Source organism: Dama dama, chromosome 29 (genome assembly GCF_033118175.1).
Source record: "Dama dama isolate Ldn47 chromosome 29, ASM3311817v1, whole genome shotgun sequence".
NCBI classification, from domain to species: domain Eukaryota; kingdom Metazoa; phylum Chordata; class Mammalia; order Artiodactyla; family Cervidae; genus Dama; species Dama dama.
The window spans coordinates 28,545,415-28,617,503 of NC_083709.1; positions in this window are offsets into that span (position 1 = coordinate 28,545,415).

A 72,089-nucleotide genomic window follows, 5' to 3' on the forward strand; every position below is an offset into this window, starting at 1 on the left:
TCAGTTCTTCCAATGAATATTCAGGACTGATTTCCTTTAGGATGGACTGGTTGGATCTTCTTGAAGTCCAAGGGACTCTCAAGAGTCTTCTCCAGCACCACAGTTCAAAAGCATCAATTCTTCAGCACTCAGCTTTCTTTATAATCCAACTCTCACATCCATACATGACTACTGGAAAAGCCATAGCTTTGACTAGATGTACCTTTGTTGGCAAAGTAATATCTCTGCTTTTTGATATGCTGTCTAGGTTAGTCATAACTTTTCTTCCAAGGAACAAACATCTTTTAAGTTACAAACTGCCCCCTAAATTATGAAACAGAAATGCTGGCTCAGCTAAAATACAAATAAAATAGTATTTTTTTAATGAATTTATTAAATTTCGTTTATACTAGCATGGAGATACAATTAATAGATAAAAGAAATAACAGACAATGACCAAATTCCTGGTGGTGGAACCAGAGTAGCATTCAATTTTAACCACGCAAAAGGAACTTATTTTAGCATCGTTCTCCCATATGTTATCATGATGTCATTCCTAACCATTTCAGCATAGCATTTGATACCATTTTGTATCTATGGACTTGAGTTCCAGTTTTTCCCTTCTGAGCATTTTAACCTCATTTTTCTTCTCTATAAATTTTATGTATAGGGTGAATTAACTGAGTATGTGTGCAAAATACTTAGAAGAGTACTAATACCAGGTAAAAGGAGAAAATGAAACCAACCTATCGAGTCCCTTTTATAAAAGAGAAAGCAACAGATACGAATGTAAAGGAAAAGGGATTTCCTTAAATCGAACTCTTAAAGAGAAAAATTATCTTTAAAGTTAGAAAAAAATTATTGGACTGGGTGATGAAGATATAGCATTGTCTCAATAAGAAATAAATCAGTGTTAAGGATCAGTGAGTATTAATATCATTTCTGAAATCCCACCAGGAGTAGATCAATATTTTTTAATGTATCAGTTTATTAAAATAACCTGAACTACCACATTCCCATGATACCTCACTACTCACTTTATACCTGCAGCTATTAAATCAAGCTTCATTCATTCAATGATTTTTTTTTTTTCTGAATACCTATAATTCCCTGCTGTTATCTGGGGAATACAATGAAGATACACATCTCTGCCTTCATGAGAGACTAATTCTAGCAAGCGATTAAATGAATAATGATCAAAATGTCATAAATTATGACAAGTAGAAACATAAATACTTAAGATGGCAAGAGAGAGGAGAGAGACAAGACTATACAGTTCGATCAAAGACATTCTCCCCAAGAAAAAAATTTTGAGCTGAGAACTCAATAAGGAGAACCTATTAGATACATGTCTTCCCTGATAGCTCAGTTGGTAAAGAATTCGCCTGTAATGCATGAGACTCCGATTTGATTCCTGGGTTGGTAAGATCCATTGGAGAAGGGATAGGCCACCACTCCAGTATTATTGGGCTTCCTGTGTGGCTCGGCTGGTAAAGAATCTGATACTTTAGATCTTTATTCTCAATATCTTATTCTCAAGAATAAGAAGAATAGAGCATTCCAGGCCCAGGCAAGAAAGAGTAAGGACAAAAAGAAAGCCATAAAGATTGGCACACAATAAAGGAGAATTAAAGTGGTCATGACCGGTTGTAGAGGTAAACTGGAAGCAGAGTAGATGGGGGTATACAGGTCATATGAAACAATATGGATTTTATTCTAAAAGTATAGGTAGTAAATGCTTTTGAAACTGAATGCAGAGCTCCAAAATAGCAGGGAAAGATAAGAAAGATTTCCTAAGTGATCAATGCAAAGAAATAGAGGAAAACAATAGAATGGGAAACACTAGAGATCTCTTCAAGAAAATTAGAGATACTAAAGGAACATTTCATGCAAAGATGGGCACAACTAATGACAGAAATGGTACGGACATAACAGAAGCAGAAGATATTAAGAAGAGGTGGCAAGAATACACAGAAGAATACACAAAAAAGATCTTCATAACCCAGATAATCACAATGGTGTGATCACTCACCTAGAGCCAGACATCCTGGAATGAGAAGTCAAGTGGGCCTTAGGAAGAATCACTATGAACAAAGCTAGTGGAGCTGATGGAATTCCAGCTGAGCTACTTCAAATCCTAAAAGATGATGCTGTGAAAGTGCTACACTCACAAAATGCCAGCAAATTTGGAAAACATAGCAGTGGCCACAAGACTGGAAAAGGTCAGTTTTCATTCCAATTCCAAAGAAAGGCAATGCAAAAAATGTTCAAACTACCTCACAATTGCACTCATTTCACATGCTACCAAATTAATGCTCAAAATTCTCCAAGGTAGGCTTTAACAGTACATGAACCTAGAACTTCCAGATATTCAAGCTGGATTTAGAAAAGGCAGAAGAACTGGAGATCAAATTGAAAAAATCCATTGGATCGTAGAAAAAAACAGAGTTCCAGAAGAATATCTGCTTCTGCTTCATGGACTATGCTAAAGCCTTTGACTGTGTGGATCACAACAAACTGTGGAAAATTCTTAAAGAGATGGGAATACCAGACTACCTTACCTGTCCTCCTAAGAAACCTGTAAGCAAGTTAAGAAGCAACAATTAGAACCTAACATTGAACAATGAATTGGTCCCAAATTGGGAAAAGACTATGTCAAGGCTGTATATTTTAACCCTGTTTATTTAACTTATATGCAGAATACATCATGCAAAATGCTGGGCTGGGTGAATAATAAGCCAGAATCAAGATTACCAGGAGAAATATCAATAACCTCAGATATGCAGATGATATGACACTATGACAGAAAGCAAAGAAGAACTAAAGAGCTGCTTGCTGAAGGTGAAAGAAGAGTGAAAAAGATGGCTTAAAACTCAACATTCAAAACACAAAGATCATGGCATCTGGTCCCAATGGCATGGCAACTTCAATGGCAAATGGATGGGGAAACAATGGGAACAGAGACAGGCTTTATTTTCTTGGGCTCCAAAATCACTTCAGATAGTGACTGCAGCCATGATCCTTGGAAGAAAGGATCCTTGGAAGAAAAGCTATGACAAACCTAGATAGCATATTAAAACTCAGAGACATCACTTTGCCAACAAAGGTCCATATGGTCAAAGCTATGGTTTTTCTAGTAGTCAGGTAAGGATGTAAGACTTGAACTGTAAAGAAAGCTGAGTTCCGAAGAATTGATGCTTTTGAGCTGTGATGTTGGAGAAGACTCAAGTGTCCTCTTGAGTGTCCCTTGGACAGCAAAGAGATCAAACCTGTCCATCCTAAAGGAAATCAATCCTGAATATTCATTGGAAGGACTGATGAAGCTGAAACTTCAATACTTTGGCCACCTGATGTGAACAGCCGACTAATTAGGAAAGACCCTGATGCTGGGAAAGACTGAAGGCAGGAGGAGAAGGGGATGAAAGAGGATAAGACGGTTAGATGGCATCACTAACTCAGTAGAGATGAGTTTGAGCAAGCTGCAGGAGATGGTGAAGAGAGGGAAGCCTGGTGTACTGCAGTCCCTGCAGTCGCAAAGAGTCAGACACGACTGAGTGACTGAATAACATCAATAGGTAGTGTTGACATGCATGTGTGTTGTGTGGTAGTGGAGATTATGATCTCACTAACTTTATGGAATAAAATTACTCTAACTGCTATATGGTAACAAACTGGAGCAGCATACTAGAAGAATGACTACCACTAGATAAAAGCCACTTGAATTAGCTCAGATATGAGATAGTTGTTTAAACCAAAGTTGAAGAGTAGATATCAATATAGTAGACAGATTCAAGTTATATACCAGATATAGAGCCAATAAATTCTGTCAAATTGTATTAAGGGGGTTTAGGAAAATGTAATAGTCAAGCATGGGTTTCCTAGATTGCACAGTGGTGAAGAATCTGCCAACCAATGCAGGAGATGCAAGAGACACAGATTCAGTCCCTGTCTGGGTCAAGAAGATCCCCTGGAGGAGGAAATGGCAGCCCACTCCAGTATTCATACCTAGATAATTCCATAGAAAAAAGACGCCTGGCAGGCTACAGTCCATGAGCTCACAGAGTCCAACATGACAGTGACTGAACATGCATACACAATAATCAAGGACACTTGTTACAATTCTGGCTTGATTAACTGAGTAAATAGTGGTGACAGTTACTGACATGGAAAAGACTGGAAGGAATAATTTTGGGGGAAAGTATCAAATGTTCTATTTTTAATCCACAAAATTTTAAGTACTTATTGAGATACCAAATTAGAAGTTAGATATATTAATATCAGTTTGAATTGAGGAGAAAGTTCTTGGCCACAGGTATACAATTGAGGGTCATCATTTTATAAGTAGTATTTAAAACCATGTGGATGGATGAAATCTAGTGAACAAGAGTAGAGAGGAAAGAAGAACCATGACTAAGGCCTAGGACAAGTCAATCTTTACAGAATGTGCAGAGGAGGAGCGAACATCAGAGGAGCAGGGAAGGAGTAGTCAGTTCAGGGGGGAAAAAAAAAAAAAAAAAAACAGAAGAAAGTGACATTTAGTTTGTGACAAAGAAACTTCCTTGAGACTTTCAATGGCTTTTTTCTATGACTTAGACTTTCATTTCACTGTTCCTGTTCCTCACAATCCCAAATAGAGAGTCTGGACTGATAGAAAAGCATGAATTTTAGTTTAGACTACATTAGAAAAAGGCATTTAAGTACTCTTTATCACTGTAGCTGAATTTTGGCAGTCTACTTAAATTCTCTGAAGTCACACTCTTCATCTACAAGATAGAGGGGGGGAAAGCAGATGATTGAGAGGATTAAAACAGGTAATATATGACAAGCTCTTAAAACAGTGCTTGGAATAGGAAAAGCACTATTTATCATTGAGTAAAGATGATGTTACCTGAATTTGTATTATTTCTCAAAACCTCTCTCCCCCACTACTGACCATAACTGTTTGAACTTGATCACTGTCACAGGGAAAAATACTAATATGACAACAAAATAAAATAATTTATTGAAATAAAGGACTGAGATATACAAATGAGAGAAGCATACACGAAGTCTACATAAAAGAATATGAAGGGGCATTTACTCATGGATCATGCATAAACCTATTAAAATGTTTCCAAAACAAAATAAAGAAGCATAAAAGGAGGAGGAAGAAGACAAGAAAAAAATTATATTGATTTTTCTGGGAACTGCATCTCAAAATATTTGTAAATAAAAACTTTTCTCTTATTTGTTCCATGAAAAAGAAAACAAAGATAAGTAAGAAATTTAAAGAATACATAAAAGGCTACCTTTGTAACTTTAGATAAAACACATTTTGAAAGGTTGTGGTATAAGTCGCAATGTAAGTATAGAGCGACTCAAGAAAGATGGCACTCAAGAAATGTCTCTATTATTGGCACAAACAGATTTATCACAAAATTTAGGTCTTAAAGGAAGACTTTGGCAGTAGTCATCAACATAGTTCTATAAGTGAAGAGAAAAGATTGACTCAATGACAAAAGGTCTATTGATTATTGTGTTTAAGAAAGAGCAGGGCAGGACTCCAGAAATTGAAAGCTGTTAACACTGTTGAATTGAGACCATAAAATATTTGTGGGGATTCTACTGCAAAGACAAATGGTTACATCCACCACAATGATATGTGAGATCCAAATCTGTGCAATAAAAGGAAAATGGCTGAGTGCCTAGTCTCTTCCATAGAGTTAGTAGAACACATTGCAAGGGTAAGCTGGTTTAGTTACCAAGTAATCCTACATTAGGTAATTGCTTTTTACTAAAGACAACGGCCTATATATTAAGTGATAATATACATATAAGGGAAGCCATCTAAATGTAGGAGATATATGAGAATAGTATTTATAATGTGATTGGTAATCCAATGAAAAATGGGTGGAACTGACAGGATGTAAATATGAGCATGTCCGTGACAGATACAGATGCACGGTTATAGGCTTCTACTGTACAATGTCAATAGGTAGAGATACATATCTTTTTCCATTGCATCATTCTTAAATGATTATGGGATGCCATTCGTAAAGACATCATAATACTGAAGTCCACTACAGACATTTGGTTGCCACTATTCTCTTTGAATTATAGCTACTCTCTATGACCTCAATTGCTTATCCACAGGTGGGTTCATAATCACTACTTGCAATTTTTTAATGCCCAGATGAATACTAGTCTAGAACACAAGGGCCATTACTAGCCTACAGTGTAATTCCAATGTTCTCCTATAGTCAGAATGACTATGGTTCTCTTGATTCTAGTGAGAGGCCCTGAGAGACACACCTCAGAGTTCTAACTCGGAACTTTACAAGTTAAATTAAGGAACTGCAAATCTAGATTCTAGCACAGGACATGGGAAAATACTAGCAGGCTTCAGGTTTCTACACCATACCTGACTCCAGAGAAGAAAACCTTGGCAAGAATAAAGCCTCCCAGCCCAACTCACTTTAAATGCAAACAATCAGAATCCATTTAACAAATGCTTGTTGAACATGTGTTTTGCTTAAAATACAATGGTGAACAAGATAACATTGTCTATGGCTTAGGTCTAGTCTTGTGAAGGAAATGGAGACACAATGAAGAATCCTCAATACAATGTAAAAGGACCTATGACATAGGTGATCATAAACTGTTTGAGATGCACAGAGGAAGTGTTCTAAAGCCAGAGTTGAAGAAAAGGCTTTTCTTGTGCAAAAGTACTGAGACTGGAAACAAAAGATTGAAGAGGAAGGCAGACAGGACAACTGAAGCAGTGAGAAGAGTATTTCAGGCAAAGAGAACAGCGTGTGCAAAGACCTGGGAGGAAGAAAAATCCAGGCATTTAAAGAGACCCGGAGTTAGTTCACGAGAGCTGGAGCACCGCCGCAGACAGTGGCTGGAGTAACGTGAGGACTGTGAGGAGCCATGGGAAACGTCTGAATTCAAGTGAGAAATACTGGTTTTAATTAATTAATTAATTAACAATAAAATATATATCCTACAAATAAAACACCCCTATTTCCAAATATCTCTCTCTTTACAATATTTTGAAGTTGTCATGTAAATTCAGAATACAGTGATGAAAAGTAGAGTATGATACCAGATAAACATCAGAACTGCACAGAAAATACTTAGAAGTTAAATTTATCAAGTCATGTCTAAGACTGTTCCCTCAGGTAAATTACTTTACAATGCTTTTAGGTACATATACCTTACTATCAACTATTAAGTATCATATCTGTTTTGAGCCTATTTTTACAGACTCAATTTAGTTCAATTTCATAAATTTATTAACCATTTACTATGGCCAGTTGTGATGGGAAATAGAAGGAATACCTTGAAATATGAGCCAGGTTGAACTGCTATTACCCTTGTTAAAGAGGGAACATTAGAAATGAAACAAAGGAAGGACAGATTTTGGCTGTTTTGAAATGGACAGAACTCATAAGATGACCAACTGTTCATGTTTTATGTTTCATTTTATTTGCTTTGTTTTCCTGTTTGTTTTTATGTCAGAGATTCTTAAAGTTGTCAGTATAATAATATGTACAAATACCCTGAAGCTCCCATGTGGGGTTACAGTCTGATTTGATCATGAAACCATAGATACTTTCTCTCTGTGAATATTTTATGAAGTAAATTTTCTCTAGAGCTTTGCTTCTCAAACTATGATCTGTAGTCCAAGAGCATTTGCATCATGGGAGCTTATCAGAAATTCATAATCATAGAGCTAACCTGAGACATACTCAATTATTAAACTTTCAAAAGCACTGGTCTAGAGAAGGAGTCGGCAAGCTTTAACTACAGAGGGCCAGAAAGTAAATATTTGCAGCTTCGTGGGACAGTCTCTGTCACAACTATTCAGCTCTGCTATTTTACCATGAAAGCAGCCAGAGACAACTGTAAAAGACTGGGACTGGCTCTGTTCCAATAAAACTTTTTTTAACAGAAACAGGTGGCAACACACATTTGATTCTAGGTAATTTGCCAAACTCTAGTTTAGAGCATACAGTATGTATAAATGAAGAAAGGGTTCAAAAATGAAAAAAAAATATATATATATATATAAATAATCCATTAACAAAGCCAGAGAAAGCAGCTTTTAAAGGAGTGTGGCCAATGTCTCAGTCTAATTTTGCAGCAGTTAAGATAGAAGTAGAAATGGGGTGCACTTGAAGGTCCTTAGAGCCACTTGGGCTATAAGCATCATGGGCTGAATTACAGTGATGGCAATGAAAACATAAAGGTGAGTGGAAAAAAAGGAGAAATCCCATAGGTCAAAGAATCTGATTAGATGTAAAGTCAAGTCAAAATCACTGGATATAAGGAGTCAACATTCTTTTTGAGCACCTGGGAGAACAGGAGTACCATTGTGAAGAACTGGACTACTCAAAGAAAATACTTGTATTGGATGAAAAAACTGATGTTTTATATGTTGAGTATAATTGGCTGATATTTTATCTAAAGAAAGATGCCTTGGAGGCAGTCTGTTGCTAGGTCAAGGGACATATGTCAAAGACAGCTGGAAATTATTCATGAAAAATAAAAGGAAGAAAATACCTACTGAGCCAGATCTACAAAAGAATTTGGGAGGAATAAGCAAAGGAAGCTTAAAGAGAGACACTTAAGCAAGGCCTTCATTTAGAAGGAGATGACTGAGAAAGCAAGCAAGTAGAAATAGTTCAGAAAAGCACAAACCAACAGAGTAACTACATTTGAGAACAAAGGAGAAAATAAACATAGCAAATAATTTGAGATCCTAAGGTTCTTATATACAACACAATAGGTTTTCCTATATATTGCCAAAGGAGTAAATATTCTAACACTATAGTGCCAAGGTTGACCAAGGCAGGAGCCAGAGAGCATGGCTCTACATTTCTGGAAAAATCAAATTTGCTTTTATTTGCTCAAAAAGCACTGCCTTTTTTTTTTTAACATACAATTTCCATTAACTATCCTACTGTTTTCCTTGAATCTTGTTAATACAATTCAGAATATTCAGAATAGGAAAGTTGAGCAAGGACTTGAAGTTGTATGACAGATAATGGCAAGAACAGAACATCTTAGATCAACTTAGGTATATGCTACAAACATTGCTGAATAAATTTCTATGAATTCATTCCAATCTCTAGACCCCAAGGTTTACAATATGTAACAGGTTCTGGGAATTAAAAAGAATTAGAATAAAGATGATCTTTGCTGTATTTTCTATTTTGAGTTTATATTGAAAATGACATAACCTTTTTTTCCACTAAATACTTTCTCTTTCTTAGCATCATAATGGATTGTACATATCAACAGGTAAGCTGTGACTAGTCAAAGCGTGGGCTTTCTGGCTTGAGATTTTCAACTGAATAACATGGATATCATAAATAGCTTCATTCACATTTCCTTTGCTTTCTGCATGCAGATATAATTTCACTCTCTGGTTGACAACTGGATCCTAGGTTTACTGTAAAAACTGTAGAGAGAGTAATAATAATAGTTAACATTAATTAAGAGCTTATTATGTGGCAGGAGCTCTTGGACAAGATCTAGATGTATCAACTCACTTAGACCTTACCAGTTTTGCAGATAGCAATTATTACCTGGAAAGTGTCTTAAAGATCAAGACCCCAGCTGCCTCAATTTTTTTTTCCCATACTGTATTTGCGCATTGCCACTGGTCAGTAGATTCAGCCCAAGCAATTTGACATCAGAGGCATGGCTTTTGCTCAATGGGTTCTGGCCAGCAACACAAATGTTGTGCTGCATGTATGTTGATCACCTCAAGCCCATGGAGCACATATGTAATTGGCCAGATGAGTTTAAGGAGTGATCAGTTCATTTTCCCAGTCTGACATGACTCAGGGGCAACAGCTATACCATTAAGGGGTATGGAAAGATGCCCAGAAGCAACCAATTGAATGGTAGCAAATACATTATTGTTGTTGTTTAGTCACTAAGGCATGTTCAACTCTTTGCAACCTCATGGACTGTAGCCCGCCAGGCTACTCTGTTCACGGGACTGCATAAAATTTAGTTTTACCTGTGCTTAACCTAACTGTTTTACTGAGTACTGACTGCTTCAGAAATCAGCACAGCTGTAAAATAATTCTGACAGGTAGAGATTAACAAACATGCATGCTAATGCTGCTTGTGGCTGGAATTTTAGAGTTACTAAGCTCCCTCACTACTTTAAAATTGTTTAAAAGATTTATTCTGTTTGCATTCTGTGTTTGTAACTAGTCCTTACCCCAACCCTTTGTGTTCTTTTTTTTTTCCTTGTTAAGATCAGAGCGCAAGCTTATAGCCCCTGTTCCTCAATCAGATAGTGCCTACATCAACTGACACGTGTTTCCTTTGCTTCTTTATGCACATACATCAAAACCTGTAGTTGACAGGATCAGACTTTTGAAAAAAATCACTGATCCCAAAATAAAACGCAAGTGATTTCTGCCCCTATATGACCCCTTACATCTGTGATCTATCATTTCCCAGGTGTCAGTAAGTGACTGAAGAAATAAAAATAACATTTAAATGATGGCTTTCAGACTTAATTAATTCATAGTGGCAAATAAAAAATATATGGTTAAAAGATAAGTTTCAATTTATATAGAACTTCACTTTTCAACCATATTAAAGATACAAAAACAAAAACAAATGATCTATGCATAATAAATGCAGTTTTTATCCTTCCAGATACAAAACTGTCAAGCAAATGCAATTTGCTCCATAAATCATGACACAGTATGTAATGCCTATAATTTCTGATTTTCTTTAAAGATTAAAAGAAGAGAAACCAACCTTAAAATGCTGGGTACCACACTAGGGGTATCTGCATATATTAGTTCACTTAATGCTCACATAAACCTTGGAAGACTGACATTATAATCCTCAATTTACAAATGGAGAGAGTGAGTTTCAAAGAAGCAAAATAACTTGCTCAAAACCATAAAGTCAGGAAATGGCATGGACAGAATTTGAACATAAATCTTCTGGCTTCATTTTTCCCCTTTGCCATTCTTCCTGAAAGAAATAACTCTCTATGAGTTGTACTTGAGTATGTAAAGAAAAGATGGAAGAGGGAAGAGTGACAGAGAGTTAGAAATGGAAAAAAGATAGAGACATAAAACTGGGAACTGGGTCCTTGAACAAACAATATATTCATTTTCCATTTTCTGCACTATTTAAATACAAACTAATCTCACTGGTTTCATGGGCAAAATTTAGTTTGGATGATTACAAAAATGTTTCTGTGGGGACTGAGTAAGACAGCTGCTGTAATTCTAAACTGCTTTCTACTATTTCTACTTTGTAGCAGATATTAGAGAAAAGTTAAGTATACAGCAGTCACTGACTTCAAATTAAGTGGTAATGAATGCAGATTTCCATGAAGATTCCACGAGTTAGTAATTACAGTTTTATTGCAATTTGAAATGGTGAAATAAACTCAGTCTCCACTGTCCCATACATGTAATTGATGAGTTAATTTGTCTTCAGCACTCTCGCTGTTCTAATATTTCTCCATTGATGCCATGAAAATTAATAGGATGCAAAATGTATAAAGCTACACCCACTAAAAAAAAAAAAAACAAAACACCGTACAGTCCCAGGGAGGCATATTTATTTCATCTGTGGATGGTACAGGGTCACCATCTTTTTTACCCCTTTCCCAGTGACATTTTCAGATTTGACATTCTGTGACATTTTCAGTTTAATATTGCTAATACCCTGGCTGCAGAATTAAAAGTACACCCCGAGGAAGGGTTGAATGCAGACACATCAGAAAAAGTATAACTACTTTTTCCCCTCTAAGAAATGTTTACTTGTAAACAATATACTATACAGATTAAGAAGCACAGAACAACTATATTTATCCTCATTTCTTTTTGAAGGGGGTGGGGGCATGCATGGTCAGTTCCAGGTTCCCAAGGGTTGACTCTTTGCTGGTATAGTGATGCGTAATAACACAATGTGAAACACTGTGCTTGGTCGCTCAGTTGTGCCTGACTCTTTCTGACTGTGTGGACTGTAGTCCACCAGGCTCCTCTGTCCATGGGGATTCTCCAGGCAAGAATACTAGAGTGGGCTGCCATGCCCTCCTCCAGGGGATCTTCCCAACCCAGGGATCGAACCCAGGTCTCCCACATTGCAGGCAGGTTCTTGACCAGCAGAGCCATCAGGGAAGCCCTACCAGCATGTTACCCAGAGACTATGCAACAAATGTCTAAAATAAAGATTGTACGAAAGGCACTCGACATACAGTAGGTGAGGCATCCTCATCTAAAGACGGCTCAAGAAAGGTATTTACAATTAGGATTCAGGAGCCCTTACACTATGTGTACCTAACTGATGAAAATCCACAATGTTAATTCAATGTTATCAACATTGAATAACATTTATACAGGGCTCTGTTTGATGAATGAAAGGTACAACTCATTTTTTTAAGTGTAGTTGATAAGTTGTCTGATTGTCCCTTGACAATACCTATTATGGACTCCTACTGCATTCCAAGGATTCCACTCATCTCCCTAGCCCAGGTACTGCTTACTCCCTTTCATCCAACCAGTACAATTTTTGTGGGGAAGGAGAGTGTCCTTATAAAATTCAACCATGGCAACTGAGTAAAACAAAATCAGAGGTGATCTGAGCTATCAGTTCTGTTCAGTTCAGTTCAGTCACTCAGTCGTGTCCAACTCTTTGTGACCCCATGAATCTCAGCATGCCAGGTCTCCCTGTCCATCACCAACTACCAGAGTTTACTCAAATTCATGCCCATCGAGTCGGTGATGCCATCCAGCCATCTCATCCTCTGTCGGCCCCTTCTCCTCCTGCCCCCAATCCCTTCCAGCATCAGGGTCTTCTCCAATGAGTCAACTCTTCTCATGAGGTGGCCAGAGTATTGGAGTTTGAGCTTCAACATCAGTCCTTCCAATGAACACCCAGGACTGATCTCCTTTAGGATGGACTGGTTGAATCTCCCTGCAGTCCAAGGGACTCTCAAGAGTCTTCTCCAACACCACAGTTCAAAAGCATCAATTTTTCGGCACTCAGCTTTCTTCACAGTCCAGCTCTCACATCCATACATGACCACTGGAAAAACCATAGCCTATATGTAGCTCTAATTATCATTTTCTAATGCCAACTAAGATCCAATTGATAAGATTCAATGCCAACTGATCCAATTTTCCTTTTCTCCACCACCACTAGCACACAATCTGTCTGAAGAACTGAACCTTTCCCCACCCTCCAAATATGGATACATTTTAAGTGGTATTTGATATGATATTTGAACATGAGATGAAGACAAAGGACCTGGAGTGAACCCAGAGGACAACTGGATCTACCAGGTCAAGTGAAAAAACAAAACAGCTTCTAGGCTTTGTTTTTTTTTTTTTCAGATTTATTGAGATATAATTGACAAACAAAATTATATATATTTATGGTATACAATGTGATGATTTAATATAAGTATATGTGAAATGATAACCAAAATCAAGCTAATTAATACACCCATTCCCTCACATGGTTACCTTTTTGTGTGTATGGTTAGAACACTTAAGATCTACTCTACTAGTAAATTTCAAGTATATTATACACAGTATTACTAACTAGAGTCAGCATGCTGTTCATTAGATACTTAGAACTACTAATCTTATAGCTGAAAGTTTATACCCTTTGACCAACCTTGGAAATAAAAACTTGTACCTAAATCCACTTTGTTGCTAGTTCTAAGTGTCTCTGGCTGGTGGAAGCTCTCTGCTATGGGTCCTCAAATTACACTATGGAGCAGACACAAGTTCCTCCCAACAGCCCCACTTATATAAACATACACAAAACAACTTAAAGCAGGAACAATACATTTGTACATCCATGTTCACAGAAGCATTATTCCAATGGCCAAAAACTGGAAGCGACTCAAGTGCCCACTGATGAATGGATAAACAAAACGTGGTATACACCTACACTGGAATATTATTCAACCTTAAAAAGGAAGGAAATTCTGACTCATGCTACAACATGGATGAATTTTGAGGATTATATATACTAAGTGAGATGAACCAGACATAAAATGACAAATTCTCTGTCATTCCACTTCTATGAAGAGTCTAAAGTAGTCAAATTAAGAGAGATAGAAAGTAGAAAAATGGCTGCAACAGATTCAGGAGAATGAGGGTATGGAGATTCACTGTTTAATTGGCACAGAGTTTTACTTTTAAAGGATGAAAAGAGTTCTGGAGACCGACAGTGGTGATGATTCTATTAATATAATAATGTGAATGTACTTATGAGCATAGTTAAAATAGTAAATTGTATGTTGCATTTCACAAGTTTTTTTTTTTTAATTTAATAGTTGAAAAAAATGCTTAGCAAACTGATAATGGAAAGAATTCACCTTACTGATAAAACATATACAAAAACACCTACAAAAACATTTTATTCAATAGTGAAATTTTAAAGATTCACAAAAAATTGAACCTATTGTTTGAATTGAAATGGGAGAATAAAACATTGTTCATATGACTTAACTGTGTTTAAAGAAAAACATGCAGATTTTAGAACTAAATTATTAGCATAAATTAGCTTACAAAAGTTGTATAACAATGCCAACATACAAAAATTAATTAATTTTTATATATCAACTATTAAGACATAAAAAGATGTCATTTATAACATCATAAAAATTCAAATAACTAGAATTCATCCACCAAAAGATTTATGATACATCTATATAGAGAATTATGAAACACTATTGAGAAATAAGACCAAATAAATAGAATGATGAACTGTCTATTGACAGAAAATTCAAACTGTAACTAGATAAATTCTAGTGCTAATATATGGATTCTATCTCAGTCAAAATCTCAACAGATTGTGTGTATTTATACATTGGTATGCAGATTCTAAAATTATTTGGGAATAACAATGATCAGAATAACCAACATAAACTTAAGAAACCTGATGGGCTCATTGCACTAGACGTTGCAACTTATTTTAAAGCTACCATAATTGGCGGATTCAAGTCAATTTCTGGCAAAACCAATACAATGTTGTAAAGTAAAATTAATTAATTAGTTAATTAAAAAAATAAAAATAAAAGTAAAAACATATTTTAAAAAACCTACCTTAATTTAAAAGTTATGGTGTTTGGGAAGAGATATAATTATAGAAAAACAGAGTAGACAGCCCAGAAACAAACCCATGAAAATATTGTTGTCCACTGCTGATGAGAGTGAAAACTGGTATAACCCCTTTGGAAAATGGTTTGGTCTCACCTAATAAAGTTTAAGATGTGGAGACTCTGTTATCTGGTGATTACACACCTGGTTACACGCCCAACAGGTATCTACTCAGTGGTGCACCACAGGACACTAACAAGAACGTTCAGAGCTGCTCTGTTTATAAGAGTCCAAACCCAGAAGCACGTCAGATGCTAATGAACAGTATAAATGGGTTTTTAAAATGTGTATAAAGGAATATTATACATATAAAGGAATACTATACATCAATGAAAATAAACAGTCGTATGTGACATCTTGGACAATCTCACAAAAGTAACATAAGGAAAATTAACCCAGACATAAATGAATGTATGCTGTATAATTTCATTTAAATTAAGTTCAGAAAATTGGTAAAACTAAACTAGTGTTTAGCAATGCATGTCTAGATGACGAAATCATAAACAGAATTAAGGAAATGATGAATATTAGGAGGAGACATGAGTTAATGACTGGAAAGAGCTGTGAGGGGGTCTTCGGCCACCTTGGCAGTGCTCTATTACTTAATGGTGTTGTGGAAAGGGAGACAGCTCTGTGAAAAACAAGAAGCTATACATTTAATTTTGCTATTGTTAACAATAAAATGGCTAAAAATTAATTGTAGAAAAATATGTGTTATTCAAGTCAAAGGAATGTCAAAAGAACGCCTAAATAGTGTCTAAATAATACAGGGAAGTATCAGATTCTTCTACTAAAACCCTTTGTTATGTTTTATTACTGATCCTCCTGGCTATTAGAGAACCTGAAAGACACTGGTAGAAATTTATTGATACCTGAAAAACACTAAAGTCCTAAAATGCCATCAATTTTGCTCCAGGAATGCAGTTAGATTTCACAGCAAATGACTAGAAATGAAGATTTAAATATCTTCTGCTGCTTCTTCCTTTCAGCTTCTTAATTGTGAACAAACATTTCTGTTTCAAGGTACAAAAAGATGATTTTGAAAGCCCCTTATTCGTTTCGTGTAGGATTTAGCTTTCATACCCTGAGCCACTTGAAGTGGGAGACCCCTGTTCTTGGCTTACAGAGGAGTTTACAGCACTCAGTGGTAGTCAGTGAGGGAACTTAGCTCACACATAAGCATGCAAGTCTTCAAGTTAGACACAGCTGACAGAAATGGGACAAGCCATGAACAGCAGGAAAGTTGTCAGAAACACAGAGTGTTATGCTTCCACTCAACATATCCACTTTATCACAACCTCCCCGTCAATGTGAAAAGAACATGGACTGCAAAGCAGACATTCTTCTGCCCCACTGTCTCTCCTCAGGCCCTATCCCTTCTGATATTATTTATATGAGTCATACTCTGTTCAGTACAAGTCCAAGATTTGGTGCTACTCATACTTCACGGTACAAGTCTGCTCAAAGAGATGCTCAGATATGCTGCTCCCCAAAGGAAGACAGGGCAAAGACTTTATGCCCCCGCCAACTGGCTGCCTCCAACATAGAAAGATTCACTGATGCCGTCCTAAGCTGTGAAGATAAGTGGGAATGGAAAACTCAGCTTTCAGTCAGTTAGAATAAATTTATAAAAACAAAAGGAATGTGTGTGTGTAGATGCTATGTGAGATGATGTGTGGTATGGTGAGGGAGGAAGCACAAAAACAGAATTGATCACAGACAACCAACCATATGGAAGTCAGTGGGTTATAATAATAGAAATCATTTTCTACAAGGTAGAGTGATGTGTGACTCAATTTTACAAACCCCCTGGTCTACAATGTATTCTGAAACAATAAGAGGGGTAAAGTCAAGTTAAGAATGCCTTCATCTGTTCATGTCCCCTTCTTGGGGGCCACCCTATGGAGGGTTAAGCTGAGCAAGCAGAGGCCTGCTCCCCAACAGCATCTGCCGGGGACTTGAGAAAGCGTCTCTCTTAATACCGTTTTCCATTTTTATTTCTTCTGGTGTGTAAACTCTTAAAGAAATGATGCATTGCATGGAAATTCATCCACAGCTGAGAGTGCAAATAAGGGAAGAAAAACAAATTATAAAAGACATTAAAAGGTACATTTCAGAAAGCAAGTTTACTCAGTTTCTTAGGCAATGAAGCATTCATGTTTTCAATTTTAACAGAAAGGCAGAAAATATAAAAACAAAGTGATTCCCAGGGAAAAGATACGCTTAACACGGTTGAGAAAAGTTGGTTATTTTTAAACTTTTCCCCTTAAGAAAAAGGGAAATTGTGTAGCTGTGGATTTCAGTTGTCTCCTAAGAGAGCTGGCATTCTTACATTTGTGTGTGGGAGGCAAATATTTGCTAAACTATTTGGGGAAGAAAGTGCACATAAGGTAAGGTGGCAGGAAGCATGTATTGTTACTGTGTTGCATTTACCAATCTTATAACCAAGAGCACCTTGTTACACTGTAGCACCTCCTCTGTCATGCACTGGCTGATGATAGTGAAATATATTTTGAGAAATCAGCAGCCACAGTTCAAACTAATTCTCTGAAATCCAGACTATGTTGCTGAAAATGCACACCTTTTTGTGTTTACGTATATTTAGATGTTTGATGTGTAATTAGAGCATGTTGGTCTTGAGAACACTCATCTAAGCGATTCCTTTTTTGTCAGGGGAATGAGGTTCATGAAATTTCCAGACATTAAAGCACTTTCTCTGCACCTACTAACTGATGCGTACTGATTGAGAATTCATTGATCTCTGCAAAGCTTAAACATAAAATGAAGAATGATAAAACATCTTCAAGCTTTGGTTTCAATCTTTTAAGTACATAGGTGACCTTGTTTTTTTCCAACTAAAAGTATTTTAAACACTCATTTATGGCACAAAAAACTAACTGGAAGTCATCAATTTTCAAATTGGTTTTACTTGCATTAGATCTGAGAATGTAGAAGTATATGCTGAGGCAAATACTCCTTGCATGTAACCTTTATAAAAATTATATTTTCTAGTGAATAAAGTTTCCTATTACACAAAAGTGTATTGGATTTATTTACATGAATAATTAATGATATAACTTAGAGTACTTTGTTGGGTCTGTTTTATTTCCTTTAATTTGTGTGCCTGGGTCAGTTGAGTTAATGTGGTACTTTGTTGCATGTGAAAGTATCATGTATTCAAGTAATAATAATAGCTATTAACACATGACAGCTAATGTTCATTGAAAGCTTATTTTGGGGAAGATATTGTGCTAGAAGTTTATATGCATTGCCTCAAAAATCTGTATATCAATAGAATATTATTACTCTACTTAGAAAGTTTAATTTTCTAAGGTCAGCATATAAACAGAGGTAAAGATAGAACTTGAACCTAGATTTGTTTGAGTCTAGAGCCTATGCTCTTTAATTATATAATATTATCTATGCTTTTATCAGGAAAAAAACCTCATGCTTATCATGAGAAGAGACTGAACCTTGAGTTGGTGCCCAAGCACCAGCGAGACGACAGCCAGCTTCATGTCAATCAGGGAGCCGGAATCCAGCGAGGGCACCCTCTGCGCCAAAGGAGACCAAGGGCATTCCCAGTGACCAGCTGTCTACTTCCAAAAGTTAGAATGCTTATTGTTCCAGCAACTAAAGCAAGTGTCAAAGATGAGAGACTGTATTCAGGGACTTGGTGAGCGGTCCCCAAAATGTCTGATCTTGGCACAAATTATGAAACAATTGGAACTTCAACAATATTCTACTTAATTACTTGACGTGAAAAATCTCCAAAAAATCAAACTCAAATTGCCAGAGTGATTTGATAATCTTTCCTACTCTAAAAGAAAATGGTGGTAAGGAATCCAATGAATATTAGAGATACATATTTGGCTGAACGCTCCATACCTTCTCTATCTTCTACTTTTGTAATCTTTATCAAACAAAAAATTCAAATATTCAAAGGAAGCTATATTATCTGTGCATTTTGTAGTTAAAGGCAAGTAAAATAACTTGTCTTGAAAAAGATTATCAAGCCAGTTACAAGAGCTATACAGAATTTTTTTCTTGTGGCCATTATTGTTACTAACTTAATCTTTACAAAGAATATTTAGTGAACCAGAATATCTCCCTTCTCACAAATGATGGCTATTAGGTTTAACTTTTTAGTGAGGTCAAAATATGCCTAGAAAGTATACAATTCATAGGTCACAGTTGAATGAATAATCATAAAAGGAACATATCCATTTAACTACCGGATAAATCAAGAAATAGTACACCAATGATCCAGAGCCACATCCAAAGCTACTAAACCATGTATTATTAATATTTTGCTTATTTAAAAATTTTTCTATAAATGGAATCATATAATATATTTATTTGCTATGTCCGTCTCTTTTGGTTTAATATGGTAGGATAACAACATGGCACTGCATGTTGTTCACACATTTTCATTGCCATATCTTATTTCACTTCCATGATTATACTGAAATCTCCTTACCCGTTCTACTGCTGATTGAAAATTTGAGTGGTTTCCGGTTTGGGGATATCATGAGCAATGCTGATATAGCTGTTATTGTGCATGTCCTTGGTATACAAAAACACTCACTTAAAATGGATACACAAGAAAGCAAAACTGTTAGGCAATGGAATAATTGTTTTACCAATTTTGGAAGATAATGCCAAGTCTTCTAAAACTTGTATACCAGTTTACACTCCCACAAAAGTCCATGAAAGTTCCAGTTGTTTTATATTCTTACTTCAGGTTGTTAGTCTTTTTAAAGCAGTTTAAATTGCATGCTGTTTTTAATGAGTATGAATAAAAAGGTAAATTTAGGATTAGCATTTTAGTGTATTAATTTATACTGGCAATCACTATGATAAAGAAATAAATCCTAATGCTTAGAGGTACATATTTGACAGTCTAATGCTGTTTGACCCTTCCCTGCTGCTTCTTATCTTTGTGATGGTAAACATACTTCTTTGCCTTGCTAAACAGTTTTCTCATCTGAATAATATATAACATAAAAGGGTTATTATTAATTAAAACAGTTGAGATTGGTATAGTACCAGGAACACAGAAGCCATCCTAAAGGCATCTGATATTGCTCCCTAAAAACATGATGTCACCGACTGAAACCAACAAACTACTTCATAATGTTGTCTTTTGCCACCCTATGCTGATTTTTTCAAAAAATTGGAATTCAAAGTCCTTTTGTCTTCCTCTACTCATGATTCATAAAATCAGATCTATATGTAATCTAAACAGTCCTCAAGTTCCTGGACCCATTTCCTTAAGTTTGAGTAGATAAATACTTACATCGCTTAAGAAAAGCAGTTTTTTCTTTCTCTCATCACTTTATCTATAAATATACCCTCTTTCTCTGCTAGATTTTAACTCTTTCTTTTCTCTTCCCTACCTAACATAGAGACTTCAAATAATCTTTCATATAAGACATTATCAACAATTGTTAATCAAATTGCCCTCATTTGTTCATATCAGAAAGCCCAAAGCCACAAAATACACCCAGGTACCACACATATTACTTTACTACATAAGATGAATATAAAATTCTCTAAAAATGCCAATGAGAAGTATGGTGATAACAAAACCAATCAAAGTTACAACGTAGACTGCTGAGTCTTTTACAAATCTCTCATAGTTTCCCAAATTTCCTTATTTTCCTAAAACTTGGAAATTGTGTTTTGCCTAAGATAAGCCAACATATTTGGGTCTGTTTCATAATTCTGTACACATGAATTACAAGCAACTCAAAACCGGCAGAACACATCCTTCTGTGTCTGATGCATCACTCCTGTTCTATGAATGAAGAAGAGTAAAAAAGTGAAGATCCAAATAACCAATGGAGATACTTGTGCTTTGCATAAAAGCGAAATGAGGAAGAAAGAAAGCAACATAAAGTTCCTTTTTCTTCAGTTTTATTCCTACCCATTTCTCTATAATAAATACTTTTATATAATTATTACATTATTCATGCTTTCAACAAGCATTTAGCAAAGAAGTATCTACTCTGTCCAAGATACTAAGCCAAGTAAGCACCATAAGGATGGATCAAAGAACTCCATGCAATAAAAAAAAACAAAACCCTGCATTTTAGTGGCTAGAAAAGGCATGTGTTTAAATCTAAGACAAGGAATACCATATACAGAAAAACCACAGTTAAGATGTTATGACAAATCAAAGAGATCATATTTCACCAAAGGGATGAAGAAAGATTGTTTGGAGCAGAAAACATTCAGCATGGGTCAAGAAATAGAGGGAAGGTTTTACATCCACACTACACTCTTTCCCTAACTATGTGGATGACTCTAAGCTTTCCTATTCAAGTAAGTTGGCATTTCATTTTGCAGCAATGATAATAGTGATGCAATGATCTGTGTGGGATTTTAATTTGACTCCGATGCCCACTATTCAAGGAAATGTGTATTTCACTTAATAACTAGGCTTGTGTTTGGTGACTCTGGTCACGCATAGTAAATGCACAAACGAGTATTTGGAACAAGACTATACTTGTGGAAAAATTACTTACTTAGCAATTAATGAGCCTATTTTCACTGATGCCTGAGGCACTTGGAAAAATGATGGAAATAAATTGAAGCAATTTATTTAGAAAATGCAAAATTGTACACATGGATAGTATTTGTTATCTACCACCATTCATAATGAGACTCTCAATATTCTTTAGAATATAGTGGAGGTGACTATTTATAGAATGAAAACATCATCAAAGATACTTAGAAGGAACTATTACCCCAAAAAAACCCCAAAACCTATTTGACCTAATACTTCAAACCCAGAAGCTGTGATGTGGTGTGTCTAAAAAAAAAAACAGTCCTGCATGTGATGATATAATGAAGAATGAACCGTGAAGAAATGGGAGAGCTTTTTCCTACAAAAATCAAAATGTGGAATGGTATACAATATAAAGAAGAAGAATAAATAACAACAATATTTTTTATTATATTTTAGAAATATCCACAGATATTAACAGGATAGATTAAAAATAAAAAGATTAAGATAATGGAACTAAGCCACTGATTTGTAAATTCCCTAATAACTCACATACATTTCAAATATAAAAATGGTTTTAAGAGAATCATTCCCATTATCTAATCTAAAATCTAATTTTTTTTTTCTTTTTAAGTATACAATATTCTTCCCAGAAGTGGTTATGAGATACTAAATTACACAATACAATTCCAGGCCACAGCAGCCAGGAGTAGATGTCGCTGAATGTATCTTAGGAGGGAATCATGGCTTTCCATGTTTATGTTTTTCTTTTGATACATTTGGTAATGGAAAATAATTTTCAACCCTCAAAGGTGAAGTCAGAAGTTGAGGTTGAAGTATCGTCACCAATCTCAAGGTGTTGACAAAACTTCACTGATCCCAGCAGCACAGGCAGAGAGTCCTTTCCTAAATATTAGCCAAAAATTCTACAGAACAATGTCAAAGAAGTATTCACCTCTGTAGAATCATCTATTTAACTTCTAGCACTGCCTGAATCTAGGCTCTAAGCAATCTAAAAAGAAATAACCAAAGCTCTTAAAACAGAGTAGACAAAATCTCTTAAATTTGAAATGCTACAAGGAAATTACTTGAACTTCTCCTGCCTCTGTTTCAAGAAACTGTTTCAACACAGATTAGCAAAAAACATGGAAAAGTTTGACACAAAACGGGATCAACAATCAAATTCCAAAACTAGACTGCTAAAAGCAGAGAATTAAGATACAAGTACTTAAAAAAAAAAAAAACAGAATAAAAAAAAACAAAAAATAAAAATAAGATAAAAGTACTTAACTAACTCTAGTCAGACACATATCTATTATTCTAGATTAAGAACTTTACAAATTCCTAGGACATACTGGTAAAATAACGTATCATACAATATATCTACAATGAATTTTAATCCATTGGGGATGTACATAGGCAAGTATAAAGATACATCCAAGAGACTAATTTAGAAAGGAAATATCTCAGTTCCAGCATCAAGATTCTCAAACACTAAGTCACTGCAAGTCTATTGGGGAGAACTGTGATTCACAGGTCTCTGATTCATTGGCAGGAAAATTACGAGGATGATAAAAGGGTTTTCCTCTTACATAGGCAAATATCTTTGCAAATTCTTAGTTTCATTTGGTTGAAGCTGAAATATTTAAACCTGTATTTTGAAGCTAAGTTACATACTGTTATTGAAGGTTCTAGATTCCTAGAAATTTGTCATTTCTTCCAGACACAATTATAAATTTAACATACCGCTATCATTTATGCAAGAGCCTTTAGTTATATTTTAGCTATATTTTGGTAATGTTATAGGAGTTATAGTCCACAGTGACATTTACAAATTTGTATATTTACAAATGTTTAAAGCACATACTGTTCAAAAACGTCAAAATGCCAAGAGTTGTACAAGAGGGCTTACAGGTTTTATAAAATGGAAAATTGCATTTGTAGTCAAGATTCTGGTTCCTAAACCTGGCTGACCAAGTTATCAAAAACCTTTAAGTAGCATGGCTAAACTAGGCTCATTTCCACAACATTGTTCCTTAAATCTTACTCAGATATAAAACAATCTGCAGTATCTTGAACCCAACCACTTTGCAGCCAAAGCAAGGAGTATATGTCAACTTCGCCCATACTATTCTTTGTGCCTTAAAGTCTGGCACAGATCATATATCTGTGCTGTGAACTTCAAACTCTGTAAGAATGACCGGCTTCTGGGAAATTATCAGATAATGCAGTGATATCACACCTTAATGCCTGCTTGTCCACTTAATATCATAGATTTGAATTTTTAGATCCAGAAACAAATGATATAATAGAGGCACTGGGCAAGAAATGTTGATTCTCCAACAGCTGCAGAATTTGATGGTCCATTTCAATTTTCCCCACAAGGTTTTCATCCCAGCTTTTCACCATGAGAAAGCTGAGCAAAAGGCACATCCAGTCTATGCCATAACTGTGCCAAAATTGCAAAATCATTTAGTTAGTTTCTATTCAATTTAGAATAATTAGTTTTAGAATATGGGAAATATTTATTGTGGGTGCTAGTTGGTACTCCTTGCCTTTTCTTCTATAATCTTTTCTTTTACCTTTTTGATCTGTTAGGAAGAAAAAAGAAAATACTCAAGGATACTCAGAGGTATATGTATATGTCCCCGCACGAAGGGTTGCTCATGTCTCAGCGTTGCCAACGGTCACAGAAGTGGGTCCTGGCAGGGTCACTCAAAGGCACAGTTCATTTGGACCAATTTCCCTCCACTATTGGTAATAGGAGCCATAGTTGGCAAACAGCAGGTTTCCATGCAACTTCCATGCAACTAGTTGGCAAACAGCAGGTTTCCATGCAACTTCCATATAACTAGTGTGGAAATTTTTCATAAGCAATCAGTGTGTTTCAATTTCATAATGTGCCTACTGAGGCTCTATGGCTACATTCTCTGTTAGGGAGTACCTAGTGTCATGCAACACAGGTCCCTGAAAAGTGAGAGATTCATTTCCAATTCTCAAGAAAACCTGCTTATTTACCTCTACTTACAAATGCAGGCACAGACATGCTCAAAGTATGTTTGCTTATTTTTCTTTCCTGATGTAGATAGAACATCTGTTTTCTAAAACATCATTTTCTTTTCAGTAACATTTGGTCCTGAAAGTATCAAGAAATTCCCTTCAAGCTTACATCCTAGCTGTCAACATCACCCAGAAGACTTGCCATCTAGGTGCATGTGAAAAGATGAAAAAGAAAGCATCTGGTTTATTGCTCAGATTCTTCCTTATAATACATAAACAAAACAGAACTCCAATAAATAGTTCAAATAAGTAACCATCACAAGACAAGAGTTTTAACTAATTTTAAAAGTTTTCATAGAGCTTGAGTAAGATAAAAAACACACACAAAAAGAAATCAACCTTTAGTTAATAACAATTTTATTTCACTATTTATCCTACCATATTTCAAAATTACAAATTGAAATTATATCTGAATTCATTTGGAAAGGCTCAGAAAATTAATGTGCATATTCATAACTCTGTAAAACTAAATCTATTGTCTATATGCAGTCTAACTTTCATTTTATCTATAAAATGATCAGCCATACAAAGAATAGACATATAATGAAATTGCTTTTTTCAGACTAAAAGCAGGCAATTTTATCATGCTGAAAACAAAGAAAACTACTGCTATACTTAAGAAAGATATTAATTAAATCAATGCTAAATTATAAAAAATTCTATCTTAATCCATTATCTAAATTACATAACACTCTAAAATGTGATAAAGACTTCTAATTGTTTATGAACATACTTCTGCAAAACAGTCTTTACTACACAATAGGAAAACTTCAACTGCCTACTAGCATTTTTAATTAAATAATCTATAATATGAAAGACAATAGCCTGCAAATATTAAACTTGCTTTTAATGCATATTAATCCATCTTACCAACATAAACTATATATCTATAAAAGTTTGTAATATCTATCTTATTTAATCTGAAAAGATTTAAAAATTTCTATTTTTAGTCAAATTTACAATCAAACCTCTTTATTGGTTTACTTCATCAAAAAAATTAAGACAGAGGTAATCTATCAATCCTCAGAACATTTTATTATGACAGGTAACAAGTAATTATTTACTTTCTAATTGAAAAAGGAATTTCATAAATATGTGCACAAAAGATGTTTCCATTACTACAGTCAAAGCTAACCATTTTCCTTAGATAAATTCAATTACAGGGTGTGGTGAAGAATATATCCAGTAATGCTTTTACCAATATGATAGACCAGTTTTGCAAAGAAACCATCTCTCCAAGCACACAGCAAATAATTCTGGTTAAATGTGGAAAACATTTTTTTTTTTAAAGTATGGATACACTGGGAATGAAGAAAGGAAAACTGTAAGGCCTCAAATTACGCAAAAGTTTGAATTTATATGAATAAGCAATCAATGGAGATAGTACTTGCCTTAAAGGCATGTAGAAATTTCTCGTGGTCTGCAACTTGACTTCAACTGGCCACAGGCATACAGCGATAAGAGACAAAGCATAAGTCGTGAGGGCCTCCCAGGAGGCACTAGTGGTAAAGAACCTGCCTGCTAAGCAGGAGATGCAAGAGACGTGGTTTGATTCCCAGGTGGGGAAGATACCCTGGAGGAGGGCATGGCAACCCACTCCAGTACTCTTGCCTGGAAAATCCCATGGACAGAGGAGCCTAGTGGGCTACAGTCCAAGGGGTCATAAAGAGCAGACACAACTGAAGTGACTTAGAACACACACAAAGAGGAAAACTCTCACAGCTTTGGCATAAAATTAAAGTAGCTTTCTATGAGAATTTCTAAATATAGGAGCATACTAAGGATGGTATTTTAATCAGATATCATACTTCTTATTGTAAGTAAAAACTTCCAAGGTGAAATTTTACTTTAGAGTGTTCTTAGGCTGATAATGCACCCAGGTGCCCATGAGAAGTAAACATATTTCCTTGTACCAGGAAAACAGCTTCAAATACAGGCCTCAAAATCTTCCAGAAAAATATTTCCAAACAATGTAATTGCACTTTCTACTTTTGAAATAACTAAACAAATCCTCTATAAGCAAGAGCTAGTGCAAACTAATTGCAAAAGTAAAGACCCATGAAGAAAATTAATACTGAAAATATATGGAAGAATAGATGCCTATAAAAATTGACCAGGCAGATTGGGAAAACGTAACAGAGAAAAATGCATTAATTAAAAATAAAATTTTAATCTATGAGATAAAATGGAGATTAGGCACACCTGAAAACATAGTGACCTGAAAATTAGATCTGAAGAAGTTACTCAGAAGGGAGGATATAAGGCATACGGACAAAAAGACAGAAAATCTGAAAGGTTAGAACATACAAAAGACAGAGTGAGGAGGTCCGATAACATCTAACAGGAGTTTGAAAATAAAAAGAATATTTAAATGTGTAATATGAAAGAGAAGTTTCCAAAATTGTTGAAAGATATCAATCCTTTGATTGGAAGACCAACAAATAAATCAGGACACAGTTAAAAAAAAAAAAACTTGTATATATCACAGTCAAACTATAGATAGATGGACAGACAGACAGACAAAGCAGAAGCCAGGTGGCAGGAAGAAAAAAAGAAGACTGCCTACTACAAAAGAATGACAATTTGAGTGACACTGGCTTCTCAAAAAATGGAATAACAATGAAACAGAATCTTCAAAACATGAGAAAATTTTATATCCAGTGACATTGTTTTCTGATACTAAGGTCTAATTAACAATTTTTAAACAATTTCAGGAGTTTACCAAAGATGAAATGGGTGGGACAATCTGCTCTACCAGATATCAAAACTTACAATTAAGTCAGATAATTAAAGAATGTGGTACTAGCACAGGAATAGAAAATTAGACAAATGGGACAGAAATGACACCTCAGAAACAGACCCACCCAAATATGGTATGAAGATTCAAACAGCTATGCTGGAGTTACTTGTAATTCATATGATGAATTTTATCCCTGTCTTACACCATATACAAAATCAATTCCACATGAATACAAGACTTAAATGTAATAGGTAAAATTTTTAAATATTTAAAACACATTGTTAGAGCCTATTATTTATCAAAGCAGAGATGTATGCCTTAAAGAAAATATAAAAATCACTAACTCCTAGGATTTTAAATATTCAAAAACATTTAAATTAAGAATTTCTATTCTCCAAAATACTCAATTTAAGACAAGCTACAAAGGCAAAAAAAAAAAAAATCACAACTTATATAATGAATATAGATCTATTATCCTTTTTATATAAAGAACTTCAACTCAGTAAGACACAGACAATCCAATAGAAAAGTGGGATAAAGTATTTCACAGAAGAGGAAACACAAAGGATCTATAAGCACATGGAGAAATATTCAACCCATTTAGGAATGAAGGATATTCCAAAAGAAATAAAATGTAACTCACCACTATATTACTTTGAAAGTCTAAAAGAAAAGTTTATACACTCTTGAGGCGAGATTGTAGAGCAAAAGGAATCTTTAACATCGTTTATGACGGTGCCAATTGGTTCAATCATAGTTTTGCATTATCTAGTAATGTTGGGAATAAGCCAGACCTAGCAATTTTACTCCAAGATACACTCTTAGAGACATTTCTATACGTGTGTATTCAGAAATATATATAAAAATCTTCAGAGCATCACTGGTCATAAGAAGAAAATCCAGAAACAATCTAAGTATTCTATGATACATGTATGTATACAAAACATCTTATAGAAAAATCCAAACAAACTTTTTGGCCAGGCCAATAAATTAACATATATGTGTGTGGGCTGCCCTGATGGTTCAGATGGTAAAGAATCTGCCTGCAATGTAGGAGACCTGGGTTCAGTCGCTGGGTCAGGAAGATCCCCTGAAGAAGGGAATGGCTACCCACTCCAGTATTCTTGATTGGAGAATTCCAAGGATAGAGGAGCCTGGTGGGTTGACATCTGCATGAACTTTTTGGCCAGACCAATATATATTATATACACACACACACACACACACACACACACACAATAGAATATTATACAGGCAATAAAAATAAATTGCTACAGATAAAGGAATCAATATGGACAAATCTCAAACATGTTATGCTGAATAAAAGAAGCAAATTGCAGGAAAGTACAAGTACTATGATACTATTTATGTCAAATTTTAACACAGAATAATTAAATACTATATTACTTAAGGAGATATGCATATATGGTTAATTTACAGAGAAAAACAACTAAATCATTATTGTAAAGTTAGGGTAATTATTGTTTCTAATAGGGAAGAGGGAAAATTTGATCAGGAAGTTCACAGGAATATCAAATTTCTTTATATTGTTTTATATCTTAAGATGGGTAGGAGGTATAGAGATATTTACTATTAAATATTAAACTGGATATATTACTTACAATTATATATATATACATTTATAATTCTAAAATAATATTTAAAGACTGTACCATTTGTTTGGGGACTGCAAATCATAATGTGGCATCTACAAATAAAAATAGGTACATTTTATATTACTTCTCAAATATATTGGCATTATGCATTTCCACTTATATGCAAGGGACACTATTTTATAAAGCATTTAAAATACATACTGCTTGAAATGTTACTGCACCTTGAGCTATACTGCATTATTAATGACAAAGTATGCCCTAACACAAGTAATCTTACAATTCCAATTTTAAAATCCTGTTCATTATACATGGTAATGCACCATATACTATTCTAATTTAAAAAAGCAGAATGTATTTTGTTCTTGAAGTAACTATGAGGATGGTTTTTTTGCAAATATCATTTTATAATCACACCTATCATAAGGGACACTTAACCAGCAACCCTGAATTTTTCCATATGGCCTATACTTTTCTGTTTTCCTTGATCATAATCCTTGAAGAAACACAGCTTTCCTTTGCTAGGCACTCACATAACCACAGAACTATTTCAACAAACAGGATTTTAACGATAGTGGCGGATGCACTCATACCAATCAGGATTTAGATATTCATGCCTATATTCATGGAAATTATTATTGAAGCAAGACTTTTGCGTTTGTGTGCACATTCATGTGTACGTGCGTCTATGTGTGTGTTTACTTTATATTAAACTATAAGGATCTAGATCAGAACTCAACTTTTTCTGTAAAAAGACAATAAATATTTCAGGCTTCACGGCCATGGAGTCTCTTTCATGACTTAACTCTGCTGTTGTAGCACAAATCAAGCATAGAAAAGAGTAACTGAATGTACATGGCTGTCTTCTGATAAAACATTATTTACAAAACAAAACAATGGGCCAGATTTGACCTGCAGGTCATATTTTGCCCACCCTGATCTAGATAATTATCTAAACTTATCACTTTGCTGAAAACATAAAAATGTTACATGTGAATTGTGCATTGGCTGCTAAATAATTTCAGTTAAGCTTTTTTGAAGTAGTTGAACCCCTCCCTCACTCACTCTACTACAAAGATGCTGGCCTCTTATTCTCAAACAAAGCTAGTTCTTTCCTGATCCTGGCTGTCACTCATTGACACTGTTACCTTTAATGGAAAACCTTTCCCCAACCTTTTACCTATTAATTCCAAATACTCATTCTTAAAGTTTTGATTTTAATGTTACCTAGTTAGAGAGGGCATCACAGCACTCATTCTGTTTGTGTGTGTGCATACATCACTTACTTATTATCTAATATGTTCTTCCTTACTAGATTTTAAGCTCTGTGAGGGCAGGAGCCATACTTATTTTCTTAAGCACTGTGTGTCAAGTACCTAGGATAATGCTTAGGAAAACTTAGACAAATAAATATTTACGGAATGAAAAATCAACTCCTTTCAGAGTGATTTGTTCTAGAATTATAAATATATCATCAGTTTTTCACTTACAATCTCCCCCTACCTTGAATTCTTTATACGATAATGTATAAATTTAAAAAAATGTATAAATTCCTTAGAGTGGCAAAGAAAACCAATCTGACAGTCCTCTAGCCTCATCTCTCGCAACAATAGAGTCTCATTTCCCAGCCTTAACACCACAATCTACTTCAGTGTGCAAATGCTTATAGGATCTGGAGTTCTCAAAGTTCAACGCAAAAAACTTACTTTTTTGCATTTTTACCCCTTTTACCACAAGGTCAGCTTCCTTGGTGGTTCAGCAGTAAAGAATCTACCTGCAATGCTGGAGACATGGGTTCTACCCTTGTCAGGAAGATCCCCTAGAGAAGGAAATAGCCACTCCCGCCAGTATCTTTGTTTGCAAAATCCAATGGAGCCTAGTGACCTACAGTCCATGGGGTTGCAAGAATCAGACATGACTGAGTGACTCAACAACCACAATAAAGGATAAGGTCATCTCTCTACTTCCTCCAACTCCCCCAATTTTTATCCTATTCCCCTAAAAAAAAACTTTAAAAATTCTGTCAAAACTCGATTCCAATAAGAGTTTTCATACAGCTGGCCAACTGCCCAGACCCCTCTCCAGTTTCCCACTCTCTGCTACAGAACTACTTTGGAAACCATTGTGGGTTGTTTTTTATTGCTCTCATGTATCTGCTTTTCCACTCATTCAGACCATACTCTAAGTTCTTCAAGAGCATGAGACTTTGATTCACTCATCTCTGTATCCCTAGTACATACATGGTGTTTGTCACATATAAAAGAAAAATTGTCCTAAACTTCTTTTAAGGGAGAAACAATTTCACGATGAACTTTAGCCAAATATAATTCCATTAAACACATCTTATTAGGACTTGTTCTGGGAGATGAACTATGTCCCTTGTCTAGTGAATTATCAGTAGTCATCCCCAAACTCTAATCATCTTTGACTGGACATAATCTTATTTTTGCACATAGCTTAAATATTACTATGTAGTCATGGTATTTTCTTAGCAAAAGTTTCTACTAAGAATGAAACTTTGAACTGGTCCACTAGAGGCCTTAATCCCCACAGCAAGACTGCAATGATGTGACTGCAACATGTATATTCATAATTAAATTTTCTGAAGAGTTCTTTAGTAGAAAATCTTGGTAGGGCCTCAATAAATATTTGTTGAGCAAATGAATAAACTTCTCACAAGTAGAACTTTTCTGAAGTTACATATGTCCTCCCTCACCAAAGCCTAGGAAACACACACAAAACCATAAAAACATTGTTAAATCTGCAAAGTCACATCCTGCAGTCTCTCTCAGGATGACAAAAGGCTCTTCTTCCTGACAGACTGAAGTATTTATGCAAAAATTACCCATGCTCAATAGCACATACCATACAAAAACCACTTGTGGACAAAACTGAAAAGTCAACTTAAATTCAGAAAGCACACAAATTCCAATTCCTCTATTAACTTCCTCACCTTGTGAAATTATTCTTATCGATATTTTGATTTCATAAGACTGAGAGAGAGAGAAACGTAGCTACTTGAGCAGATGGCAGTAGCAGACTGCATACCACAATTAAGAATTAGTGTACAAGCGGAAGCAGCCTGATATAGTATTAACAGTTCCTGAATACCAATGCCGCCTAAGTTTGCCTTAAAGGAACACCCAAGACCGGTTGAGGAAATAATAGGTCGGTCATTTTCTGTGGTCACCAGAAAATCTTGCATGAGGGTTCCAGATAAGTGGGAACTGCTTGCTTCCTTGCTTTCAAGTTTTGCCCATCTGTGCTGTCACCAACTGTGTAAGAGTGTAGGGGCCCCCAAGGGTTGCCAAATGTTCCAGCATATGCAACGATTGATATACTGAAGGAAGGGCATTCCATTGACACAGCATGGGCTCCAATCAATACAGACAAGGTGTCCATAGGATACTCCTGAGCTAAACTGCAATCTAAGTGAAGTACATTTTCCACACCACCTGAGTCACTGTTCTTCACTCTTAGCCTTCCCTCCAAGGGTAAAACCTCTGCCAACACAACCTGTCTCCCTCCTCAATTAACATGCTTTTACAGAAAAAGATCTGAAATCAGGCCTTAGCAGAAATCTCAGCTATTGTGTCATCTCCATCAGAAGTCATTGTTTTTAAGTCTTTTCCCTAATATGAAATGAAAGAAGGGAAAATTCCTCCATGAACACACGGTAGGATTATTTAATGAGTAACAGAAGGAATTTTTCTGATATTCTCAAAATATTATTCTATCTGCACTGGTCATAGTAAGTTCTAAATTTTATTCTAGAATTTATTACTTTTAAGATTGAAGTTATAAAGGCTCTCAGACACCCCATTTTTCTTTAGGATAAGATTCACAAATTTCTTGAAATAGTTAAATGATGAAAACTGGTGGCAGAGGGGTGGCTGCAAAAGACCCGGAAGGCTTCAAATGTGCAGTTTCTCTTTCCGGGATCTCACTTTACTCATCTACAAAATTGGAAGAAAAATACCCATCCTAATTCTATCATAAGCTTGTGTTGAACTGCTCAAACAGAGAAAATTCATGGGAGTGGATACTGAAATTAAACACTAAATATGAATGAAATGCAATTACCATAGTGTCTCATTTTAAAAAGAAGTGAAAATTCAAGTTTGAAATTCAACAGTTATGCCCCTGGCTCCCATGCTCATCTTTCCGTAATGTATGGTTTTCTAAAAAATCCAACTGAATACCTTTCATTTTTCTTATTTTCAAGTGAGATCTATGCTTTGGGGCTAAGGTGCATTTTTCTTGCTGTGACCTTATGCCATTATGCGACTTCACAACACAGCCACACACCATTAGGAACATCTCAAGAAAGTCAAAGGTGATAGCAGTCTTTTGGTCCTTAACAAAATTCCCGTATCTGTCACAGAAGTTGGTGACTAGAGGTCCTTCCTTCTGGCTGTACCATTTTTAACCCTGTTAAAGATCTGAGCAAGTAAGGTGGGTTTGGATGACAGTAAAGGAGACAGAAAAAAAAAAAAAAAAGTTGCTAAGGAAGTACATTCTCTAGAAACAGAAAAAGAGATCTTGAGATTATAGGTTCAATAAATTGATGACCTTTAGATATGACCTGGCATGTAAGTTTGGGCCTACCCACTAAACATTTACAATGGGCCCAATGTCCAAACGTAGAATTTCTGAAAAACAATTCTAACTTACAAAATTAGAGGGCCTTACAGAAAGGACCCTCACAAGACATTCATTTCCTCCTCTTGCATAATATGATTTGGTATTTAATTTCCAAAAATTTAAGAGGCATGTGAAGGGATGGGTTGGGAGGGATAATCTTACTCTATTACAAAACATGAATCCAGCAGACCAGGTAATCATTTGCTAAAGCCTCTCTCTGTAGGAGATGCTATTCACAAAACTACCTAGGCTCTCTTATCCAAATATTCGCTCTGATAGACAGCATTATCATTGCTATTTAGCATATATATTGCTCTTCACAATCATATATTGCCTAATCTTAGCAACACATCCCCAGTGAGCATTATCATTTCTATTTGCAGATGAAAAGAATACAACATACAAAGGTTAAGTGACTTACCCAACATGAAACAACCATTCAGTACTGAACAAGAAACAGAGCTAAGGGCTGGACTATAAGACAACAGGCAATCCAGCCATTAAATTGTAAACAGAAGACTCACTTCTTGAACATATGAGGAAGAGCTTAAGTTCACGTTTTTAATGCCTCGTCTCAAAGGGAGAATTAAATCATTAAATCTTGGCTTATCCTTTCCACTTTTTCAAGATATCTCCTTTTATCTCAGGCTGAGTAGAGCAGTAATTCTTTCAAATCTGCCACAGAATCATCTGCAGGTTTAGATCAGACCTCTTTCTAAAAGCAAAGTTTTTCTCCAGTCCCTGCAAAACCTACCACTCGTGCCCTTTCTGCGAGGCAGAGTATTCTCCTTTCAGTCCTAAGTTGCAACTGAATAATACCATTCATATCAAATTGCTTCAGAACCCAAACACCCTTATGTCTGAGAATCACCATGAATATACTTGCACGTATGTGTGTGCACCTGTTATTTGTTACTTGCAGGGAAAGGATAAGGAGAGAAGTCCTTTGTCTCTTATTTAACTCTCCCATAAGATTATAAAATTAGAAGGGCAAGAATTATACTTCTTTATTTTTTTTTGGAATTATACTTCTAATTCACATTAAATCCTTTTCTAGAAGGCATATTATGAATATTAAAAATGAAAATTTCCAATTTCTATTCAAGTTATTCTGAGGACTTAGTTTCATGCTCCCTTTTTAATAGTCCTTAAATAATGCCTAATAGATAGGTTCAAACTCATAACCAAGGTCACCATACGTGGTGGTTTTTACCTGACCTGATACATTTTGGCCAACACAAATTTCTAGCTGTTGACTTTGTTTGAAAATGTGATTCTTTGGAATCATGAGGGTAAAGGAAATTCACAGGGCATCTAGTCTATCTAAGTTGATTAAGGCAGGATACAGATGAATTTTATTACCTTTAGCTTATCACTGGGCTAGTATAAATTTTAATCTCACAAGAGTTATCCTCCAATCCCCTTAACAATCTCAGTGAAAGGAAATAGTTCTTTTAATAAGTCTAGACAGCATATAGGGCTATATATTTTGCAACATTCATTTGTGGTTTATACTTTTAAAATTCAACCAACGGTTGTTGTGATATTTGACATTATCTTTCTAAATGGTTTCCACAAATACATGACTTTGTGATTTTACATCAAAAACCCCAGTCATGTTGGTGTATTTTTGGCAGGAAGCCTTATTCCAAATCTGAGACACCATACACATGCTTTCAAGAGATGCCATTAGATGGGTAAGTATTATTTCCCATGAGAAATGGCTGTTTCAATATCTGTCTATCTATGAGTTTCAGGTAAAAGAAATATAATGCTACATTAGAAAAATAGACATTACTTTTTTTTTTTTAACCAAATGAGAGGCTTCTGAATTTTCAATAGCAATGGAAAATGTACTATCCCTCTGATAATATCAAGGAAACTATTTTAGTTTGTATCTATTGGTGAATCCCAGAATCAAGAGAAGAGCAAAATAAACATTTTAGAACCAGCCATTAGTATAACAAGCCCACAGTGTGTACATCAAGGATGATCAAACCTCTCACATAAAAGTAATCCAGTATCTTTCTGCCTCAGTGTATCATACTTAATAACAGCTGATTTACCTGATTTCAACATTTTCACTGCATCTTGAGGAGCCTTGGAGAAGTTTTGTGAAATACACAAAATACACAAATGGAGATTGGTCAGAGGGCAGAAATGATCTGTTAAATCTTACTCGCAATGCTTTCCCTACTCCTTAATTTCATAAAGGTCAAAGACACTACTCTGAACAGAGGCCTATTAAAATTCTGAAGGATGGAGCCTGCCCATCACAAATACCAAGCTGGTGGGTAAGTAAGAGGAAAGAAGGAAAAAAAAAAAAAAGAAATCCCACCACTTTGTACAAGGTTAGATCAGGCATTGTGTACACAGGGCTATCTGAGGGGAGGATCAAGCTCTAAAGATTTTAATTTCAGCGAAGTCATACAGAGCTAATGGAGCCACTGGCGATCAATAGCTCCCACTCTCCTGTGAGAGAGAGAGATTTATTGAGCTCTCCCCACTGATCCTCCATCAAGTAGAGCCAGCAGTGTTGATCACTGCACCCCCAATTCCTGCAGTGTGAGAAGGACCAATTCCATTCCTGGCAGCAGCTCAGTTTCTGCAGCCAGCAGAGTTCTCTGATAATCTCTTAATATGTCCACTGTTATAATATCTTTATGATGTTCAGGCTGAGAGATAAGGGAAGCAATAAATCACTCAATTCTCTCCCTCCAAGTTCAGACCCAGTTTCGGAAAAGACACAGGAAAAGGATAACAGCAATCAAAGTAGCAGTTTTATTGCTAGGAACCCAAACCTGTTGGCGTCCTACCCCTTCTCCAGGCCCCTGGACTCTAACCTACAATAACATTTGGTCAGCACCACACTCACCCAGGAAGGCGCCTCACACTCAAACGCAAAACTCGAACAATGGCTGTTAGACTCTCCCTTCACGCATCAAATAAAGCTATGATCTCTGAATAAAAGTAACAAGAAAAACCAAAACTACCTCTTCTAACACTGGAAGGTCTCACATAGAATAGGGTTTTCCCAAACACTGCAATCCAACTGACATGCTTTGTCTTACTGGACACTTAAGAGACATCTATATTTGGAATTATTAATTTATCAAATGATAATCACTTACAGGCATTAGAGAAGGCTTGTTCCCAACTACTTCATTCCAGAGTGATTATCTCTGCTGGGAGCAGACACAACTGCTGTTTTACTCATTGCTTCCAAAATCAGGAATCCCTGTTGTCCTCCACAGAGAGAAACATTACATGCTGGCAGACAGTCAAGTGGTAGTCACCGAGTGTTATGCACAGTTCACAGGTAACAGGATAGCTTGTCGCCCTCTGCACATGAAGAAGTTATCTTGGGTGTTTGTGACTCCCATTAAATCAGATAACAGTTTTCAAGAGGAAAGCTGGACTTTGACAGTCCCTCAGTTAAAACACTACTGCACTAATGTCCCCTAAACCACCAGAGAAGGGCCATGGAAGAATCCATCAGCAACCAGATGGTTCCCAGATCCAAATATATTTACACTGTGTATCTCAATTCCTTCCCTTATATATACACCCTTTCCCACTGCTTCTGAAGTCATATACTCAAAGCTATGTAATCAGCTCTATTAAAATCTTCACTTCCCAGGTGACTCAGTAGTAAAGAATCCGCCTGCCAATGCAGGAGACGCAGGTTCTATCCCTGGGTTGGGAAGACCCCCTGGAGAAGGAAACGGCAACCCACTCCAGGATTCTTGCCTGGAAAATCCCATGTATGGAGGAGCCTGGCAGGCTACAGTCCATAGGGTCGCAAAAGGGTCGGACACAACTTAGTGACTAAACAACAACAGCAATTAAAATTTTATTCCAGATTTGTGCATCTAGAATGCTTAATTAACTTGAACTTACTAGTAATATAAAACCAGTGTTCCTAACTTTCTCAGAATCACAGATCTCTGAAACAAATGATAAAAGCAAGTTTCTTAGGTTGCATTCAAAATGATTACTTTCATTTCTTTTTATCTTTTGCATTTATTAAAAGTGCAAGATCAAATTGATGTTTCAAAAGATCAGAGAAAGATCAGATAGTCACCTTATGCTGTTCCAAGCAATTAAAAACATTAGATCAATGTGCTATCTATTCCTGAAACAAAATCCTCAGATCAAGGGCAAGTTCACTGAACAGAAGACTCATCACATCCCAGGTGTGACAGCATACAAAGACCACATAATCAGGTATATGAACAGTGTCTTTTTTTCTGTTTGCTTAATTTATACATAAATACATGAAACGTAGACATGAATTTGCTAGTAAAGCAGAAGATAAAGAACAGACTTAATTCCCAATCTTCTAAGAAAGTAGAGAGTTTCAATAAAAAACTCATTATTTAATGGGTGACTGTGCCGTGTTTAGACATTGAGTTAGGTACTATAATCCCCATTTTGTAGATTTAGAAATTGAAATTCAAGTATGTTACATGCCTGTCATAATAGCAGTAAGTGATTTCAAAGGCCATGTTATACTGACCATTATACAAGGTTGACCATTATCAAGTTGTTGCGTGGATCATTAAGTCAGATTCTGTCTCTGTTTAAATTGCTCCAAAGAAGGAGTAAGAAAGACACTCTTATAAGTGGTATGGTATTCCTATTCAGGTGTTAAGTCATGTCTGACTCTTTTTGACCCTAGGGACAGCAGAATTAAAACATATTTTTAAACATAGAATTATGCATATTGAAATACATAGTAATATATGATTAAGCAAATAATTTACAGAAGTAATTTAATTTTTGAAAAAAGATTCATTAATTCACTTAGTTTTCAATCAAGGTCAAGGAGAAAAAGTCTACGGATGAAAATTATCAGTTATTGAAGACCTACAATGTGCCAGGATCATAATAGTCATTATCTTATCTAATTCTTGTGTAACTTTATGCTACAATGCGTTATAATCCTTGTTTAACAAAAAAGAAAACAGACTCACAATGATTAAATGACTTGACCAAAATTAACACAGTGAGGGGAATCAAAGGTATTCAGATCCAGTCTGTTAACTCCATTGCTTAAGCTTTCTTCACTCTTACATAACAACATTTTTTTTAATTGAGACAAAATTTGTATACAACATTATATATACAACACATATATAAGTTTCAGGTATACTACAACATATAAATTCTTAATAATTAATAAGCACCAAATACACAAAAATACACAAGCATGCATGTGCTTACTATATAACACCATCACTGGCTTAAAAGTTAAAAAAAAGTTTGTGGCAAACAGCCAGTTTAAAATTTGCTTACAATAAGTATTTCTTAAATATAATACTGATAGGTAAAGCTTTTTACTAAACAGCATTTTAATGACACAAATGCTTTGCAAAACAATAATACTTTTGCCATTTTTAAGAAAGTATATAAGACTTTCATCCTATTTCATCCTATTTCAAAAATGGAAACAGCTCCCAATGCAACATAAAAAGATTAGATAGCATATAATTAATTATTAATAAGTGGCATAGACTTGCATTACCCAAACAGTCATATCCACACATGCTGTGATAATAAAAATTAAGCTAGTGGCACAAATGTAAGAGTTTTTATTTAAATTATGCTTTAATCTTATGATCAATTTTCTAATTATGGTCAGTGATATTAATTTTTATAAAAGTATTTGCTCCCTTTTAAAAGCATTTCTCCTTTATTAATAATTTTGGAATACAGTATTTACTAAATCTGAACATCTTCTGATGTAGCAATTCTATTCCTAGGTATATGCCCAACAGAAACATATTCACATATGCACCAAAAATAAACATAAGAATATATTCACTGCAGTAGTATTTGCAATATCCTAAGTTTTAAACTAACCAAGTGGCTATTAGTGGTTAAATAAATAAATCCTGATATATTCATAAAATGAGATATAATCCAATAATGAAGATGACTATATCTCACAAATATTTAGAGAAACAAGCCAGACATAATACCTAAAAAAGGTTTTTGAGTAGTAATTTTAGTGGTATTGCTATTATTTTTATTAATTTCTTTAGCACTCCTGGGAAAATCCTTCCTTTCTTAAAAGCAGTATAATATTGTCCTCTTGGGACGCTTCATTACACTCTCCTACAAGTAGGGATACTACTGTGTTGATGATTAATGAATTTATATCAGACATTGTATAGAGGGAAAGACCAAGTCTGCATATACACCAGTATGGCCTCTTTAAAAAAAAAAAAATCCCACTAGACTCATAAGATAGGCAAAGAAGCCTCTCTCTTTCTGTACTATGTCCTCCTTGCATTCCTTACATTGGAGAAAACCCATTTGCAAATGGAAATCACAAAAAATAAAAGTTAATCCAAAGTGGAAAGAAGATAATCATAAAACAAGGTAAGAAAAGAAATACAAAGACCACATCAGAAACATTAGAGGAAATAATGTTACAAAACCTACAGATATTTAAAAGGATAATGAGGGAATGTTATCAATAAATTTATGCAATAACTCAAAAACACAGATCATTAATTAGATCCATCATTGAAAATCTTTTACAAAAAAAAAAAAAAAACACCAGGCACACATTGTTTCACAAATGAAACCAAACACTTAAAGAAATAATACAAACTCTATACCAATACAGAAATTAAAGAGGAGAAAATACTCTCAAAATAATTTTATAAAACCAGAGAAAGCCTGACAAAACCTGACAAATATATTACAGGAAAATAAAATTAAAAATCAATACCCAGCACGCACCTAGACTCAATGATACTTAGTAAACAGCAAACTGAATAAGCAAAGTACAACACCATTTCACCAAGTGGAATTTACCCAAGAATACAAGATTGGTTTATGATTCAAATTTCAGTCAAAATAATTCTCCATAGCAACAGAATAAAGTACAAAGCCTTATGATTATGTTATTGTTCAGTCGCTAAGTTATGTCCGACTCTGCAACCCCATGAAATGCAGCACGCCAGGCTTCCCTGTCCCGGAGAGTTTGCTCAAACTCATGCTCACTGAGTCTGTGATGGCTTCCCTCATGGCTCAAATGAGAAACAACCTGCCTGCAATGCAGGAGATGGGGTTCAATCCCTGGGTTGGGAAGCTCCCCTGGGGAAGGGAACAGCTACCCACTCCAGTATTCTTGCCTGGAGAAGTCCATGGACAGAGGAGCCTGGTGGGCTACAGTGCATGGGGTTGCAAAGAGTCGAAAAGGACTGAGTGACTAACACTTTCACTTTCACTATGATTATGTCAGTTCATAAAAAAGCATTTGACAAAATTTAACTCCTATTCACAATAAACCTCTCAGCATACCAGAAAGAGAAGAAAATTTCTTCAAACTGAAAAAGGTTATCTATGAAAAATAGTAAAAGACTAGATAATACCTAAGACTGGGAATAAGACAAAAACATACTCTTCTATTACCTGTATTCAAGTATATTGGGAGTGCCTATGTAGTGCCTTTAGCAGGGAAATAGAGGCAAAAGCTTGGAGAGGAAGAAAAAACTACTATTGTACATAGAATATAAAAGAGTTTGCATAGAAAACCCTAAAAAAAATACACAAAATAATTATTAGAATTAAATGCATTTACGAGGGTCACAGGATTCAAGGTCAATACACAAAAAACAATTGTATTTCTGAATATATGATAGTAGCAAACTGGAAAACACTGACTTTTTAACATACCTCACTTACAAGTGTTAAATAGTTAAATAATAAGTAGCTGGAAACATAAAACATGTAAAAGCTTAAAAATACACAAATAAAAAGACATCAACACTGAAAAGTGTACATTACTGAAAGCAAATAAAGATCTAAACAAATGAAGAGGTCATGATTATAGTACAAAACTCCATATAATAAACATTCCCCAATTTATCTATAGTTATATGACAATCACAATTCAAATCAGCAGCCATTTTGACAAATGGTCAAGCTGATTCTAAATAGTATATGGAGAAACAAGAATCTACATTGACCAAATAAATTTATTCAAAAACAAAGTTGGAAAATTCACTGATTAAAAAATATAGAATACAGAATATATATAGAGAGAATAAAGTTAAAGTAATCAAGATAATGTGTTGTTTTGTAGTTCTTTAGTCGCTCAGTCATGTCCAACTCTCTGTGACCCCAAGGACTATAACCATGGGATTCTGTCCCTGGGATTCTCCAAGCAAGAATACTGGAGTGGTTGCCACTTCCTTCTTCAGGAAGATAATGTATTATTGATAAAAATGCACATAGAAGAGTGAAACAGAGTTCATGGGAAAAAAACTTGCAAAAATATTGCACTAATTTTCAGCTAATAATCTCAGGCTATCAAAATGAAAAAAAGTTTTGCTTTTTTACTGGTACTAGAACAATGTAATGAATACATAGAAGAAAATTGTACCTTGACTCCAACCTCAGATCATATATAAATATTAATTCAAGATCTAATCTAAAAGGTAAAGATCTAAATACAAAAGGTAAAACTATACATTTATAAATGTTCTAAAAGGAAACATAGAGGATGATTATGTAACTTTGTTACAGGCAGGAATTTCTTAAGATCCCATGAATGCGTGTGTGCTCAGTTGCTAAGTCATGTCTGACTCTCCGCAACCTCATGGATTGTAGCCTACCAGACTCCTCTGTCCATGGAATTCTCCAGGCAAGGATACTGGAGTGGGTTGCCATTTCCTTCTCCAGGGGATCTTCCTGACCGAGGGATCAAAACTGCATCTCCTGCATTGGCAGGTAGCTTCTTTACCACTGAGCCACCAGGGAAGTCCCCTGACATACAGAAATCTGACAATTCCACTCCCAGAATTGACTGGGAAGAATATACTGCCCACAGAATTGACTCAAGATGTTCACATGTACAAAATTTTCAGAACATTATCTGCAATATTATAAACTAGAAACAATCCATATGCCCATTAACAATAAAAGAGGAAAATAAACTGTGGCTTATTTACATAAAAGTATTCAAAATATCAATGAGGATAAATAAACTCAGAGACACTGCAGATTTGGTTCCAGACCACCACAGTAAGTAAACATTGCAATAAAGTGAGTCACACAAATTTTTTCCCAGTGCATATAAGTGATGTTGACATTATACTATAGTCTACTAAATGTGTAATATCATTATGCCTAAAAAACAATGTAGATACATTAATTAAAAATACTTTACTTATAAGCATGCTAACCATCATGTGATTCATAGCAATAATATCCAAGATCACTGATCATAGATCTCCATAATAAACATAGTAATGAAAAAGTTTAAAATATAGTGAGAATCACCAAAATGTGTCACAGAGACACAAAGTGAGCAAATACTTTTGGAAAAATGGCACCAACAGACTTGGTCCATGAAAGTTTGTGACAAACTTTCAATTCATTAAAAAAATAAAAAGTACATTATAAGCAAAACGCAATAAAGCAAAGCACAATAACATGAGGTATGCCTGTATTATGAATAGATTATGAATGGATCTCATAATGTTGAGTGAAAGAAGACTAAAAAGGATACTAGAGGTAAGATTTCATTTCAAAAATAGACAAAATTAATGCCCAGCGTTAGGAATCAAAAGTGGTTATCTTTTGAGACAAATGACTAGGAAGGCCAGAAGGGTGCCTCCTGAAGCTTGCAATATGCTATTATATATCTTCATCTGAGTTTTTATTACATAGATACATTTATTTGTGAAAATTCTTTGAGTTATACACTGCTGCTTTGAACTTTTTATGTATGCTACACTTCAACTCTAAAAGTTTATTTTTTAAAAATCTATGGTAAACCAGAGAAATACATTTCACACTTTGGTCATAAGATGTCATTCAAAACTGTCATGAAACAATGTAGCATGCATTTACAGGCCTAATGGTAAAAGTGATAGAAAAGATGTGTGATTTTTAAAATCCTATTTGCCATGTACTTCAGAAATAAGTTTATTTTCATTTGAGCATCTGGTTATTTCAGGTGCCCCTGGGGCAAGACCAAAAATTTATAGTTCTGTGGTTATATAGGCCACTTGTTTATATAGAGAATTTTATGGCTTAGGTCCCCAGGCTTATGTCAGTATTGCTGCTGGAGTTTTCTCTGTTAATTACCCTCCGGGACTTCAGTGTGCACACAGATGTCAATTCAGATGGGCCAGCGTGTATCTTTCTGGAAGCAATGGACTCTGAGTTTTAACCAGATGGTTGAAGCAAGTTCCCTTAAGACCAAGCTCATTCTAAACTTTGTCTATGGACTTAATTTGTGAAGAGGGTTCCATTTTCAATGTCTAATCTGATTTACCCAGTCATTAGCTCTTTAAATTTCTTTCTTATAAAATAACATTTTTAAATTTCATGATAAATGCCTAGATATAAAAGCAAACATCTTTAAGAATTTACTGTGTGCCAAACAAGGTCTTAAACCCTCTATATATAATTAATTCATCTAATCACTACAACTAATTTATACAATAGAAACTATTAAAATCATCCTTGTTTAAAAGAAAGAAAATGAAGCACAGATAGATAAAAAGCTTGGCCAAGTGACATGGAAGGTGCAAGATTTAGTGCCAGGTAGGTAAGTTCCAGCATGAATCCATGGGCCTTAATGATGAGTAAAAGTGACAGAAGGAAGATGTGATTTTTAAAATCTTGTTTGCCATGTACTATGGAGCCTTTAGTTTTTTGTACCCAAGTCTTCCAACCATGAGAACTCCATACTATCACTGTGACTATGTGTTAAGCAAAATGGAAAATGCCAGCATCTATATTTTTAACCATTATGCTAAACCATTCTTGAGGCAAGGATTAAATATTTGTAAATGCAGAGAATTCTCCACTCTCATTGCTGCAAATTTGTATTCCATCCTGGTCAACTTACTTATACCTACATAAGTCTCAGATTCCTTATAGATAGTGCTCATAATAGCTACCTAAACAACAGCATCAGCGTAGAAATTACATGCATGTAAAGACCTGGCACAATAAAGAACTTAATAAATATGAACTAAATTATGCCATTATTCTTATTTATGGTATTATTGTTCCTGGGAACTATTAATAAAACCTCTACGTTATTACTAAATGAGGCAGTTACAAAGAAATTGGAGGGTGGAGTCCCAGCAAAATTTCCTCAGGCATTAAGCATCATGAACACTATGGCTATGCTTCTCATTTTCAAGCTTACCCACTGCCAGATTAATATCAGCCAAGAGAATTATGGAGCCTTTGGTTCTGTACATCCACGTCCTCCAACCATGAAAAGTCCATACTATCTTGTGACTATGTGTTAGTGAAATGGAAAATCTCAGGAAACTTTTTCCAGAATTCACACTTTTCTTACTTTACTTTTGCCTTTTTGATTACTTTTCAACTTCAGCAGAAATTAAAACCAAAGGACTATTTTTTTGTCACAATTTAAATTCCACCTTCTGCAGAAAAAAATAATTCAACATGTAACATCATGTAAACATGATGTTCCAAATCATCTTCATGTTAACTTTTACTTCAGTGAAAAATAAACACAAATACACAGTACTTTTTCTTGGGAATAAAAGAGACTGTGGATTCACTTTTACTAGCTGTAAATGTGCTCTGGGGAAATTCTCTGTCAATTTTATGGATAATACAAACAGGTCTGTTAGTAAATCTGGCGTACTCTAGACAAAATGTAGAATTCACCTTGCAGGCTCAAGAGCCCGCTGGAATTCATATATGTGCACCGGCTATTAAAGGGCAATGGCAATGTTATGGATGGTTAACACTTTCCTCTTTCTGTCTTTCCTTTCTTGTTATCTTAAATTTCTCTGAAAAGGGTAACAAGGCAAATAAATATATTTTCTTTTAAATACCTTCTTCAAATAGTTTCCATGAATGATGTCAAAAATGGTATCCCTCACTCCCCCTACAGGGCTGGGAGTCAAAAAAGCACCTCACCATTTTTGCCCTTGTGGTCATTATTAATACCAGCTGAAGGAAAATACAATAAACTGGAAACTGTTGCAGGTCTACTTTATATACCTGTCTATTGTATCATCACAGTAACCTTAATAACTTACTCTCATTAAACATTTCAAGTAACCAATACTCAGAAAAGATGTATGACTTCCTCAGATTACACAGCAGAAACTGGAAGATATGGGATATGGACCTAGCACTGCTTGATTTCAAGGAAAATGTTTGCTTTTCCTCACTGACAAACCTAAGTTCTTCAAAACTAAAGTTCGAGTGAGTGGCAATAATATTGTTTGCTTTAGAATACAGGACTCCAAATTGTGATCAATATAGCAAGAAATAAATCTCTGTTCTATCTCTTCTATTTGTCACTGTTGTGAGCTCAAAGCACCCCAATACAATTTTCCTTCTTCTTACTTATATTCCATAAAGAAGGCTATCAACCATGAGATGCCAGGGCAGTACTGTACAGAATCATGAAGCAGGGAATCCCTTTGCTCCATCTGTATCACACTTCACTATCAGAGGCTTTAATCCATGTGGTTACTCCAGTCTTATCCCAGAGTCTGGATTTTACAGAGCTCCCCATGAAAACCTTCCCTCTAGAGGTTATACATCTAACCATTCTTTCCAAAAAGACTCCAAACCTATAAAAGAGGCTCATGAGTACAGAGACTACCCTTCATTATGTCTTTGCCACTGACCTTAGATCCTCACTCCTTTTAGGTTCTCTCCCGAGGCCCCTGTAACAGAAGAGACCATACCAATCAGCACAGTTAGTCCCTTTCTGGTTCAACCAAACAAGTCCAGTTGTGTTTTAGGCTCGGCAAGAATTACTTCCACTCCATCCATGTTCCCAAAACTTAACATGATGTCTGATATATATGGGTTCATTGGGCTGATTTAAAACAATTTCTCTGAAAACAAAATGAAGCCATTAGTTGAGAGTTAGTCTTGTAAACAACATGTGGATATGAAAGATAAGGAAAGGTGCAAACAGGATGTCCACACTTTGGACACTTGGGCATTATATCAGTAAGTTTAACTATGATGCCCTCAAACAAGATTGAGACTTTAGGAAAAAGATCATGTGTAAAGAGAAGTAAATGGTAGTGAGTTCATATTTGGAAATGCTGATTTTTGAGATTCCTGTGGGACATTCAGGGGAGGAAATCCAACATACTCTGGAGCCTAGAATATAAATCAGGTCTGGAGAAGTATATTGGGAATCGTCATCTCTCAAATACTATTAAAAGTCATAGTTTTAAGCACAGGTTCCAAAGAGAGGAAAAAGCATTAAAATCAAGAGCAACAAAAGTAAAGCTAGGATCTAGATTTCCCAATGTGCTTTCTACTCAACCTTCACAAGGGAACCTTATTTCAAGACTCAAGTAAAGAAACGTAAGCATTAAATGATTAATGATGGCACCTCGGACATCATCAAGCAGTCAACAAGTCTTTAAAACATACTTTGCCTCCCTGTCATGAATTCCATTGAATTACAAGCCAGTTAATGATCCTTCCTGCTTTATTTTCCTCCATAATATTTATCACCACCTGATGTTCTATATATCTTATTTAATGCTTTTTGCAGTCTCTATCTCTCCATTTGAATAAGAGAGATAATAATAAATTAATAATCCATTTAATACCACAGGAGAAAGAAATTTGTTCTACTTTGTTCACTGCTTAGAACACTGTAAGTGCTCATCAAATATTTGTTATTAAAAACAAGGAAAATGATAATAAATGCTTGCTACCTTTGGGTGGGAGGTAGTACTGAAATATTATATGAAATTTATCAAAACTGATTTGTCCTGTCTCATTTCAACTAGAGTGTTAGAAAGGAGACAAGTTTGTGGAAATAATTAAATCCCATCATATTAACATTGAAGCACACAGTCAAAAGTCATTCTATTACACAGCTTCTTTATTCTAATAGAGAAGCTATCAGAACATAGATAAAGAGAATTAGCTGGCTTGTAATTAGACTCCTGGGACAACTACATGATAACTGTTTCAGTTTCCACAGCCTATAGTGGATACATTAAATATACTGCATTGCACTGACAAATGAAAAAAAAAGTGGAATTAGCACGCACTTAGAGCAGTACATGTTTGTTAAGAAGTTCCCTGTTCATCAGTGCTACAAGCTGTTTACATAATACTTCTGCAAAATATCCCATCATAATTCATAGCACAGATGAGAGACATTCCTTGAAGGAATTGGCATTCTAGAAGCAATGTTTCTAATTGGTGATTATCCACGGTATTGACCCATGTACTGAAATGTTGAGAAGCTGTTTCAGGTAATTCTAATAAACTAATTTGTTTTTGATGATGCTGTTCCTTAGTTCAATATGCTTTTCTTTGAAAGGGGCTGGGTGTGAGGATGATCAGACTGTATTTTCTGACACAGCACTCCCCAGGGTCCTTCTCTAATTCTCTCTCCAAGCTCAGAGCTCCAAGATCAGTCTTCTAGAAGCTTCAGGCAGGTAGCTGGTGCATTTGCAGATAAAGAGCCATTCTTAGAATACCCAGAAAGAGCTAAGAACACTGGATTCCTCCTAGCTTTTGCTGAGAAATTATTAATGTTATGCCAATAGAGATACATTTTGACCACCTTCATAGCTGCCAGGCCTGCCCAAGACTTCTTTGGGCCCAGCATCTGTTCTGTCTCCAGTGGTCTTTCCTCCACACATGCAGAAGCCAGATGTTACTATGTTCGATAAAGCCCTATGTGATGAAGTCTGATTCTACCTCTCCCACCTAATTCTCCAACAGCAACATGATTGTCAGCCATTCCTAGCCTTCCTGCTATTCCTCAAGTTTTGAAAAACTCATTCTGGCTTCAGACATTTCTGCAGTTGCTGTTGCTTCTCCCTGAATACACAGAACTATCACTGCTATTCTTCAACAGACCACATTCCATAAATTACCCTTTGTCCATCATGCTTGCTTTGCCTTTCATACTCTACCTGTGTATAACTCAACTCTGGGATGAGGTCTTTCACTGTTGCCTCCCAGAGAGAAAGAGAGAGAAGGAAAAACAAAGGTAGAGAGGAGAGAGATAAAAGGAGGGAAGAAGAGAAGAAAGAAGGAGCCATTCCCTCTTTGAGAATATTTTTTAAGTATTGTGTATTTCTTCATACATTAGGATATTAAGCTCCAACTCTCTTATACCTCCTATGACATACACACTTTCTATCCTCCACCTTCCCAGTATAGTTATATGGCTTTTTATACAGTTTTATTTTAAAAATTAGGATTTGGTATCCACACTAATATAACTACATGAATAAAATTTATTGGTGAACTACAAGGTACACTTGGACTATAAAGAAAGCTGAGCGATGAAGAATTGATGCTTCTGAACTAAGGTGTTGGAAAAGACTCTTACGAGTCCCTTGGACTGCAAGATCAAACCAGTCAATTCTAAAGAAAATCAGTCCTGAACATTCATTGGAAGGACTGATGCTGAAACTCCAGTACTTTGGCCATCTGATGCAAAGAACTCATTGGAAAAGACCCCAATGCTAGAAAAGATTGAAGGAGGAGGAGAAGGGGACGACAGAGGATGAAATGGTTGGATGGCATCACCAACTCGATGTACATGAGTTTGAGTAAGCCCTGGGAGTTGGTGATAGACAGGGAAGCCTAGCATGCTACAGTCCATGGGGTCGCAAAATGTTGGACATGACTGAGCGACTGAACTGACAAGGTACACTAGGAGTATATCCATTTTCTTATAAAATTCCTGTTTCTCTTGGAGACAATAATCATCTTATTTTCTGTCTTAGTTTTCTATGTACTCTCAAACAGAACACTGAGACTCATTTACATTTAGTCAAATACCTTGAGAATATGTTTAGCATCTTGAAGCACCCACCCTGGAATCGTCCCACATCCAGTCAGGATTGTTTTCTTTCCAGATATTCTATATCACTGTTATCCTGGTAGTCATCCTCGGGAAATTAAAATTCCCTTCCCTCTCTCCTTTGTTAGACTCCAGTTTCTTGGGCCAGTTTCAAGGAATTTACATTAAAATTCTCAATTTTTAAAGACATTGATTCATCATGTTCCAGTTTCCAAAATTGCCATTGAGAAGTCCAATGTCACCATGACTTTAATTCTTTACATGAAACTATTTTGTTTGTCTGATTGCTAGACAGACCTCTCTAGAATCTTTTAGGACCTCTTTCTCTCTAGTTTTCTAAGAATTCTCAAAAATGAAACTTGTTTGAATCTCCACAGTGCAGGGCATTTGGCTGGCCCTTAAAGACCTAGAAACACTTACCCTTCAGTTCTGGGAAATGTTATCTATTTTTGTCTTAACTTACATTTTTATTTGGAATTTAAAGCAATCTTTATCATTAGTTTGATTCCATTATATTCTAAGCCAAATCCCTATATACACAATGCCGGAAAATTAATTTCCTCTGTACATAACCCACCCTGTTGAGAACAAACAAAAAACTCCATCATGCAAGAACTCTACATTTCACCCCTTCCTAAAATATTGAGATGTCCACACCTAGTACCATCAATACAACATGCCTGACTTTGTGCTCATGGACAGCAAATGCACATGACAGCAAGGGCTATGAATCCTTTCTGATGGACTCCCTTTAAGGTCTCCTGGGCCTTGTCCCCTGGCTGCCAAGAGCTCTGGGAAGGCGGAGACAAGTTTAAAGGCAACCACACACCACTGGTTCACAGTGCCATCCTTCCTGGTACGAGTGGGCACCACCATCTGGGGTCCTTCTATTATTTATTCATGCTTTTCTCTCTTTATCTTAAATAAACACCTGTTTATATTAAAGGAGCTGAATACTTATATGCAGAGTGCATCATGTGAAATGCCAGGCTGAATGAAGCAAAGCTGGAAGCAAGATTGCTGGGTCCATCTGGTCAAAGCTATGGTTTTTCCAGTAGTCACATAAGGATGTGAGAGTTGGACCATAAAGAAGCCTGAGCACCAAAGAATTGATGCTTTTGAGTTGTGTTGTTGGAGAAGACTCTTGAGAGTCCCTTGAATCAAGGAGATCAAACCAGTCAATCCTAAAGGAAATCAGTCCTGAATATTCACTGGAAGGACTGATGCTGAAGCTGAAGTTAAAGTATTTGACTACCTGATGAGAAGAGCTGATTCATTGGAAAAGACTCTGATGCTGGAAAAGACTGAGAGCAGGAGGAGAAGTGGACAACAGAGGATGAGATGGTTGGATAGCATCACTGACTCAATAGACATGAGTTTGAACAAACTCCAGGAGATAGTGAAGGACAGGGAAGCTCAGCACGCTGCAGTCCATGGGGTCACAGAGTCAGACAAAATTGACTTAACAACAACTCACTATGTAATTTTAGATATTTTCATTACTCTGGTATTTATATTCACCTATCAAAATATTGTTTCTTAGAATTGTACTATCCTGTCTTTATTATACTTAATATTGTTCAGTTCAGTTGCTCAGTTGTGTCCAATTCTTTGCGACCCCACAGACTGCAGCAAGCCAGGCCTCCCTGTCCATCACCGACTCCTGGAGCTTATTCAAACTCATGTCCATTAAGTCAGTGATGCCATCCACCCATCTCATCCTCTGTCATCCCCTTCTCCTCCCGTCTTCAATCTTTCCCACTATCAGGGTCTTTTCCAATGAGTCACTTCTTTGCACCAGGTGGCCAAAGTATTAGAGTTTCAGCTTCAGCATCAGTCCTTCCAATGAATATTCAGGACTGATTTCCTTTAGGATGGATTGGTTGGATCTCCTTGCTATCCAAGGGACTCCCAAGATTCTTCTCCAACACCTCAGTTCAAAAGCATCAATTCTTCAGTACTCAGCTTTCTTTATAGTCCAACTCTCAAATCCATACATGACTACTAGCCTTGACTAGACGGACGTTGACAAAGTAATGTCTCTGCTTTTTAAAATGCTGTCTAGGTTGGTCATCACTTTTCTTCCAAGGAGTAAGCGTCTTTTAATTTCATGGCTGCAATTATCATCTGCAGTGATTTTGGAGCCCTAAAAAATTAAGTCTGTCAGTGTTTCCATTGTTTCCCCATCTATTTGCCATGAAATGATGGGACCAAATGCCATGATCTTAGTTTTCTGAATGTTGAGTTTTAAAGCAACTTTTTCACTCTTCTGTATCACATTCATCAAGAAGCTCTTTAGTTCTTCTTTGCTTTCTGCCATAAAGGTGGTGTCATCTGCATGTCTGAGGTTATTGATACTGTTAGCAAAATTTATCTATTATGCTACTTTTCTCCAAACTTCTTAGCTGTTTTTAACTTTCTGTCCTCCCAGATAAACAATAGGAAAACTTTTTCAGCTTCCAAAATAAACTACATTCACTTTTATTTGAATATGTTAAAACTTAAACTAATTTAGGAGGTACTCACATTGTCTAAAACTCAGTTTATCCAAAATATGTTTTCTCAACATACTCAAGTCTTGATGAAGTCCCTCATTAGTTCAGCTTTTAATTTTCCTCATATAAGTGACAAATCTTTTTAAAGCTGTCTTTATGTTATCATTAATAGAAATTTATTATTGTATTTAATAATAACACATTAAGCAGCATGTGGTTCCACCCTAATTTTATGTCTTATTTCCATATGGGTTGCTAGAACTTCCAGAGTACAAAGGGTATATTGGTAAGAATGTTTAACTGGTTTCTGATGTTAATGTAAAACACTATAATGTTTCACAATTCAGGTAATGCTGTCTTTTGAAAGGATATTATAAGGCAAGTGCCATGAGTACAGAGACTTGTCTTGTGACAATTATACACATTTGTCAATATCGTGATCATATTTTTGTTGTTGATTTTTACTCTATCTGCTTTTTGTTATGATTAAATTGTATACTTACTTGCTTTAGTGATCTACAGTGATTTAGGTGAGATAAATCATGCTTTTTCCTACTCTCAAGTATCTTTAAATTTATCAAATATATATCTAAAATTGTATTACTCAATCTAAAAATACAGCTACTATTAATTAAGCATTTACCTTTTGCTACTAACATAATAGATATCAATTTATCTCACAATCTTTACTAAGTATCATTGCTATAATTTTTAGCAGGAAAAAATAAGTTTAAAGAATGAAAGTTATAGATCTCAAATTATCTAAGAACTACAGGTCAAATTCTTATTGGTCAGATCCCAATATGCAACATGGGAAAGTTATAAATTCTTTTATATTCATTGTATTGTCAGACAACTCTAAAATATTTTGTACTAACTCTTCAATTTTTTTTTCAGTTTCCAGGTAACAATAAAATTATCTTCTAATAATGGTCATTTTATCTTCCTTTCCAAATATTTACTTATGCTTTTCCTGTTTTATTAAGTAAAACAATATTATATATTAATTGCAATAGTGGGAATTGTTGTTATAAACTTGATTTAATAGGGATTTCTTAGTGTTTCATTGTTAAACAGCTCTTGCTGAAGGTTTGACAAAGAGATGATGTATCATATTGAGAAAATATCCTGTATTCTGAGTTTCATCAGAGATTTTATTTTTAATGAGATGAATATTGAATTTTACTAATTGCCCTTTGGACTCTTTCAAAAAGTGATAAATATCTCTTTTACATTTTAATGTTTATTAGAGCTTAAGAGATTGATTAATATGACTATATGCTGTTGACCAGCCTGTTTCAAAATGTGTCAAATGAGACAGTCATTTTTACCTTTAATTTCTCTTGCCAAGTTTTGGGATTATTATGCTAGTTTCTTAATTGTACATTTTACATGTACTTTTACTTTTTCGGGTTTTTTTTACTTTATACTTTTCTGTTAAACAATTCAGATAAAGCAAGGCATTGTTTATTACTCTAAAATTTGAAAGAACTTCATGATTTTAAAATATCTAGGTTTAAAAAAATATCATACTCTCCAAGCAGGAAAATAAAAATATCAACAAAGATGTTGATCCAGAACTTGTTTGGAGGTATTTCCCTGATAATTTCTTAATTTTTCATTTACCTTATTATTCTGATAAGCTTCACACATTCTTTTTGAGAGAAGTTTGAGTATTTGTGTCTCCTATGAAATTATAACCTATTACACAACAAGATTTCAAATTGTGTGCTAATCACCTAGTTTATGAAGATACCTTGATAGCCCAGAGGTGAAGAATCCGCCTACAATGCAGGAGATGCAGAACTTCCTAGGTCAGGAAGTTCCCTTGGAGAAGGAAATGACAACCTGCTCCAGTATTCTTGCCTGGAAAATCCCATGGACAGAGGAGCCTGGTGGGCTACAGTCCATGGAGCCCCAAAGAATTGAACACAACTTAGTGACTAAACAACAATACAGCAACAACACAGCTTATATATTATTTTTAAAACACCCTGTATCTGTAGTAAAATTCCTTTTCTCTTCCTCTTCCCTAGTATTAAATATATGTATTTTATTTATATTCTTAAAATGATTACAAAGAGTTTCTTTTTTTCCCCCAAGAACACACCCTTAAATCTGTATTGTTTTCCTTATAAATTTTTTGTCCTGATCTTATATAATTGTCCCCTCCTTCACTGCATTGATTTTACTAATTAATAGCTGTTTTTCTCATGATAGTAGTAAGCTAAAGAAAGTGATAAATTAGTGTCTAATATAAAACTTTTATATTTTAAAGATAAGCTTTATATAAGATGATCCATGTTATATTTTACCTTAAACAGCCTTTATTGATATTATATTTTTATTTTTGTCCTGTATTTAACCAGTAATTTCCCCATTCTTTTATTTTCAAGCTATCTTGACGCTCAATTGATTTTTGTTCTATCTCTCTTAGACAGTACACAATTCGATCCAATCTGAAAGTCTTTTTTTTCAATTGGGAGAATTTAACATATTCATATTCTTTGCAAGGAAGGTACATGTATTTTTCTTACATCATATTTTATTTGCCTTTTTTTAGTGCTTTCTATATTTCCTGTTTTAGTTTAGATTCCCCTTGTAGCTCTGAGTCAAGTTTATTTGGGAGGTGATCACAGGAAGCACAAGTGAGAAAGTGAGACTAGAACCATTTTTGTTTTTTAAGGCAGTGAAGAGTCACATGAATTCAGGAAGTACCTGTGTGAGTAAATGAGACTCCATGTCACTGAAAACCCTCTGAGGAACACACAGAAGGACCTCAGGATTGTTCCACTGAAGGACAGGGAAGCTGGAGATTTTATCACTGATTCCTTATCCTCACTGGAGAAGATCTGCTTCCAAGGTTTTTAAATTCCTGGCACTCTTAAGCTGTCTTCTGAGTGGGTTGATGAGGCCCTTGTAGTTCCAGAGAAGACATTCAGGCAAAGATGGAGGAAGTCGAGACATAAGGATGTTTGTGGTGGAAGCTGTCAGTGGGTGAGTGGACTACCCACTGCAGATATGGTAAACTCAGCAGTAGGCCAGGGGAATATGGGGCATTAATGTATCTAGTACACAGGATATGGAGGGTGCCCCACATTTCACTCTGCTAATATAAAATGTATACATCTTATCTTTAATTCTAAAAATATTTACCAACATTTTAAAATACTTGACTGTGTACATTTCCAGTTGTCACCATTAACGACAAAGCACCCACTTTGGATTTACCAGAATATAACCACAACACGAAGGGCACATATTTTAACACTGCCCACCCTGCTCTCTACTGCTATGCTGCCCTTTATTGGAAGAAACAGAGACTATAACCTAAATTTTTAATGTAACCCAGTTACTATTAGTATCATTTTATTTTTATAATATCTTTATCTTCCATTATAATTACTTAAAATATGGGCAGTAGGTTAGATCAACCATAATTGCAACAATTCAACCTAATTCTTTATGCTCATTTAGTTTTTCAGTAGGTAACAATGTACCTATAAACATTTAAATTAAGTACATGTATTTTTCTTTTATCATATCTTATTTTCCTTTTCTAGTGCTTTCTATATTTTATTCCCTGTTTTAGTTTAGATTCCCCCTAAGTATCTCTGAACCAAATTTATTTGGGAGTTGATCACAGGAAGTACAAGTGAGAAGGTGAGACTGGCTTACATGGTCTACAAGTGGTTTATATGGTTTATAAATGTCCTTATATTTTAACATATTAATAACACTTTAGTCATTTTTTGTTGCTGTAGATAATCCTATTCCTTAATTATTTACATATTATTGTTATCACTCATAGTTCAGAATAGTTATTAGATCAAAAATGCAATTCTGATTTTCCTTCTTTGATTGATTTTCTTCCCTGACTGAATATCAGAATTTTTTAAACCCAGAAATCTATCCTTCTCTACAAAACAGATGACAGCCTAATAAGTACCTTTTTAAAAATTAATATTGCTTGCCATATGATGACTGCTTTCAAATTCAGAGCCAGGGTATTATTTTGCTCTGTTTGAATATCTAGAAAGTTTTCTTTTAGTATATCTTTTTACATTATTTCTATTAATTTTTTTTTGGCCTGTTCTTCAAAATTATTATCCACCTTTTGGGTCTTTATTGACTGCCCTTTCCCTGTCTTTTCTATTTCCACCCTTTTTTTCCTTTCCATATGCATTCTATCAAAGCTTCTTAAGCTTTTCCCACATATAACTCATCAGAATTTCTGTTATTTTGTTTCTATAAAATAGTTCATTCGGCCATGATATTTTTTCCCACAGTAGCAGAATGAACTACTGGGTATGAGTTCAGAGTCCATATTCCTTTGACTTTTTAAGAGGTTTATATAAGTTTTAAAAAATATTTCGCTCCAGTATTTCTTTTCTCAAAATCACTGTCTTCATCTATCTTGTGTTACATTTAACTTCTTTTTACATGAAAGATTCTTTTTACGGTTTTACTTTGTTTACACATATTGAAAAGGCGGCACATTCAAGACCAATATTTACAACCTACTTCTACTTTTATCATCTGAGTTTTTCTGTAAACTATTTCAAACTCTTGTAGATCTCAGGCTAAAAACTGGTTTCATTAAAGTTTATATTATCTCTTTTATAATTTAATTGACTGCCTAATTAATAGCCATAATAGCTGTACTGTTACTAGGGAATCTCCTGCACAAGGAGCTAACTTTTCAAATTATTTTTCTGTGGTTTATTTTCCTTATTCCACATGGTGTTCTGTCCTTTCTGGGACTCCTCCTCCTCTATCTGCCACTCCTACTCCTTCCAAATACGAAAATATCCTGCACTCATTTCCTGTGTCAAATGAGTTTCAAAAAACTCATATCCTGTTTCAAACAGGCATGCTTACTCTTCATTTTCCTAAGCACACTAATTCGGAATTCAACTGATATATTTAGTAAATACTTTCTAACATATTTCCCTCCAATATATCTTCAAATATAGCCTTAATATAACAGACTAAGGAAGTATTAGTTTCTTTCTTGATCATCTTTGCTTAGCTCTTATAAACCCATAATACTTTCTCTGGAAAACATTTGTAAGGAATTCGCCACTGCTTTCATTTAATATCCCATGCTTGATTTTTCTGGCATATGGATAGCATCCTCCCATATTTTCCATCAAAAATGCTAAATTTTCCTTCTGTTTTTATAGTTTTTTGTTCATTTCATGGTGATCTGGAAAAGAGTGTGTCAGATTTATGTACTGAAGCTCCAGTCGTTTCTCATCCATGATTCCTGTCTAGTCCATATTTTAGGTGTCACCACACAGATGTCTCCTAAAGTTTCCAGCTGCTTCTTATAAAAAGTCGTTTTCAGATTTTTCTTTTTTTTTTTTTTCTCTATGTCTTCAGGGAAATGTTCTCTTTCCCTTTTGTTACCATATTATTTTCCTTTCTCAGGCTCTGACCCTGCACTTTTTAATGGGCAAAATCTGTATCAGTAATGTCTGATGGCAGCAATGTGAATGAAGTGTTATTTGTCCACTTTACTCTCCATGTGAGAGACCTTCCAAAAGCTTCCCCATCTCATTTCTCATCTGAATATCAGGTTGCTCTGCACTCATCTATTGCAGTTTGTGAAACCTAACAAACATTCATCAACTCTGATCCACAGGACTAAAATTAGATCCTCTCTTGTTCAAAATGGCAGTTTTTCTGACTAAGTTAAAGAGTAAGATGCAGTTGTTCCATCTCGCAGCAGCAGAAAGCACAAAGACTTCATGGCACATAATCCCAGCCCTTTTCTGTCCCGTCTGCTTCTGAAGCTTTTCTACATGTTATTAAGCACCCACGTGCCCAGCAAGCTTTCACCTATACCCTTCTCTTAGTTCTTATTCTGGAAAGCTAGTCTCTGAATGGGTACAGAAAGACATGAACCATCCATGATAATGATAACATACTAGAAATCTTGGTTCTAACCAAAGTTAGTTTTCATTGAATTAAAAGTTTGACTAGTTTACCAGGTATAGTTAGTCTGCATCTTGGGCTTTTCCAGACCTCAGAATATAGTGATGAAACAAAATAGTTCTATCTTTTTTTAAAATAGATCTTTCAGTTCAGTTGCTCAGTCATATCCGACTCTTTGTGACTCCATGGACTGCAGTACACCAGGCCTCCCTGTCCATCACCAACTACCGGAGTTTACCCAAACTCATGTCCATTGAGTCGCTGATGCCATCCAACCATCTCATCCTCTGTCATCCCCTTCTCCTCCCGCCTTCAATCTTTCCCAGCATCAGGGTCTTTTCCAATGAGTCAGTTCTTTGCATCAGGTGGACAAAATATTGGAGTTTCAGCTTCAGCACCAGTCCTTCCAATGAACACTCAGGACTGATCTCCTTTAGGATGGACTGGTTGGATCTCCTTGCAGTCCAAAGGACTCTCAAGAGTCTTTTCCAACATCACAGCCCAAAAGTATCAATTCTTCAGCACTCAGCTTTCTTTATAATCCAACTCTCACATCCATACATGACTACTGGAAAAACATTAGCCTTGACTAGATGAACCTTTGTTGGCAAAGTAATGACTGCTTTTTAATATGCTGCAATCATTGGATTTAGACTTAAGTGTTGCTTCCATGTTTTGCTTATTTACATAATTTAATGAAAGTCAAAAATAATTATATCAATTACCTCTACTCTGGCCTATGGAACCCAGAATAGTTCAACCAATTTCTTACCATTTCAGTTTTCCCCTTTAGCCATTTTTACAGTCACCTGAAAAATTAATTATATAACCACCACACATCCTTAGTATGTGATTTTCTGGACATAACAGGATAACTAAGTATCATTTTCTTTAAAAGACAGTCTAGTAGGAGGAAAGAACCTATATATAAACAAGCTGCATGCTCTTGTATGGCTGTTACAGTACAATCCATTATGCTAGCTTTTCAAAAGAAAAAGTGGTCACTTCATCCAGGTAAAATTTAGAAAAGAGAGGCAATACTTAAGCTAAGTTTACAAAGAGAAACAAGTGCTTAAAAATGTCATAGTGGGGACAACTGTAGTCAGAGTCAGAGACAATATTTCAGGTAATAAGAACAATGTCTGGCATGATATTGCCTAGCATACTGGATGAACCAAGAGTAACTTGGCATGGCTGAATTATACTATGGGAGAATAACCTAGCTGCCATTAAGACTGGAAAAAAGTGGTCCATTAAAACTATGAATCCATAAGTCCAATACATAATTATTATGATCTGTGTATAATACTATCAGGTTATTTTTACACTTCCCCTCCGAGATTGGTCTGTTGTAATAGTTTCTACCTCCATTTTTATAATCATCACTTAGGAGGTGCTCACTGTGTAAATCATATTTACGAAACATTCTAAAAGTTCCCAGTTTGTTATTTCAGTTTGAATGAGTAAAATTCCCTCTTTTACACTGCCCTTCTGTAACCATACAAAAATCTAACCATACAAACATCCCAGCTCATTTTTTTAGGTAAAATAGGTCACAAATATACAGCTATGTATTTTCTAGACCTTAAATAGCACAGATCACAATTTTCCCTACATTGAGAGACAAATGTTATGCACTGGCTGAAGCAGCAAAGTACAAATGTATGGCATATGGCATACATTTAAGAAAATTAAAAATGCTTACACTGAGAAGAGGTCATAACCTAGTGGGCATAACCAGAACCTAGAGGGTTCATTCCATTACTGGAATGTCAACCAAGAGAATGGCAAGAGAGTGTATCATACATCAAAAGTGTTTACAATGCCAGAGAGATACAATTTGACAATGAAGAGTGAAATGGTAAAGTACTTCAGCTTAAAAATGCAAGGAACAAAAACTAAAGAAAAAATTATGATGGTTACCTGCAACAGACCATTAGCATGAAAGGTGAGTGACACTGAAAAACTGTAAGTCAACACTTCGTACACTAAATTGCTCTGTCTCATATTCAAAGGGGATTTTCAATTCTCCTATCTTCTTTTGAGGTGAAGATAAATAATAGCAGCAAACAAGCAAACAAGCTTTCCTAAATTATGTAGAAGACAACTTTATGACTCATAAAACAAAGGATCCTAGAAAAAAAGACTGTATTATATATCTTACATACCTGGAAAATAATATTTGGGCTAGTATCCATAGGCAGCTATAATTGAGAATGGCTTTAACAAAATCTCATGCCACATTTTTGCTGAGTGCCTAGAAGCCAGGCAGCATCTGAGGCACTTGTCATCATACACCAATGACCAAAACAGATGATGTTTACCCAAATGGAAGTTAATAAATATAATAATTAGGGTAAATCATATTTTGTATTAGTAGTGATAAATGCTACATAAAAAAGAAGTAGTTTGGGGGAGTGGTTTAGATGTCAGGGTGAAGACAGGGGTAGGTTACAATACTAGATAGGTTAGTCAGAGCATGTTTTGTTAGGAAAATTGGACCTGAGTAAATATTTGAAGGAGGTGAAGGAATAAAAGTGATCTTTGTGAATGGATAAATGGTTCAGGGAGACAGTAGCTATGGAGTTTGTGTTCAGATTTCACACATATTTTGACGGCTTAGTCAACATGATTTGCTGGTAATTTGGAGCCTAAGAGAAAGAGATTAATTAGGATGACAAGTTTTTGGACAGAATAATAGGAAGGATGGTGCTGCCATCACATGAAATGGAGAAGGCTCCAGCTAAGCTTAATTGCAGGGATGGTTATAAGTAAATTACAAAAAGGAGTTTAGGATATGTTGGTTTTGAAAGGATTATTAGATATCCTAGTGAATGTGTGAAATATATAGTTTGGTATAATAGTCTGGATTATAAGATATAGTTGGTTGGATGTACAAATTCGGGCATACCAATAAGTAGACAGCAATGAGACAAAATTAGATCACTAAAGGAATGATTGTCCACAGAGAAGATGACCAAAGACTAAGCCTTGAGATACCAAATATTAAGAAGGTACAGAGAAGAGAAGAACCCAGGAAAGGAGACTGAGGGTAGCAAGAAACAAGAGAAAAACAAAAAAAAGTGTGATATCCTAGTTGATAAGTGAAGAAAGGGTGCCAAGGAGGAGTGATCAACTTAGGAAATGCTTCTGAAAGTTCCAGTAATGCTGGGGCTGCAAGCTGACCATTTGATTTAGAAATGTGGATACCGTTTTACACTCTGACTCAGTTATTCTGTGGCGTGATAGAGATGAAAAAATGATTGGAGGAGATTAAGAAAGAATAAAAGATCTGGAGAAAGCAATTATTGACAAGTCTTTCAAGGAATTTCGATTCCAAAGAAAAGCAACGCTATGTGGTGCTAGCTGATAGAATTTTTTTCCCACCTTCTTATTAAGAGACAAAATCCTGGTGGCTCTGACAGTAAAGAATCCGTCTGCAATGCGGGAGACCTGGGTTTGATCCCTGGGTTGGGAAGATGCCCTGGAGAAGGGAACGGCTACCCACTCCAGTGTTCTGGCCTGGAGAACGCCATGGACAGAGGAGCCTGGCAGGCTACAGTCCATGGGGTTGCAAAGAGTCAGACACAACTGAGCAACTTCACACTTTCAATCATATAACTGCATCAGTCAATATTCAAACAGGGAAGCAAAACCATTAAGAGTATTATAGACAAGTGATTTTAAGGATAAGATCGTTGACCATTTATGTGCCAACCTGACTTTACCTAGATAGCTGATAAACCATTTCTGAAAAGAGTGCTTTCTGAGAGTACTTCCACAGGAGACTAGCATTTGGATTGGTAGACTAAGTAGACTGCCCCCACCAATGCAGATGGGCCTCGGCCAATGTGCTGAAGGCCTGAGTATAATAAAAAGCAGACGGACGAAAGAATTCTCTCTCTGCTTCAGTTGTGACATCCATATTCTCCTGCTCTCAGTCATCAGTGCTCCTGGCTGTCAGGCCTTCAAACTACACTGACTTTCCTTGTTCTGCAACTTGCAGATGGTAGGTCATGGGACTTCTCAGCTTCCATAATCATGTGAGCCAATTCCTATAATATATATTTAAATGTGTGTGTGTGTGTGTATACAGTATCTATGTATGTGTATCAAACAAAATAGGATACATATATTTATCTATGTTTAGCTATACTCACATGTACATACTAAATATTATATATAAATATATTTACATATGGATAGATAATAGGATAGATATATTTTAATATATAATGTGTATATAATATATATGCTATTATATTTTATTTCTCTGGAAAAACCTGATATAACTTTATACATTTGTGGGAGGAGCTCAGGAAGTAACTACAAAAGCCAAAGGCAGAGTAGGAAGATCAGATAAAAAGAAACTAAATTACTAACCAGATATCCTAAAACACTGAGGCAGTTAGGTATTTGAAGCTTGAGAGGCTATCTGGAAAACCAAGCATGACCAGGTGTCAGAATGGGACCATTATAAAGCTAATGGAGAAGATCATGACATTTGCAGTTTACGAATCTAAATTTGAGCCTGAAGTTACTACTGGTCAGTAGGGAGGACACCCAGGAAGCCATGCCAAGAAGAGGGAAGAAAGCTGAGATCTGCCAGGACGTCTGCTCTGTTCCACATCACTAGGGAAATAAAAGAAAATCTAGAACCAATGGGTACCTATGCACTTGTCTTACACGTCATCTGTCCCCACTGACCTTCAGAGAAAAATGTCTGCTGCTACACTTGAACCTGCCAAATCTCCTGCAAATTTCTCTTCTGGCCAACTCTAACCTGGAGCTATACAAGAAGAGGTTTCTGGGAAACAGTACAGCTAAGAGGAGAAGGGAGCAGCAGAGAATGAGATGGTTAGATCGCATCACCAACTCAGTGGATATGAATTTGAGCTAACTCCAGCAGATAGTGAAGGACAGGGAAATCTGGTGTGCTGCAGTTCATGGGGTCGCAAAGAGTCAGACACAACTTAGCAACTGAACAACAACAATAACAACAAAAACAACACATATGCTGATCCAGGAGAGAGGGAAAAAAACGGATGATGCAGGCAACAGAGAGGATTGGATCTGTAGTTATAACCTTGAGTAAGCAAGAGGGTATATATTATAGCTAGTATACAAGGAGAGGAACTACATTTAGAACAGAGCAAAGGTGTTGGGTTAACAAAAATATATTTCCAGGAAATGACAATCATCTCTGAATGCACCGATAACAAACATTAAAATAAAACATTAAAATCATCAAGTTAGAAAAACTTTGGTATCTTTTAGGAGATAATTACTACTTAGCTGAATACAAATCTTCATACATTAAGTCACTAATAGTAAAAAATGTGTTTGTTAGTGTAGCTCAATAACCTTATGTTGTATGAAATGAAAATGAAGACACAAAATGAAAAAAATAACAGATTTATTTACTTCTAAATATTAAATGACCTCACACTTGGCCTTGATTTCATTAGCCATATATAGTCTCATGAATTCAATCTGTTTTTCCTTTGTCTCTACCGTAGATCACTCTTTTGGTCAGTCTGCCCAACTGCCTATTTGACAACTCCACCCCTAAATTCTTCAAGGCAACTCTGATTCAACCTGGCCAAAACTTAATCCATGGTTTTCTGTATCCCATATCTCCTCCAATTTTGGTCATTCTCTAATCATAAAAACCAATTTTTTGAGCTAGAAATATAGTCGCCCTCCTACCTTTCTCTCTCTCATCTTGTTCAATCACCCTTTAACTGCCTTGCCCTGTTCCTTTGTTTCTAGTAACTGCCACCAATCTCAGTTTACAACAAAGTATCTAGTCCATGCAACCTAAACTTTTCTTCTGGAGAATTAAAAGAGCCTTGTTAATCACCATCACATTTCTTCACTCTCACCCTAGTCCATGCTCCTCAAGCGCTGGATTCAAGTGCTTACTTGCTCAGTCATGTCTGACTCTTTGCCACCCTGTGGACTGTAGCGCTCCAGGCTCCTTTGTCCATGGAATTTTCCAGGCAAGAATACAGAGGTAAGTTGCCATTTCCTTCTCCAGGGAATCTTCCTGACCTAAGGATTAAACTTTTGCCTCCTGTGTCTTCTGCATTGCAGGTGGGTTCTTTACCAATTGAGCCATCAGGGAAGCCCCCACTCTATCTAATAAATTAGCTTGGTGTTTTGTTTAAATGACTGAATCACTTCTCAATGCTTTTTTTTTTTTTTTTAATTCCTCTCAAAATAATTACCACACTCTTATAACAAGAACTACCAATTTATGTGTGCTCTACCTCTTCTATCTCTTCAAACAGGAACAGTGAGAGAAAAATGAAGGTACTATGTTTTTATGTAGTAAGGATATATTTTTATATTAATAGAAGGGGGAAACATTATCTTTTAAAACATATATGTGAAGCCTTCAATTTAATGATTGACAAAATTTCTGCATAGCAGTCAAAACTAGTAGATTCTAGAGTCTACAAAAGGCATCACTGGATGCCTTGAAAACCAAAGAAAATGGTTAGAAAAACATTAAACAAAGGTTTGCAAAGTTAACGGGTTTATTGCAGAGTGTCTCAGATCTTATAATGTATTAGTTATAAATGTCAAACTTATAAAGTCTGTGGCACTTGACATTCTTACCTTGAAAAATCCATGGGCAGAGGAGTCTGGTGGGTTGAAGTCCATGGGATTACATGACTGAGCATGTGTGCATGACGGTGGAGGGAGATGGGTTGGTAGCAATAAACTGGTAGAACTAAAAAAAAAAAAAACTTATAAAGTCTGTGGCACTTGACAAACTTCCTGAGCCTTGAACCTTTTTGTTACCAGAGTGCACCACAGAACAACTTTTGGGAATGCTGCCTTAGTCATTTAAGAAGAAAATGGAGGTCTGAAGAAGTCGAGAGAATATATCAAACAGAGCTTGAATTGCTCTGTGGGCTTTAAGTAGGGGAATCTCACATAGTTAAGGAAATTTTGTTGGACAGAAATAAAGTAAGGCAAACAGGAGTGAAACACTAGACAGAGGAGCTGAAGATGTGCAAAGTCATTGAACCAATTATGGAAGGGGAAGAAAGTTAAAAAAGACCTCCAAGTATTCCCTGAAGTACCTGTGTACTTATGAAAATAAAGTCAAGAGTTGTGTTTCCTGGCATAAATAGTTTGACACTTGGTTATGACTTATGCATCTGTATAATTTCTAGCCACCATATTCACTATCTTATTATTAGTTTGACCAAATCCAGATTCCAAACTGAAACACCAGCAGACATTTTTTAAAGAGGAAAAGCAATGCAATACACATTTTTTTAAAAAGGACAAGCATTGAAAATAGTAAATTATAATACTGAATTAAAAACAGGAAAATTAAAAAAAACCTTGGTCTTTTCAGGACATTGTTTTGACTATATCTGAAAGGAAAAGATAAGAAGAGCAAAACTACTTTTCACCTAAGCAATACATTACCAAAATATTGTTGAAAAATAATTTGAGAACTTTGTGTTTTCAATTCCATATATCTGGGATAACAAAAATATACATGGACTTTTAATGAGAAGTATGGGCCTTGTTAAATTTCAGTGGCCCTTTTAGAGTAATGAATTGGATGGCCTTCTAGAAATTCTCTGATCACTTATTTTTGATGAGAATTTTATACTGTAATGTATAATTGTGAAAAAAAAATGAACTTAAATAGGACAAAGACAATTCAAAAACATCTTCTTTACAATACAGCAATTTTTGATTCAGGATCTAAGAACAACCAAAAAAAAAGCTTGCCCCTTGTTCTTGTTTCACACATGTCTTATGCAGAAAAAATGTAGGCACTGCTTTCCACATTATCTCTTCTTAAATTATCCCATGAATCATAAATTACACCTTCCATCAGTGTTCAAATCCCATTTTCACTGCATATAGAAATACACCACCCAACAATCATTTATATCAGAATATAAGAAAGATCTACAGGAAGTCCTCCCCAATCAAAATACAGAAATAAAGGTACATGGGTTTTTAAAAAATATTATTTAAGTATACTGTTTATGTGTATACAAATCATAGTTCAGAACATATTTTATCTACATTGATTACAACAGGAGAAAAAGAATGAGTTATAATAGGGACAGCCAAAGATGAAATAAAAATGTCTTGAAGTAAAGGACAGATATTTGGGTAAAAATTCCAAGAAGGGCAGCTCTGTTTAGCTTACCATGCCCCTACACTTCTCACCAACCTCGTAGTCCTGCCACAAACACAGTATTTTGTAACTTATCAAACAGCATGAACTCAGCTATACCTGATATTTTAAAAAGCACATCTACATGTTTTTAAATTATTTTTATGAAAAAAAAACCAGAGATAGATTTTGTTTCCTTAGCCAACTTTCTCTGTGAGAAAACCCTAAATGTTCCAAGATAAATGATAAAGAAACAGTAAAACCCACATATAGACAGCATAGTCCAGACTACATCCCACTAGTTTTTACTTATCACATTTCCCATGAAACTTTTTATCAGGACTACTAACAAGTACAAAATGACAAACCTGAGTTTCACCTTTGTTGTCTCCTCAAAGTACTTTTTTTTTCTCCAGACGCTCTAATGAGCAGTGAAATGGTCCAAAGGTAGACATCAAGAAGTAAGAAGGGAAGAGGTAATGGCCTGTATAACCCGAAAACTATAGAATCAGTTCCTGGGTAATTGAGTGTTGGTGGGACTTGGCAAAAAGAGAGCCACCAGCTATAATTCATTCAGACTTAAAAGAAGCTCTCTTTCCAGTATCAAAGCATAATGAAGAACTGAGTGCTAAATGCACTGCCAATTTATGATTATAGCATTCAGTGATCCATCCAAGGACTAATGCTGTATAATCATGAATGTGAGGGAAGGGCATATGATGGGTACAAAGAGCTATTCTAAAGGCAGATCTGCAGGAGACAATTACAATTAGATTGTATGAACTGACACCAAAAACACTTTTGCCTTAGTTTTTAATAATTATGAATCAATTCAATAGAGTCTTTCCTTTTAAGGAGGTGTTGTGGTTTGATGAGTACAAAGATATATTTCTGCCTTTGAAATTTTAAAACAGAGTGGAGAATAGGACCATATTCTTAAATAACTTCAGCTAAGGGAACATTGTGGAAGTTCAGAAGAGTGAGCAATTAATTCAGAAAAACCCTTCCTATGTACTTTGCCATAATTGTTTGAAGGTCCAATAGTACAATACATGTTAAAGTCCTTGTATAAAAGCAGGAAATGGTCATAAGGAAAAAAATTACCAATCCATTCATTTCAAAATAATTTTAGTTGGGAACCTACTATGCACCACGCATTCTGCTAGATATGAGGATAAAGAGCAATGAGATATTACCCCCATTACCAATACACTTGCTGTGTAACAGAAAAAGGAGACAGGTAGAAGATATACACCCCATTATACAAATAGAAAGATCACAGATCTAAAGGACTTCTCACATGTTTGTTTTATTTAGCTGAATTTTCTATATGGATTGATAAAGATATAATTCTCTCTGCTATGAACTGATAGAAGCATAAACAAAGTAATTCATAAATGGTGTAGGCTAGGTGATGCAAATACACTGCAATTCTCAGGAATATCTCTGTCATTGCCCAAGAACTCAGTCTGTAGTATACAATCTGGGAAAACTGTACAGTCAACGGTTCCCAAATGTGGCTGCAAATCAGCGCTGTTTAGACAACTTTAAACAATCACAGATACCTAGCTCTAGCTACAGTCACTCTGTGAACCACTTTGCAAACCACTGGCCTTGACCATGGGGAACAGATAAATTTTGGCAAGAGCCAAGAGGGACTACTGAAAGATAAACTAGCTTACGGGTTAGAGAGGATCAGGAATCACAGGGAAAGAAAGGATATCTTTGCACATCATCATCTAAATTCTCTCACTCAACTCTCTCCCCACGCTTCTACTCTATTCTGTGCTGCTTCTATTTGTCTTCTCCTCCCATGTGGGAGATCTGAGAGCCATACTTCATCTACAATTAAAAGAACAGAGTGGCAGTTCAGGTTAACATTATTTCTATACACTAAGAAATATCCCTCACATGAAAACACAGACTATAGAAATTCTTTGGGAAAAAACAGATGTAAAGATTATTCTATACTACCATTAAGTTCACTTGGAAAAGTATAGACTTATTAACCATAAATAAGGGAGGTAGATGGAGGGAGAGAACAGGACTGGTTAATTAAGTGGAAAAATTCAGCAATATCATCCATGAGTTCTAGATTTTTTATTTATTTTTTTTTTTTAGATTTTTAAAAAATTCAATAATTCAAATAATTTTTAGCATCACTCTATACTTAATATTATTGAGGATTACAAAAATAGGAAAAGATATATCTCAATGTTAGCATGATTATATTAATCACTATGTATTTGATTTAATATTTGGTTTCACTTTCATTTCTTCATTAAATAAATAATGGGTAAGCATTAACCATGGGCCAGGTATTGCACTAGAGATAAAATATTGCAGGATGAGTCCTTGCTCTCTTGGATAACACTTTCTAGCAAGATAAAGACAACCATGGAAACTATATATTGATGTGATAAAAATAGAGAATAGGATCATTACGAGGACACACAAAGCCAACTTCATGAGACTTGCAGTCAGCAAAGAATTTCTGGAATTTAGCATTCAAAATAAAGGCTTGAAGTATGTGTAGGAGCTTTCCAGTTGGAAAATAAACAACAAATTCTCTCAGAAAAGTACATGCACAGTTTTAAAGGTAAGGTATATGCTCAGGCAACTGCCAAATACTTCATGGCAAAGTACATTGTGGAAGATGGAGAGATGTGCAGACTAGAAGGGCCAGATTTTAAATTGTGAAGTCATGTTAAAAAGGTGGACTATATCTTAATAAGAAGCACTGAAAATATTTTAACCATGAAGACTCTAAATCAGGTTTGTCTTTCAGTAAATTCACTCAGCCTTCCAGTTTTAAAAGACTCAAAATTTAGACAGAATCAAGACTAGCACTAGAGAATTTAATCAGTTAGGAAGCCAGTCAAGTACTTTGGGTGACAGGAAGGGTATAGGGAAGTGTAGTGAAGTGGCTGAACTGAGCAACATGAAAGTGGTAACACAGAGGGACTTGGTGATGTTTTGGATGTGAGTGTAAAACAGGGCAAGGTGATGGTTTTAGATAAACACATAAAAGGAGGAAGGTCAGTTCAGTTCAGTTCAGTCGCTCAGTCGTGTCCGACTCTGCGACCCCATGAATTGCAGCACGCCAGGCCTCCCTGTTCATTACCAACTCCCAGAGTTTACCCAAACTCATGTCATTGAGTTGGTGATGCCATCCAACCATCTCATCCTCTGTCATCCCCTTCTCCTCCTGCCCTCAATCTTTCCCAGCATCAGGGTCTTTTCAAATGAGTCAGCTCTTCACATGAGGTGGCCAAAGTACTGGAGTTTGAGCTTCAACATCAGTCCTTCCAGTGAACACCTAGGACTGATCTCCTTTAGGATGGCCTGGTTGGATCTCCTTGCAGTCCAAGGGACTCTCAAGAATCTTCTCCAACATCACAGTTCAAAACCATCAATTCTTCTGTGCTCAGCTTTCTTCACCGTCCAACTCTCACATCCATACATGACCATTGGAAAAACCATAGCCTTGACTAGACGGACTTTTGTTGGCAAAGTAATGTCTCTGCTTTTTAATATGCTGTCTAGGTTGGTCATCACTTTCCTTCCAAGGAGTAAGCGTCTTTTAATTTCATGGCAGCAATCACCACCTGCAGTGATTTTGGAGCCCAGAAAAATAAAGTCTGCCACTGTTTCCACTATTTCCCCATCTATTTGCCATGAAGTGATGGGACTGGATGGCATGATCTTAGTTTACAGAAAATACTTGGATATTTTGACTTTTCCATGATAAGGGAGATATCCAAATCAGGTATCAAATAAGTAGCTGGAAGCGTGGGTCTGAGTTCAGGAGGTTAGAAAGCTCAGGAGGGAGAACAAGCTGCAGAAAAAGTCTAGGGAAGTTTAGCCTACGAGCCTCCCTGGCAGCTCAGCAGGAAAGAACCCGCCTGCAGCACAGGAGACACAGGCTCAACCCCTGGGTCGGGAAGGTCCCCTGGAGAAGGGAATGGCTGCCCACTCCATTACTCTTGCCTGGAGAATCCCATGGACAGAGGAGCCTGGCGGGCTACAGTCCATGGGTTTAAAAAGAGTCAGACACAGCTGAGTGACTAACACCTTCACTTTCAACCTATAGATAGTAATGGGAGTCATGGAAGTTAACGGTATTGTTCAGTTTTAGTTTGTAAATGATGTATAATAGAAACAAAACCAACCAAGGAAGAGGACCCTCAAAACAACTACGGAGTAACCAGAGAGGGAAGAAAATGCAAGAATGTGGTTGAGAGGAAGCCAAAGAAAGTTTATCAGGGACAGAGTACTCAGTTTTGCCATATACTGATAGAATGTCAAATTAAAAGACATTGAGGGGTCTTTGTTTGCTTAACCTCCTACATAACACACTCTCTCTTCTCATATCTTGAAATGTTTATCTATGCGCCTTCTAGTCAGAAAATATGCTTTTTTAAAATGTCACATGGGTTATTTGCATGTTTCCTCTTTCACAGTAGAGGTGTTACTTCCTACCAATTAAAATTGAGTTTTTAATAATGCCTATTCTATAACCAACTTAAAAGGAATGATCATGGTCTTAGGTACTATGTAATTATTTCTCTGAAAAAATATGCATTTGTCATCAATTAGACATGCCAAGCTATGCTGAAATCCTGATATGACTTTATAGCTATAAGCTCTATGAGGGCATGAAATGAACTTAGTTTCTCCATCATTGTACTCACCATTATTACTGGCACAAATGAGATGCTCAAAATACATTTCTGAGTGAATGAATAAATAGATTAATAAACAGAGTACCTGAGTCGAAAGCCAGAATTATCTGATATTTACATTATATAGTCTGCAAAATGAAGATGATGAATTCTGGGGAAGGAATCAACTGAAATGCACAAAATAAATATTAACTGATCTTCTGGGAAAAACTCAAGTATAGTTTCACACTAATTAGCAGAAATAAAAATCCTCTGTCTGACCGTTAGATGCATTCATGCATATATTAGCCAACAAAAGTATTTAGCTCACTAAACTCTGTTAAGGGTTATTAGAAAATACGAGAGCCAAAAATAACTGAGCAAGTGACTAATGTGACAACAACAAAATCAGCACTGACAAGGGCAAAGCAGTGCCATGTGAAAGCAGCAATGTAAATGACTCATTCATGATAACATGTTATGAATTAATACCAGGTCCTCAGGAAATCATTTTTAGTCACTTTCTTTAAAGCACTGGTTACTAACCACTACTGTGAGCATCATTTCACTCCCTCTCATTTTTTCCACTACAAAACACTAGAGATAATAACTCTATGCTATGATTGCAACCATTGTATGTCTTCAGTTTCCTGTTTCTTTTTACAGTATATTCAATTAAGTGATTTGAGTTAATGCATATTCTGAGTAGACAGTACTACTGCTCTGATCATTAACAGGAAATGCAATTTGGAACTAAAAGTTACCACCCATGCCTACCAGCCAGGTCCCTCAACCCAAAGCAACCTTACATAAGCAACTGCAAGCATGTTGGAGGGGTCACTAGGAAAAAATAAAACAATGCCAAAGATCAGTGGGTAGCTAAGGATGGACAAGGTACAACCCTTTCTCCCACTAGCACCAAAGGTGTCAACCAGAATACTTTAAACAATAAGTAAAATTATCTCCCTCCACACAGATCCAAACACAGGTATTTCAGGAATTGGTTCAGTGCCTAGGGATTCAGGTTTTTCATTTCCTTACTCTGCCATCCCACTGGATTAGTGTCTTCATCCTTTCTTTCCCTACTTATGTTGTGTCAGGAAGCATTTAACAAGAGGCTTCCTGTGTGCTGTTTTGCATCTGTCAGGAACCCTCTGGCCCTTATTAATTCCTGAATATTCAGGAATTAAGAGGAGAGGCACGCCTTTCCAGGGGCTGAGGAATCCAGGCATTTCTCATTACGGCGATAAGTACCCTCTTCCTTTTTATGAGCCATACGGTAAAAGGTGATTGTTTGCAACTCTCTC